This window comes from Malania oleifera, chromosome 13, assembly GCF_029873635.1.
Source record: "Malania oleifera isolate guangnan ecotype guangnan chromosome 13, ASM2987363v1, whole genome shotgun sequence".
Taxonomy (NCBI): domain Eukaryota; kingdom Viridiplantae; phylum Streptophyta; class Magnoliopsida; order Santalales; family Ximeniaceae; genus Malania; species Malania oleifera.
Genome location: NC_080429.1, coordinates 25117300 through 25189388, shown reverse-complemented (window position 1 = coordinate 25189388; position 72089 = coordinate 25117300). Strand labels below are relative to the sequence as shown.

Genomic DNA, 72089 nt, shown 5'->3' with positions numbered 1-72089 from the left:
TGTTTATTGAGAATTTATTGGCTTAAGAAATGTTAAAATAGTATTTTATTTAGGGTTGACTTAATGAAAGTAGGATTTGTGATTCAAGGTTTGGGTGAGCACCGCAGGCATAGTTTTGGAATCCCTATTGGTGTAGCTCAAGAAACCAGGTAAGGGGGAATATATATTAAACCATGTTTTTATGAATTAAACGGATAAATGAATTATGTTATGTATATATGTATATGTTTTCATATGGATTTAATCGTTTGGTGTATTTTATTTTGATTTTGGTTATGTTTATGTTTTTATCTTCTTTGTTAGTTATGTTTAGTTTTGTTGTCCTAATTTGGTTGGTTGCTAGAGTTAGTTTTTTTTTTTTTTTTGGAGGATTTTTTTGTACTCTCCCTTTTGTTTTATCTTGTAATCACAGTATTCCTCCACCAAAAGTGAGAGTATATTAATAAATAAATGGAGGTGTCACCCTCTTTTAGTATATATATATATATGGGTTAAAATGTCAACCATTTAAATTATGATTTCTGAGCCTAGGACTGTTTTATTAGATATGTATATGTGAAAGTGGATTGATGAAAGTGAAATATTCTTCAGGGTAATTGTGTAAGAAATGAAAGGTATATTTTCAGTGTATAAATGATAAATAAGGGTAGGCTTATTTTACAAAACATGTTTGAAATATATTGCTAAATTGTGTGGCATGAGTAAAATGAAAATTCTATGTTGAATTATGTTATATGTATAAGATACAAATTATTCAAGGAATGCAATAAGAATGAAAATGTTATATGAACTATGTTGCATGTGATTGTTAATGTAACCATGTAAATGATGAATAGCTAAAAGGGGGTGTAGACTAACTAATGACAGCTAAAATGAGATGTAGTAGCAGATTTAGCGCATATCTATGTGGACTAATTGATGTACAACTAAAAGGAACTGTAGTACGACTAACCGATGTATAGCTTAAAGGAGTTGTAGTACGAATGCATGAAATGAAATTAAATGAATGAAATGAAAGAATGAGATGAAATGGAAATGAAATGTGAAATGTGAACAATGTAAAATGGGAAAAAACCACGTAAAGTGAAATGCTATGAAATGTCAAAGTTAAAAACATGAACAGATGAGAGATGCAGAATAATGACAGACAGAATAATGTATTACAGTAGTATCAGTATGTATGCTAGTATAACATGGTACGTGTTATGGGTGAGGCAAACTCTTCGCCCAAGGGCTTGTTGATAAAGGCGAGTGCCTTAGTAGGTATCAGATGTAGTAGTAGGCTACATAACGTATTAGGGTAGAGGGAAATTATTTGTATGGGCGGGTAAATTTCCTTATTCTCGGGAGCCTTCACTGGTAAACCTTTGTATGAACTGTGTGAGTACGAGATTACTTTTTCACCTGAAGGCTTACTGAGTAAGGTAAGTTCCTTGATTTGCTTCAGTTGTGACCATTGGTTGCCTAAAGTATCAGAGCAGAGGGGTGCTACTTGTATGGGTGGGTAATCACCCAAATCCTTAGGAAATCTCGTTGGTAAAATACCTTGCATGTGTTTTATCAGACTTAGGAAAGGATTTTAGAAATTATGATTAAATGCAAATGATGATTTTATATGTTATTTAAAAATCTCATGTTGGCCACACACTGATTTAATATATTGTTTCTACCCTTACCGAGACATGTCTCACCCGAATACAAATTCATCTTTTTCAAGACCTCCACATGATCGAGCTTAGAAAGCTCAAGATTGTTATAATATTTTTGAGTTAGAAAGAGAGGGTATAAGCTTGATGATATTTCTGAGCTATATTAAGTTTTAATGTTTTATGTTCTAAGTTTTCTGAGTTATGGATGGACGTGAATACTAGAAGTTGGAGATATGTATATATGTGTAGATGTAGGTTTAAGGGTGGATTATTTGGGATGTTATAGTTAGAAATTCTGATATTTTATTGTTGGAAAATTATATTTATGTTTTCCACTGCGTGATTGAATTGAGTATCGGGTTCAAATGAATTAATGACGTGGTACCCGAGTCCCACAAGGCGGGTTCAGGGCACCATGAAGCATATTTATTGAAAATAATGCATAGGACCCTGTTTTCGGTTTGGGGCATTACATTTTGGCATCAGAGCATTAGGTTTTGGGTTCTGTAGATTCTAGAATGGATTAATACCAAAATATAGGATTGAGTTGTGATAAGGATAGGGATGGGTAGATTAAGATACCATTAGGAATTCTGATTTGTGTTTTGTAAGCTTGGAGACAGAAATCCCTTGACGGTCTTCTGTGTATTTCTGAAGAAGTAACTAGTTTCATAAAATCATAGTAAATCCATCGATGGTGATGTTTTCAAGTAGAGAAATTAGAACTTGGGATTTGAACTCAAAGGTTAAATTGGTTGATTTGTGTTGAAAAAAAAAAAATCTTTGAAGAAAAATAATTTAGGTGAAGTGATTTAATGGTTTATGGTCAAGTTGGGTGTTTGATAATTAAATTGGAGTATATGGAAATGTGTGGTATGAGGTTGGTTAGTTGATTTCATAGGTTATGATAGATATATAAGTATAGTTACATACATACATACATATATATATATATATATATATATATATATGATATTAGTATAATATTATTATATAGGTTAGTGGGTTATGGATGCTTGCTTTGTAAGCCAACCAAAGGAACCAAATTAGAATTGGTGAAATTGGAAATTAAATCCAATTTCAAATAGAACCTCTTGCCCTCTCTCTCTCCAACTCTCCTCCACGGCCACCTCTCTATCTTTCTTTGAAATTTCTCGATGAATATTCGGTTGATCGGAAAACAGAAGGTACCGTTAGATTACTAACTCCGCCACCGACATTTCTACCAGAGCAGATTTGTTGTGGAAGTGGCGTTGGCACCACTCTTGGGAAAAGGTAAACCCTCACTTTTTCCTTAATTTCTCCTTAGATCTTCAGTTAAATCGACGATCGGGCACCACCACGGGGTCCTAGTCTCGATTGTCGTTATTTTGGCCGGAGTAAATTTTTAATTTGGGTATCCTAGGCACTACTCCAAAGCAAGAGTGAGATTTGGAGAATTAAGTAAATTGATTATATTTGGAAGTTTAAATGTTTATTGGAAATTTATGGGCCTAGAAAATGTTAAAATAGTATTTTATTTAGGATTGATTTAATGGAACTACGATTTGTGATTCAAGGTTCAGGTGAGTGCCGCAAGCATCGTTTTGGGGTTCCTATTGGCGTAGTTCAAGAAACCAGGTGTGAGGGAATATATATTAAACCATGTTTTTATGAATTAAACAGATAAATGAATTATGTTATGTGTATATATATATGTTTTTATATGGGTTTAAAATGCCAACCGTTTAAATTATGATTCCTGAGCCTAGGACTATTTTATTAGATATGTATATATGAAAGTGGATTGATGAAAGTGGAAGATTCTTCAAGGTAATTGTGTAAGAAATGAAAGGTATATTTTTAGTATATAAATGATAAATGAGGGTTGGCTTATTCTATAGAACATGTTTGAAATATATTGCTAAATTATGTGACAAGAGTAAAATGGAAATTCTATGTTGAATTATGTTATATGTATGAGATAGAGTTTATACAAGGAATGCAATGAGAATAAAAATGTTATATGAACTATGTTGCATGTGATTGTTAATGTCACCATGTAAATGATGAACAACTGAAATGAGCTGTAGATTAACTGATGACAGCTAAAAGGAGTTGTAGTAGTAGATTTAGCGCATATCTATGTGGATAAACTGATGTACAGCTAAAAGGAGCTGTAGTACAACTAACTGATGTACAGCTAAAAGGAGTTTAGTACGACTAACTGATGTACAGCTAAAAGGAGTTGTAGTATGAATAAATGAAATGAAATGAAAAGAATGAAATGAAATGGAAATGAAATGTGATATGTGAACAACGTAAAATGGGAAAGAGCCACGTAAAGTGAAATGCTATGAAATGTCAAAGTTAAGAACATGAACATATGAGAGATATAGAATAATGATAGACAGAATAATGTATTATAGTTGTATTAGTATGTATGCTAGTATAACATGGAACGTGTTATGGGCAGGGCAAACTCTTCGCCTGAGGGCTTGCTAAGAAAGGCGAGTGTCCTACTAGGTATCAAATGTAGCAGTAGGCTGCATAACATATTAGGGTAGAGGAAAATTACTTGTATAGGTGGGTAAATTTCCTTATTCTCGAGAGCCTTCGCTGGTAAACCTTTGTATGAACTATGTGAGTACGAGATTACTTTTTCATTTGAGAGCTTACTGGGTAAGGTAAGTGCCCTAATATGCTTCAGCCGTGACCATTGGTTGCCTAAAGTATCAAAGCAGAGGGGTGCTACTTGTATGGGCGGATAATTACCCCAATCCTTAAGAAATCTCATTGGTAAAATACATTACATGTGTTTGATCAGGCTCAGAAAATGATTTTAGAAATTATGATTAAATGCAAATGATAATTTTATATGTTATTTACAAACCTCATGTTGGCCACACGCTGATTTAATGTATTGTTTCTTCCTTTACTAAGACGTATCTCACCTGAATACAAATTTATCTTTTTCAGGACTTCCACGTGATCGAGCTTAGAGAGCTTAGGACTGTTATAGTTTTTTTTGAGTTAGAAAGAGAGGGTATAAGCTTGATGATATTTTTGAGCTGTATTAAGTTTTTATGTCTTATGTTTTAAGTTTTCTGAGTTATGGATGGATGTGAGTACTGGATGTTGGAGATATATATATATATATATATATATATATATATATATATATATATATGTAGATGCAGGTTGAATGGTGCATTATTTGGGATGTTATAGTTAGAAACTCTGATATTTTATTGTTGGAAGATTATATTTATGTTTTCTGTTGCATGATTGAATTGAGTATCGAGTTTAGATGAATTAATGACGTGGTACCCGGGTCCCACAAGGTGGGTTCGGGGCACCACGGAGCATGTTTATTCAAAATAAAGCACCGGACCCTGTTTTCACTTCAAGGCGTTTCAGATTAGCCAAAAATCACCTGAAAATTTTATTGTGCTAAAATCTTTCATACTCCCACATTTTCATAAGCTCATTGTTAAAACTCTTTCTCATACTCCATTGATTACATATTTTAGAAAGAGTGCACTGTGTTCTTCATCTTCATTTGCAAAGTTATTGCAACTTGAGGATTGAGTGAACACTCATATATTGTGCGTATTTTTACATTTTGACTAAGCTAACTACTTTCACATACTTGCATTATTTGATTTTGATTTTTGAGAGTAAGCTAAAGTTTTTCCAATTATATTTTATTGATAAATATTATTCGGGAAGATCTCCTTCTTGCTTGTGAATTTTGGCATCCTTATTGTAAGGTTCAAAAGCTTGCTTTGTGTTCTTGATAAAAATATTTTTGCAAGCTTAAACCCTAATATCTATTGTGCTAGATGTTTAATAAAATATTTTGAGATATTTGCTTAGGGTTTAATAAACCACCTTTAATTATTCATTTATTGAATATACTATATTGAATCAAAGGTCTCACTCACTCACACACACACACACACACACACATTCTTGAGAGTTGACATATAACTTCACATTAGCATATCTTACATTGTCATATAATTTATTTGGTTGAGAGATATATTTGATATACTCACTTGAGCATTAACTCTCATCATATTTGAGTGCATTGATTGTATTGTGTTTATTGTGGTACATATCTGCTTAGTGTAAGAAGCACCTTGATTGTACACAAATTTTATATTATCTGATTGTATTTAGGCGTGGCCTGAGAGGGTGTTGATCTAACCTGTAATGATCGGTTATAAAGGTTTAGGTCAGCCCTGGTAATTTGACCTGGTATTGTATTCGGTGCCGTTGCACCTGTTAAGTGAGCATTAATGGAATCCTCAGGTTTGCGAGCTGAGGCGGGGACGTAGATAGTTGTAACGACCTGCCTATTTGACCATAAATTCATTTTTATAATAACATCTAATATAATAATCTTGTTCAACTAATAAATCATAATCAACTTGGACCTATGGGTTCCAGAGATATACCTGAAATACAACTCTGATACCTAAGTAACGGGAAATGTAAAATCATATACATATCAAATCATCCAACCAACACAATACAAGAGTTTTACTAAAACTGTTATATACATACCCACACCCCAAAATAACCACAAAGTGCCCTTGGGTCACAACCCAAAAATCCATCAGACCCTAGCAAAATGACTTACCCTTCTGACAGGGTAAAACAGTCAACCTCTAACGCTGCGGAGCTCTATCTGCTCTTCTATCTAGGGTTCCTGAAATGTTTATATAGCTAGGGTGAGACACCTATTAGTAAGTGAAATAAACTAATATCAGTGTGTGGCAATATAAGTATTTTCGTGTTATACATATAACAGTACATAAATCTTATTTGGCAAAACTATCTGTATCATGTCTGGATAAAATATAATTTATCATAACATGGTATAACATACTAAGTTTCTATACATGAAATCATCACATATTATTGTACATGAAATAACACCTTGAATGGATAGCTGGCTGGTGTCATGTTTTACCCCTACATGATTAGGTTGCGCGGCCCAAAGGCGGGACCTTGAAATGGATGGCCGACCATGCTAGATCAACATAAGTCTATAAGTACGATGGGTCTGCCCCTCCTAGTTCAAGTGCCAGAGGGACGCATGCACTACCATAAAACCACATCGACTTCCGATCTCCCACTACCCCTTACCACAAGTGGTAGCACTAACATATACATAATTTTGATCATATAGTTACGGTATCGTGTTTCGTGAAAACCTAAATCAAGTCATCCGGGTTCTAATAACATATAGTAAATCTCAAATAATGATACATAGTTGTTCCATAATAATATCAGTCAAGATAATATTTCAATGAATTTTTGCATATCATAACATATAAACCACGACCTTTACACCGACATTTTGTATCTTATAAATCACGGCCCTTATGCCGGCATGTCATATCATGTAAAATCACGGCCCTTACACCGGCATATATTTTAACATACATAGTTCAAAATATATGTACTGTTTCAATACCATATTTTAAACATAGTTCTTGTACCGTTTTTAATATCTTCCTGAAAACAGTAATAACGTACTAATTCTGAAAACATAATATTCTGATACTACAAAAAAATCATAGAATATTATACTCATGCCACACAAAAATAAATATTGTTCATTTTGTAAAATCTACACAAAATCTTATTCCTCGTTGAATTGTATTTAAATCATTTTCCTGTTAACAGCAGTATTTCCAAACTCAGTTCTATAACATACATAATTTCCTTAAAAATAAAAGTTGAATATTAATAAATAATTTTATAGAAATACTAACTTAGTGTATCCCCTTACTTGACTTATGGAAAAGCCCACAATTTATTCCAAAATTACACCCGTGTGTTCCCCAGCTCAACACCCTGAAATTGCATTTCTTCCAACAAAACTTCAGTATAAATCCATTTAATACCTTTCCTCAACCCAGAAAAACCAAATACCTTAATAAATTTTAAAATAATCAACTTACCCAAATTTGGGAATGGTTCCCAAGTTAGCATAACCAACAAATCACTCCAACAGGTAGAGAATCTTCTCAGGAGTAATGTGGCGGCTTCAGATCGTCGATCCAGTGAAAGACGGAACCAGAATCGAAAAGAGAAGGAGAGGGGGTCGTAGGAGAGAGAGAGGGGTCTTGTAAAATTTTTGCATAGAAAAATGAGTTCTTGAGCTTATATAGAAAGCTTGTCCACGTGGCCTCGTCGACGAGTCACATTTTCTCGTTGACGAGTCAATGAAAGGAGTTCGTCGACAAACACATTTTCCTCGTCAATGAGTTTCAGAGTCTAAAACAGTCCTCTCGGTAACTTCTCGTTGATCGTAAGTCCTTGTCGACAGGCCCAAAAATCCTGTTCGTCGACGAGTACTTCTTCACTCGTCAACAAGACCCTGTTGAAATCCTTTAAGAAAATTCATTTTTCTCTCCTTCTTTTAATATTTAATTACTATAATTCTTCAGATCTCTACAGCAATATTGACCGAACCCCGATAACATACCGTGTGTGCACTTTATATTTCCACAATTTATTTACTGCACATATATGTTATTTCCAATAGACTGTGAATGCTGTGCATGATTTAATTTCCGCACATCATATTTATCTGCGCATTTGGGATTGTATTTAGAAAAACCCTAGGTTATGAAATACTACTAATATATGGTTAATCTTAAGAAGAAGTTTAAAAATTCCAATTCACCCCCCCCCTCTTGGGAATATACAAATTCCAACAACATACAATGAAGAAGAAATATAGGTTCATTAGTATTCTGGAGTCCGGCAAAGTCATTAGAAAAGTAATTGGATTGAAAGAATTGAGGCGATTGAAGAAATAATTGAGGGGCAATCTGGTCAGGTTGGTGCATCAATCGAATTAATCCTCAAAAATTTCCAACCATTGTGTCCTCAGGTAATTCCCATTGTTTAGATGAGACTTTTAGTTGCTAGGTCTCACCTCAATTTCAGACAGGAATGGAAGTTCAAAATGAAAATTTATTTTAATATGAAAAAATTACGAAAAACTAAATAATAATAGTGTACAACAACAACAACAAAACCAAGTCTTAGTCCTACTAAGTGGGGTCGGTTATATGAATCATTTTCTGCCAATTTATGTGATCATAGACCATTTCTTTTGATAGATTGTAAAATCAAATTTTGTTTATAAATTTGATATATTTTTTTTCCTCACTTTCATTGATAATCAAACATGAAAATGTAAATTCTTTTATATTTTCCTTTCTTTTCCTCAGGGTTTTCCGAGTTTCAAGCAAAGCCTAAGGGTAAACAGAAAATATATATATATATATATATATATATATATATATATATATATATATATATATATAAAATTAACTGAACAAAGCCTTTGAATTACACTTTAACATCCTATAATTAAATTTCTTTAAAAAAAATCTGCACAAAAAGCCCAAAGGAATGCCAAATACCATATCCTATCCTGAAGTAATTGCAAAGTGGTGTATGACAGATACAAAAACAAAAAGAAATAGATTACTAATGGAACGAAACACAGAGGAGAAGAATTAGAAAGAAGAAGAGAACAACAAATATAGACGCAGAACAGAAAATAGATACAGAAAAGAGCAATAGCACTCGGATCAAAATTCAGCAGGTAATTCAATATGCAAAATAAGTTTAGTGAAATTCGCACGAAAAGTGGGAGCTGCACTTTGTAATAAAAGACGCCAAAACAAGAAATGAACTCAGTTTAGCTGAGTATATGAGATGGGCATCTTCATATGTCCTTCTTTCGCCATTCTATAACAATGAGTCAATGGCCATACTTTTGTCAAATGCAGGAAAATTATTTCTTTCCTACCACCTGAAATGCTTTCCAAGGCCTACAAAACACCTGAATTGTAAACTGCAATGACAAAGCTCACTTTGTATGGTCGAGAATCTTGCTGGAAGTAGTGAGGTATACCACAGATGCTGAAGAAATTTAGAGTCTAGAAATTCATAAAGGGAAGACAAAGAGAGAAAGGAGAATTGAGATATGTTTATTTCTCGGCGTGAAGGTTACACTATACAGAGGCTCCTATTTATACACATTCCTTACAGATAAATTACACCAATTTAGACTAATTAATTACCTACAATCAAGTAAAATCAATCAATAATATCAATCTCAACAGATCAGCCCTCATTTGCTTCTTTGACCAATCCCAATAGTGATTCTTTCTCATCAGTCTTTAATACCGAATCTCCCATATCCTTAACACTTCCGCTCAAGTTGGAGTGGATATTAATGACACTCAACTTGTTCAGTAGATGGTTAAATTGAGTAGGTCCAAGAGCTTTGGTATATAGATCTACAGGTAGTTGACTTGTAGACATGTGAATGGTTTGAATGAGTTGGTTTTGGAGCTTCTCTCGAATGAGATGATAATCAATCTCTATGTGCTTTGTTCATTCATGGAATACCGGATTTGAAGCAATGTGGATAGCTGCTTTGTTATCACAGTATAACTTGACTGGTTGTGGATGTGCTATCTGAAGATCTGTTAGAAGTTGATTTAACCAAGTAATCTCACAATATGTTGATGTCATAGATCGATACTCTACTTTAGCCGAGGATCATGAAATTGTTGTTTGCTTTTTGGTGTTCCAAGAAATTGGTGATTTTCCAAGTAGAATATAGTATCCGGTGACTAATTGCCAAGTATCTTTACATCAAGCCCAATATGCATCAAAAAATGCATGCAACTAAACATTACTGGAAGTTGATAGGAAAATTCTTTGTCTAGATGATTGTCTGAGATATCGTAAGACTCGATGTGTTGCATCCAAGTGAGATGTTCGAGGTTTGTCCATGAATTGACTCAAAATGTGTACGACATATGCTAAGTCTGGCATAGTGATGGTTAAATATATTAGCTTCCCAACCAATCGTCGGTATGAAGATGGATCTGAAAGTGGTTCTCCATCAGTCTTACTAAGAGCTAGATTTGGTTCCATGGGTAGATTTCCTGGTTTAGCACCAAGAAATCCAGTTTCCTCAAGTATCTCCAAGGCATATTTCCTTTGTGATAAAAGGATGCCAGTTTGTTAGCAGGCCACTTCGATACCCATAAATTATTTTAGAATGCCAAGATCTTTGAGTTTAAAACATTCTCCCAAGTATTTCTTGAGTGCATCAATTTGTTCCAAGTTGTTTCCTACCAAGATGATGTCGTCTAAATATAGCAATACAATTGTAAAACTGCTTTCGTAGGATCAGGCAAGCATGGAATAATCGATTTTAGACTGTTTATATCCGACACTAATGAGAGTGGAAGAAAGCTTAGAATACCATTGCCTAGAGGCTTGTTTGAGGTCGTATAGGGATTTGTTGAGCTTGCAGATTCAGTTCTCCCCCTTTCGTCCGAAACCAAGAGGAAGGTGCATATAGATGTCTTCATCGAGGTCTCCATACAAGAAGGCATTGTTGACATCAAGTTGATGGAGATGCCAAATTTGTGTAGCAGCAAGGGCGAGAACAATGTGAACAGTAATCATTTTTGCAACAAGAGCAAAGGTTTCAGAGTAATCAATTCTTTCCTTCTGATTATACCCTTTTGCAACAAGGCGAGCCTTATAACATTCCATAGAGCCATCTAGATTGTGTTTGATTTTGTATACCCATTTGTAACTAATAGGTTTCTTGTCGAGTGGAAAAGGAGTCAAAGTCCAAGTATGGTTGGCTTCCAAGGCACCAATCTCAGCACACATGGCATCACGCCTCTTAAGAGCATGCATAGCCTGCAAGAATGACTTGGATTCTTGTGAAGGGAGATGGCAGTGGTGAAGGCATGGTGTGTAGGAGAAAAAGAATCATAAGAAAGAAAATTAGAGAGATGATAAATAGTACCTGAGGAGTGGATTGACGCCGAGTCAAATGGTGGGATAGGTTGAGACGGGAGTGCTTGTTCAACATGAAAATACTGTAAGTAGGTAAGTGGCTGAATCTGATGTTTGGATCGCCGAACTTGGACAGGTGGGGTAGGAGAAAGAGGAACATCATTAGGTGGGGAAGTATGTGGTTAGGTAGAGGGTTCATAAAAAAGATCTGGAGAATCAATGGGATGAGGTAAAACAGTAGATGGCGATTCTAAGGTAGTTTGGCTAAAAGGAAATTGATCATCGTACAAGATTATATCATAGGATACAAAGGTTTGGTGAGTTGTAAGATCGTACAGCTCATAACCTTTTTTGGTCGTATAGATAGCCAAGGAAGACACAATGGGTCACACGGGGATCAAATTTGGAGGGATTATGGAAGTGAGTGGAGGCATAACAAAGACATCCAAAGACTCGAAGATGATTGTATTTAGGTGACACTGTATAGCTTCTCATAGTGAGATTTCCCATCCAAAAGAGGAGTGGGTCTTCTATTAATAAAATAAGCTGCAGTGAGAAGAGCATGACCCCAAAAATGTTGAAGCATATTGTCCTGGTAAAGAAGGGCTCAAGAAACATTTAAAAGATGATGATGTTTACGTTCCACAACTCCATTTTGTTGAGGAGTGGATATGCAACTCGTTTGGTGAATGTTGCCTTTTTTTATCTGAATAGAAGGAGGAAAGGTCAAATTCAGACCCATTATCACTACGGACAATTTTGATCATAGTGGAATGTTGGTTTTCAATGAGTCAAATAAAAGAAAGAAAAAGGTGTTGAGTATCTGACTTATGACGCATTAAGTATACCTAAGTACATCTGGTGTAATCATCGACAATGGTTAGAAAATATTGAGGCTCAGTGAGTGATGGGACATGGTAAACCCCCTCCCCCCCCCCCCCAAAAATGTGTACATGTATTAAATGAAAAGGTGTGAGAGAAGAAATTGAACTAGAAGGAAATTCAAGACAGGTTTGTTTAGCCAATGGGAAAATATAACATGGTTCGGAATTGAAACAAATTCCAAAAACATTATTGGAAAGTAAAGACAAAACGTTATTGGATAAATGGCCAAGTCGGCGATGCCAAATTTGGGAATTTGATGTAGCCACCGGACAATGAGTAGGATTCGTTCTGGTGAAGTAGTACAAGTCATCCCGCTCAGAGCCCAGTCCAATCATCCTCATCGAGCGTAGGTGCTGAATTAGGCACATATGAGCAGAAAAAATGATTAGACAATTGAAAGTGCGTCATAGCATACGAATGGAAATAAGGTTAAAATGAAAGGAAGGGACACAAAGGACATTATTCAAAATGAGGGAGGTAGAGAAAAAAATGATAGAATGAATATGAGTTATCACAGCATGAGAGCCATTAGGTAGTCATACAATATGACCATGAACTGGAATGGAGTAGGTTAAATCAGAGGGAGAACACACCATATGATCGGTGGCTCCACTATCAAGAATCCAAAGTGGTTCAGGAGAGAGAATGGGTGGTTTACCTGATAAGGATGATGCAATATTACCCATGTGATTGGCCATAGATGATAATTGAGTAGCAGTGTTGAGCATGGCTAGGAGTCGTTCGCATTGATCAAGGGTAAATGGGAAACTGCTAGTGGATGGGTTGTTGTCAACGGAGGAGACTTGGTGTGCACTTGGTTTCGAACCTAAGCAAGGCTTGCGAGAGCTAGGTGGGAACCTATGGATGAAGTAACAATGCTCAATGGTATAACCTTCCTTGTGGTAGTGCATGCATTTCGGCCATGGCTTGCGAAAATTCTTCCCATCTTTTGGAGTGAGGAGGATACCTTTGGCAGCTAAGGCAACGCTGTCAATGGGTGAAGGAGCTGAATGTTCCTTTGGCATTCCTCTTGAAGAACCAAGTCATAGATGCGACTGATTGTGGGGAGAGAGTCTATCAACAAAATTTGGGCACAGATGGCACCAAAAGACTCATTAAGGCCCATGAGGAACTTCATGGTGCGCTGTTACTGCTGGTATTAAGCGATGTCTTCTTGGAACAAATGGGATTGAAGTGATGCAAGATCATCCCATAATAGCTTCAGCTTGGTAAAATATGTAACCACCGATGTATTACCTTGAACAAGATTATAAATTTCTTGCTCAAGGTGATACATGTGAGGGCCATTGACTTGAGAGAAACGATCCTTCAAATCTACCCAAATATCTCGAGTAAGATCACAAAAAATAATGCTAGCAGAAATGTCTTGAGAAAGAGAATTGATTAACCAAACTTTTACCATGTTGTTGCATCGAGACCACTGACGGTATTCTACAGGGGAAGATTTGGAAGGCTTGGGAACATAGATTGACTCCATGTGGTGTAATCGGTTTCCATCAATGGTTAAGAAACCAAAACAACATCGGGATTGTCGGTGTTGCTATGAAACAAGTGGTGACTGAGATCATCAAATTTTTGGGAAGGTTGGGTGCTATCAACATTGGAAGCCATAATGTAGGAAGTGGTGCAGACAATAATCTCAAAAAGACAACCAGGTAACCTCCCAGGAAAGTGAGGGGAGTCAAAGAGAGAAGGAGAATTGAGAATTATATATTTCTTGGTGTGAAGATTACACTATACACAGGCTCCTATTTATACACATTCTCTACCGACAAATTATACCAATTTAGCCTAATCAATTACCTACAATCAAGTCAAATCAATCAATAATTTCAATCTCAACAAATCAGCCCTTATTTGCTTCTTTGACCAATCTCAAAAGTGATTCTCTCTCATCAATATTTAATATCAAATCTCTCATATCCTTAACAGATGCAATGATAGGGATATCAGAGGAGAAAGACGGGAAAACTAAGCAAATGGGGGATTGGTTTTCGAAATCGAGATTTTTAAGAAACTTTTGAAAATAAACTTGGTTGCCAGATCAAAGGAACACACAAAATATCTTTGCCATATCGATAAATAAGATGGGTTGTCTAAAAGAACATGTGGTTAGACAACAAATTCTAAGACAAAAAAAGAGCATAGGTGATTTTTATTACTACAAATCAGCATGTTGGAGTGAGTTTAAAGTGCAGAAAATTAGAACATTTAGGTAGCACAGCTGTGCAGGGAACCAGCCCATGTGGGTGAATTTATAATGCTGAGAAACAACACATTCAGGTGGATCTACATTCATCTAGAGAGGATGTCAAAACATCGAATATGCACAAGGGTTTGATGGTTTTTTAAAAATAACTTTTCAATTGTCAAAAAGTTGAAAAATAAGTTAGATTTTTTTTAATTATTTAAAAACTAAAAATAAAAAAAAAAATGAAATTTATTTGTTCACGAGTACACATGTCTTTAATTTTTAATAATGAATATCTCAATGTTATTCCTCCAAATATGAAGCACGGATTAAGATTTTCAAAGTGGTCCGATCAAGCTTTCAAACCCGTAATTTGTATAATTAGTTAGTATTTCTTCGTATTTCACTGAAATTCTTATCCTTTAGGAGATTTTTTCGTCTTTGGTCATGTTACATAAGTTTTTAGGTTGAGGGGGTTGTTTTATATGATTAAAATTGAGAAAAATTTTAAATTAATGGCATGTAAAATCAAAATTTTGTTGGTGAATTTACTATATTTTTCATTTTCTTTCTTACCTTCCGTAATAACAAAATATGAAAACGTGGATTCCTTAAAATATTCTTTTTTTTTTCTCTAATATTTTTCGACTTCCAAGCGAGACCTTGATTTTTTTTCAAAAAAATAAAAATATGGCAATAATGTTCCTTCACATTTTGAAAGATGGATTAAGAATTTCTCATTGTTGCCGGTAAGAAAACAGAAAAGTGAGAATAGGAAAAATGAATTAAGGCGCCCAAAAAAGAGAGAGAAAAAGATGTGATTAATGAGCAAATCTAAGGAACACCCAGACAAAATAATAATTATTGAGACCATTTATTGAAATATCATTGAACTGTAGTTGTTGGGACATAAAATGTTATTGAAATATCTATTTAAGCAACCTTCGGAGACTTGCCACAATCAAAGACCTTCGTCTCATCATCTAGCTTACAATTGGAGATCATCCTCTCATCATCCGGCTTCAAGCAAAAGTTCTTCCGAAAGAAATTTCCGAAGAGTAACGAACCATCCACCATTGATGACAAGAATTTCAAGGTTGTAGTAAGAATCATTTTTTCTGCTTTTCACTCCTCACAATAAATTTGTGTGTGACTATGATATTGATTTTTGGACCCTTTATATAGAGTTTTAAGAGTAGTACATATTTATTATTAATTAATAATATAATAAACTCTTTTCTATAAGTGGCATAATACATATATATACCATATATAATTAACCTATTTCTTATCAACATAGATGTGCCTCATCAAATATTTCTATTTAAGAACATGGTATCATTTTAAAAAATGTCAATTGCATTGTATGTATGTTCTCATATTTAGGTAGATTTTTATTGAAATAGTTACTTACCTTTTTTGGCTATCGTCATTTTATTTTTTTTTAAAACTTCCTTTACCAATACGCAAAAAGAATGTTAAAATGTTTCCTATTTTGTTAATGTTAAAATCAAAGGAGTATGGTATAAAATATAAAATGTTCAAAAATATATATATTTATTACAAACATTAATGAATTTACAAACATGTATGCATATAGTTGTATAATTATTAGAACCAATCTCCAAAATTTAATCTCTAAGGACAAATAAAGAAGGTAAATTTTGCTTTAAAAATTATTTTTATGCAGTATCTATTTTCATATGCTTCATGGGAATTATCGCAAATTCATTATAGTACATTTTTTTAATGATTTTATTAAAAAATATATGATTAGGCAAAGGACAACCTAAAGCAAATGAAATTTTAGAGGTTTTGTAGAAAGATTTAAGATTTAGTATTTACTACAAACACAAAAGAGTTTAAAAGATATATTTAAAACATCTTTCTCGAGAAACTTTAATAACATTTATATTATAACTTAGTACCAGATAATTTGTCCCCAAGGCTTTAGAGGGGCGATGCAGAAATTGATCCTGTTGGGCTTTTGTGGAGCCTAGTTGTGTCTTAATTTGGATGATGACCCGACCTCTGTTTAATTAGAGATTTCTATCCTAAGGCTTAGTCCATGGAGCGAAGGCTTGGGCCGTGATGCAGAAATTGATCCTGTTGGGCTTTTGTGGAGCCTAGTTGTGTCTTAATTTGGATGATGACCCGACCTCTGTTTAATTAGAGATTTCTATCGTAAGGCTTAGTCCATGGGGCGAAGGCTTGGGCCTCACGAGCGGTACAAGCTGTACTCGTGGGGGTTCGGGGGAAATGCCCCTGGGGAAAATTTCTGGAGCCCATTCGGAACGGAACCCTAGGCGCAACATATAAAAAGGATGCTTTCGGGTGATTAGGGTTTGTGTCGTTGTATCCGCGAGAGAGAGCGAGAGCGAGAGAATTGTATCGCCGTATTCTCTGTGCTTTCTTCCTGATAATATTGAAATCCCTGCAACTCCGTGGACGTAGGCAAAATTGTCGAACCACGTAAATATTGTCTTGTGCGTGTGATTGAATTTTTTCTTTGGCGTTATTCTTTCTCTATTTGTTTCTCACAGGTTTCGGGAATTTGTTCATATATTCCTAACAGATCCTAACTATCTCAAATTCAATATTTACAATCGACTTTGACAAGATAATATATACATGTTTCTTGCTGTCTTTCCTACTTAATAAACATCTAAATGAATCTAAAAACAAAGATGAAATTATCCCAATGGAGAACTAAACTATTTGGTAAGTTCATTTAATTTGGGACTAAAGATGAAATTAGCTAGTGAGGATGAAATATCCTTTTGTCTCATTTTCTCAAGCATTTTGCTTTAGTAATTCAAATTCAAATTCAAAAAAATTCTTAAAATGTGTAAACTAATTGAAGTTATAAAGGTAGTTCTTGCTAGAGTTGTGCAAAGGTTGGTTCAAAGTTCAAACCAACCTAATGGACTCGGTCGAAACACTTCATTAAGGGTTCATTTGAATCAAGAATTTTACTTGAGAAAAGGAAAAAAAGAAAAAAAAAAAAAAAGAGTAAACTCATTTTTCCTTATATTTTTCTTCTTTATTAAATATTAGTAAAAATAAAAGTTTGTCTTCATATTACTAAAAATTAAGAAAAACTAAATATTAATAATATGTAAAATCGAAATTTTGTTTTTGAATTTGGTAAATCTTTTTATTTTATTTTTTTTCACTTTTCTCAATAACTAAATATGAAAATGTGGCATTCTTAATATTTTCTTTTTCTTTTTTCAATATTTTTTTAGATCCAAATGAGCCTAAGAGTGGATGAAAATATCTTCTAGTTTGATTATTTTTTTTTCAAGCGTGTTGATCTCAATGGAGAATACTAGTTAGTGGGCCAAATGATTTTTTTTTTGGGAAGGCCATCGTTATAGAATCATTAGTTTTTTCCGATTGAATATTGAATTCATCAATTGTTCAAATAAAATTATTTAAAGGAGAAATTGTCTTAGTGAAGAACTAAACTAGCTATTTGATAAGTTTATTTAATATGGAAATAGAGATGAAATTGGCTAATTTAGATGAAATATCTTCGACTCTCACTTTTATTCCGAGAAAGGAAAGAAAAAGTAAATAAGGAAGAAACACATTTTTCCTTATATTTTTTTTATTAAATACTACAAAAATGAAAATTTATTTTAACATGTCTAAAATTTAAGGAAAATTAAATATTAATTATATGTAAAATCAAAATTATATTTATATATTTGACATATCTTTTATTTTCTTTCTCACTTTTCTTGATAACCAAACAAAAAAATGTGACTTCCTTAATATTTTTCTTTCTTTTCCTTAATATTTTTCGGGTTCCAAACGGGGTCTTAGTAATTCAAATTTAGAAATTATAAGAATATGTAAACTAGTTTTAGTCATAAAGCTAATTTACACTAGGGATTTGCAAAACATTTGTTCAAATCAACCTAATTGACTGAGTTGAGCCACTTCATCTAAATGATTTCACAAGCGGTTTCGCCTACGGCCTCTACGGCGGTCTGCCGGTCGGCACAAACTGCTCTGCCCGCTACCCACCGCAACAAGACGACCACCCATTGCAGCCCTGCCAGCTCTGTGACGCACACGGTTCTGGTGCTTCACAGCAACCCACTGCAGCCCCAATGAACGGTTGCCCCAGTGCACGACTCCATGGTTCCAGTGCTTCACCAGGCGATTAGACTGCCATAAAGAGCCTCCCACTCCGATATGCTCCATAGTTTCCAAATCTAGGGCGCAGAAAGCTGAGACCTTCTCCGTTTTAGCGCACTATTGCAACTGCCACTTACCCCCCAAACCAAATCAGTCCTCAATCCTTCTCGTCACTATTTCGTGCAAGCTTAATCCATCGACGGTGAAGTAACTCACCGAAGGATTTTGTTCTTCTATTAACTTATCGTGTTTCCACCCTCACCACTTACTGCAGATTTGTGCGTGGCCTTCGTCTCGCCCCTGCACAGCAGCAGCAACAAACCGTGCACAGAGCAATTTGCAACAAATCTGCGAGCTGTCGCCGTCGAGGACAGAGGAATCTACACGTCGTTGCTGCTCAGGGAATTGCTAAACAATGCAGGTCAATATATTCTCCATTTAGAAAAGTTTTAACTTCAATTTCAATATATTGCAATCTAGTGTCGTCCCCGCCGATGGCCGCACCATCGACGGGGAATCCTGTCTAAGCGAGTCCCGAGATGCAGTCATATGCGCAAGTTGTGAGTAAAAAAGTGGAGATGTCTGCGTTCAAAATTCCTCTAAGATTACCTATTAATATCAGTGGGGAATTGAGATTTATTTTCTTAGAAACAGAGATGGTTAAGGTTGAGGAATAATTTTGTTTTGCATTATTAATGAAATTTTTTAGGAATCGGTCATCTATTAATAAAATTCAGCTATCAATTGTGAAAATGTAAGGTTTGACGGAAATTCCAACAATCAGTGCTATGAATGATTATCACGTGTTAATTCACATGAAAAACGAACGTGACTTTCTGCATGGTTAGGCAAGGGAAGGAAGATTTATGGAAGGCAATTCTTTTCGGCTGTTCAAGTAATGAATGATTTTGATATCAAAAAAGAATCTCCATTGGCTCCTCAATGGATTTTCTTACCGGGGTTACCAATGCATCTTTACCGAATGAATTTTCTCCAAATAATAGCGACTCGTTTTGGTCGTTATCTTGGAACTAATAATGCAACAATCAACCGTACAAGAGCATTGGGGGCACGTATTTGCATGGAAGGTGACCTAACAATGGAGCCGATAAAGGGATTTCCTCTTATTTTATCTCCGAAACAATGTATTTGGCAAGAGACCAAATATGAAAAAATGGGTTTTTTCTACTCTAAATGTTGCAGACAAGGACATACCTCGATTGTTTGCAGGGTGGGAGAGAAGCGAATAGAGGATAAAAAATATAAATAAAAAAAAAATGGAAACCAAAGACTAATGACGGTGTAATAAAAACCAATACCGATGTGGATAAAGGGGAAAATAAGGTGGTGCAAGAAGCAGGACCTAGTAATGTGAATATGACGAAGCAGATTAATGATAGGGGACATGAAATAGCAGAAATTCCTATGGTTCAAGGAAAAGGGGATCTTGCAAGGCAAAACTCTGATATACCGCAGAGAGGATTAGGAAATAATGGAAATGAAGGTTCAACAGAGAGGAATGAAGGGGAGTATGGAAAAGTCGGGTGTGATGATGATCCTCGAGTTTCAAATGATAAACATATATCTCAAAAGGAAGTGGATCACGTGGGTAGTTTTAAACTGACTGAAGGTGGGGACCAAGGTTTGCATCACGAGGAATTGGCTTAGGGTTACTCGTCCTAGAGGGAGGAAGGTGAAATATCAGTTTTAAAGGGTAAGGAAATAATGTATGAGTCTGATACAGGGCAGGGATGGATTTCCGTAAAAAAATTCTGTGAGGAAATCTCAGAGGGTTCTCATCCGACCACATAAATTAAATTTATGACGCATACAATTCTTTTCTAGAATATTAGGGGGTTGGGCAGGTCTAGAGGCAGGTTAAAGAAGCTAATTAAAAAGTTTAATGTTGGGTTGGTTGCTATTTCACAACCGTTTGCCACTGAGGAGCGGATGGTATTGCTGGGTAATTTTCTGAACTATCACCATTTTATATCTAATGAAATCAGGGTGGTAAATTGTGGCTGTTTTGGAAGAATATAAATGCCTTTGAGGTGATTTCAATCACGACTCAGAAGATTTCCAGGTGGTTTTTTAAGGATGGACAAAGAATTTTAGTGAATTTTGTCTACGCCAAATGCTCTTATGTTGAAAGAAGAGAGTTATGGCGGCAACTAGAGGAGTTCCAATCAGATTTTCCTTGGTTGGTCCTGGGTGATTTTAATGTTATTTGATCGGATACCGAAAGAATTGGTGGAAATCCAAGACCACGGTTACCTATGATGGAGTTTAATGACTACTTACATCATTGTGGTCTCTTTAATTTATCAAACACAAGTTCACGAATGTCGTGGTGCAATGGCCATGAAGGAGTGGCTCGTAGTTGGGCTAAGCTTGATCGTGTTCTTATTAATAATGGTTTTTCCAACCTATATGGTTTGGCTCAATTCAAATATCTAAGTCGGAAATCCTCAGATCATAGCCCTATGGTGGCGTATACAAATGCACCTTTCTCTCGGTATGACCCTACACTATTTTGGTTCTTGAATATATGGAGTTCGCATGATATGTTTTTGTCATGTGTTAAAGATGCCTAGATTAGGAATGACTCAGCCTCGAGTCTTTTGAAACTTGCTAATCGCCTTAAGAGAACTTAAGTTGCATTACGTGCATGGAATAAAAATGTCTTTGGGAGAGTGGGAGAAAATTTAAAAGCTCTTGAGGAAAGGATGAAATATCTAAAAAATCAACTGCAAGTAGGTTTTTCCGAGGACGTCAAAGTTGATTACTTGACTACTAAGTTGGAGATTCAGGTGTGGGAGAAGAAGGAAGCTTCTCCCCTAGGACAAATTGCAAAAAAAAAAAATGGTTGATTAAGGGAGATCAAAACTCTAAATTCTTCCATTCAGTTATCTATTAGAAGCGGAATAAGAGTCGTATAGATCATATGGTTTTGAACGATGGAAGGATATTAGAGGGTGCGGAAGCAATTCATAATGAGCAGTTGGTTTTTTCCAAAATTTTCTTTCAGAGTCTTCAACGGTTGAACCATGCGATCTCTCCGAGTTAATTCAAAAGAAAATTTCAGATGTTGATAATAATTTCCTTTGTACCGAACCGACAGAAGAAGAAGTTAAAAGAACAGTGTTCTCTATTCCCAAATAAAGTAGTCCGGGACCGGATGGATTTGGTTTTGAATTTTATAAATCTTGCTAGGACATTGTAAAAGAAGATCTCTTGGATGCAGAAATAGATTTTTTTCAAGGCACTAAGCTTTCCAAGTTTTTTTCCTCTTCGTTTATTGTTTTAATTCCAAAGGTGGATAATCCTTCTAGCTTTGATAAATCCCGACCTATTAGTTTATGCTCGGTGGCTTATAAAATTCTTTCCAAGATTATTGTTTTTAGACTAACAGAGGTTGTTGACAAGTTGGTCTCGCATGAACAAGGCGCTTTTATTCCTAGGCATAGTATTTTTGAAAATATTACACTTACTCAAGAAATGGTTCAATCTTTGCACAAAAAAAAAAAGCTGGCGGCAATGTTATGGTGAAACTCGATATGGCTAAGGCTTATGACAGAGTGAATTGGAATTTTCTTTTGGAAGTTCTTAAGGCTTTTAGTTTCTCTGAGAGGTTTTTCAAGCTCATAAAAAATTGTGTGGAGTCCCCTTGGTTTTTTGTTTTGATGAACGGAACCTTTAAAGGGTTTTTTCAATCTGCGAGAGGCTTGCGGCAAGGGGATCCACTCTCTCCTTATTTATTCATCATAATGGAGGAGGTTTTGACAAGGTTGCTTAGGAAAAACTATGAGACTGGTCGGATTGGTCAATTTAATCATCCGATTAGAGCTCCATTGGTTTCGCATTTGTTATATGAGGATGATATTCTTATTTTTGAAAATGGTGGGAAGAGGTCTATTAGAAATTTAGTTTACGCTCTGGAAATGTATGACAAGTGATCGGGTCAAAAAATCAGTAAGACAAAGTCAGCGTTATTCCTTTCGAAATACATCACTTCTGCTCGAAAGCGTGGTTTATTGAGAATTATGGGTTTCATGGAAGGTAAATTCCCAGACATATTTGGGTGCGCCTCTGGTGTCTGGAAAATTGTCTTCCAGGATAGTTGAACCTCTTGTGGAGAAGATTAGAAAGAAAATTGTAGGATGGAAATCTAAGTTGCTCTCGCAAGGTGGAAAATTGATTTTATTAAGACATGTGTTGTCTAGCATGCCTATTCATTTGATGTCTGTTATTAAGGTTTCGCAGGTCACATATTCTTGCATTAACTCTCTTCTTTCTAATTTTTTTATAGGGAGAGGTGAAAGATAGAAGAAAGATTCATTGGCGCTATTGGGGGAAAATTTGTAAACCTGCCTCAGAAGGGGGTCTGGGCTTGAGAGATCTTAAGGAAGTTTAGAAATCGCTTCTTATGAAATTTGCCTTCAGGTTGCTTACTTCTAACAATCTATGGGCAGGTTTTTTCAGGGTTAAATATTGCAAAAATGATCATTTATTAATAATGAATGTGAGACCAAATGACTCTCGGTTCTAGAAATCAATTATGGCCACCATTCTAGAAGTTATAGATAATGTTAATACTTTGTTGAGAGGTGGGACCTCTTCTTTTTGGTTCAACAGGTGGCTGTCATTAGGCCCGTTATCTGTAAGCACTGAGGATATTTTGAACAAGAAACTGTGTATTAAAGATTACTGGGTAAATAATAATTGGAACTTTGAGTTAGTACTGGAATTAGTTCGTGCTGATAAAATAAGGGAAATTTTACACCAGGTGCCGGTGGGTAAAAGTGGGCAGGATATTTTGGTCTGGAAGCCTGCCCCTGATGGTAATTTTTCTACAAAAAGAGCCTGGGAGGCAGTGAGGAGCAAAAGTGACAATTTTGTGTGGAATGACTAGTTTTGGCATTCTTTATTGCCCAGAAGAATCTTAATGTGTTTATGGAGAACCTGGTTTAGATGTTTGGCTGTAGATGATAGAATTTAAGCCAAAGAAAATATCGATGGCTTCGTCTTATGATTGCTGCATTCAGAGAAGTCAGGAAAACATTGATCATATTCTTTCCTTAGGTGAGGTGGCTTCAGAGGTTTGGCGTCAGGCTAGTGTGGCGTTGGGGATTCTTTTCCAAAGATCCCTTCCCTAGAAAAACAAAATGGCAAATTGGTTACACTATGCTAAAAAATCGTCTATTAAAGGTATTCTAATCGAGCTAATTCTGTATTTGACTACGTAGTGTCTCTGGAATCGAAAATGTAAAACGAGAATGGAAGGATTTTATCAAAGTGCAGAACAGATGTAGAGAAGTGTTCGTTTCTGGGTTAGTTTTATTACTGAGAGCAACAATTCTTTTCAAAAAATTGAAAAAGTCGGACGTTAAGATTTTGAATGAGTTTCAAATTAAGGATTAGGGAGTTTGCGACAAGCTTGGAAAAATTATTTCATGGGTTAAACCTCTAGTAGGGTGGATAAAACTTGTAACGACCCGAATAAAAGGTGGAATTTAGATAATAAAGAGGAAGGAAAAATGAAAACAGGAACAGAAGGAAAGCTGCCAAGCTTCGTCGACAAACACAAGGTTTCGTCGACGAAGGCTTTAAGGATTTCGTCGACGAACACAGGGCTTCGTCGATGGGGAAATACTGAGAGGCCATTTGGGCTGCTCTGAATTTCTTCGACGAACACAGGGCTTCGTTGACGAATTTACTAAAGGATTCGTCGACGAATCTGGTAGTATAAATAGTGGAAAACTGGGATATTTTATCATTTTCAACTCCTTTCTCTCTCTCCTCTCTCTCTCTCTCTCTCTCTCTCTCTCTCTCTCTCTCTCTCTTATGACTCTCTCTTGCTCTCTCTTTGTTTCCAGGCCAATTTTACGTCGGATCGACAAACCGAAGTCACTATGACGTTCCTAGCGAAGTTCTCTGCAAGTCTGTCGAAGCGGATCGTTGGTGAAACGAAGTAGGAAATCATCCCTAAGTTGAGGTAAGGTTTTTTAAGCCAAATTTAGTCTTGTGATAGTTATAGGAAATGATGTACGTATGAAAATATTGAAGTTTAATACTGAGAGTTTTTAGTTTCAGGGTATTGATCAGGAAATCTTACGGGAGTCAGGCTAGGATATTTTAAGGCTTTCTTAGTAGCCAGATAAGGGAATAAACTAAAGCAGTTATTTTCCATGCAAATTATTATTAATTATGAGTAAATCTATTTTCAGAAAAGCATATGTTATATCTGTTTATTACGAATGAAATGTACGATTGGAAAAATACTGCTATGATGATTAAATTGTATATGTATGTATGAGATGTCAGAAAATCACGATTTTAGAATATAAAGTATGACTTTTAACAGCACATGTGTGGCATGAATATTATTTTTCGTGAAATGTATTATGATATGAAAGATTTTACTAGCAAAGCACGTTTTCAGGTATTATGAAAAGATGAGTTATGTTGTGATGATTTTGATGAATATATGATAAATGATTTATTTTCAGAATGTATATACCTGAAACGATTCTGGTGCGAGGCCATGTATTTATGTTATTGGAACGAGGCCGTATTTATGTTATCGGCACGAGGCCGTATTTATGATATCAGCGCGAGGCCGTATTTATGTATGATTTTGGCGTGAGGCCGTATTTATGATTTCGGCGCGAGACCGTATTTATGAAAATGATCGGTATGAGGCCACTATTATATCATGTATTATATGTTATCAGAACCCGAATGTTAGTTTAGTTCAGTTTCAGGAGCTCAGTACCGTAGTTATATGTAGATCAGATATCTACGTTCAGATTAGTGCTAACCATCCCACGAGGGGATGGGAGATGGATAGTCGATGTGGCTTTCAGTAGAGTGTGGACGTCCACTTGGCAGTCCGGACCAGGGTGTGGCAGGCTTATCATACTTACTGACATATTTGACTCGGCAGTGGTTGGCCAGCCATTGTCGGGTCCCTCCTTCGGGCTGCACAACCCGTCATAAGGGGTAATACATGACACCAACTAGTTATTCATCCTGGGTATATTTTCAGTATTACAGTTATAACAAATGTTCTATGTATGTTATGATTTATTATAAATATGAAAGTATATGAGAATTTAGTATGATATGATAAATGTTTACAGAGTTATGAAATGAATTGTATATGTATAAGTGTCTTAAATATTCATATTGTCACACAGCTGTATTTAGTTTATTTTCCCTTACTGAGAAGTGTCTCACCCTCGAATATTAAATGATTTTCAGGAAACCCAGAGGGACCGGGGGGTCAAGGCCGCCGCTGAGTGGGTTTAGCTTCCCTACTAGAAGGATAAGCGTTGAACTAGAATCAGGAAATTTTTGTTGCATGATCCTAGAGTTATTTTGATGTTTTGGAAATTGTGTAAAAATATAGTATTTTGATGATGTAGTAAACTCAGGTATTATGTATATTATGGTTTTGAGAATGTGATTTACATATTTACTACTGCTTAGATTTTCTCTATGATTGACAGGTATCCCCGTTACCCACGGGTTCAGGTTGACTTTTTCATTCATTATATTACATTTTATGTTAAAGGAAATTAGGGTCGCTACAAAACTTAATTGTGATGGGAGTTGTAGGGGCAATCCGGGTACTTCAGGAGGTGGAAGAATTATTCGAGATTGCCATGGCATGGTAAAAGTAGTTTTTTCAAGTTATTTTGGCAATGGTACGAATAATAGTGCGAAATTAAAAGCAATTAGGGAAGGAATTCATTTGTCCATATGTTTGCATTATTTTAATGTGATTATTGAAAGTGACCCCCGAATTGTAGTTGATTGGCTTCGGAAAGGTAGATGTACTTTGTGGTATCTTTGGGAATTTTGGGAGGATCTCATGGTGGAGTTAGAAAGAGTGAACGCCATATTGATGCATCAATATAGAAAAGGTAATAGTGCGACTGATTTTCTTGCTAAAGAAGGAGAAATGGGAAACAATGTAATCTACGAAGAATAGCATCTTCTACCACGTTATCTAAAAGGTATTCTTCAGATGGATAGGTGGGGTATCATTTCCGTTCATCATTAGTTCACCTCTAGAGTTTTGTTTGGTGCATTTTGTTTTGAGTTTGGTTGGTTTTATGTTTTTTATCTTCTTTGTTAATTATGTTTTAGTTTTGTTGTCCTAATTTGGTTGGTTGCTGGTGTTGTTTTATCTTGTAACCACGGTATTCCTCCACCAAAAGTGAGGGTATATTAATAAAAAAATGGAGGAGCCGCCCTCTTTTAGAAAAAAAAACAAAAAATCTAAATGATTTGGCACTAAACAAGAGAAAACTTGATTCAATCAAATTTTTCTAACTGAATTTGGCTAAGTTCGATTTCTATTATTTTGGTCAAAAATTGGAATGAACAAAAATTGATTTTTTTTTTTTTTTGCAAAAAAGTTGGTTAAAAAAACCATATTAGTAAGGATTACACATGGAGCAAATTTTTATGCTAATTCTAACCTATATAATTTTATTAATTTTCTTTATTAATATAAGATCCTAATAACCGTTGTACTAATAGGAAATATTTGGAGAAAAAAAGAAGAACATAAAAGTTCAGTTGATCTAGTTTTTGTCGCAACGTCGTGAAGAAGAGTCCTAGGAAGGCGAGGGATAATAATTTTGAAATTTTGATGCAGTTGCCACTAACCTATTATTTATCTAAATGCAAATAGAATACCAAATTACTACTCATTTGTAGGGGTGTACAAAAATTACTGAAAAACTGAAAATCGGACCAAAACCGTAAACGATTCGGTTTTTCGGTTTTCAATTTCGGTTGTGGTTTCCAAAAATAAAAATTTTCGATTTTGATTTTGATTTTGGTTTTATGTTGAAACAGAACTAAAAAAAATCAAAAAATCGATTTATATAAGATATATATAAAATATGGCTAGTAAAAATATAGCATGCAATATAGTCAGTTATGTGAGGAGAAGGTATTTGTAGCCCCTACACACCCATTCAACGAACGGTATCTAATTAATTATGAATTATCCCCAAATTAAATTTAATAACCTTTAATTAACTCCTTTTAAAACAAACAAACAAATAAATAAATAAACAAAATTAACTGGAGGTAAAAACCTTAGTGTAATTTAAGAGTGTCTAATAAGACCTCCAAATGAAGGGGTGTTGTTAGATAAACCCTCCCTCCTTATAGCTAATACATGTAGGTCTAAAATACCTCATTGCACCTTTTCAAATCATAGGCACACACAAGTAAAATTGGGGAAAACTGTCAAATTATAAGCACAAAAATCTTTATAAACATCCCCAGATTTTTCAAAATTTTTGTAGAAATTTATAGAAATTTTCAACATTTTTCTAAAATTTTTTGGGATTTTTAAAGACTTTTCCTCTCTTTTTTTTGGCTTGAAACGACTCAAAAACAAATTCTTTTTTCTATTTTTCTAACCTTCAAAATTTTTTCCTTATTTTTCTTGATTTTTTCTATTTTTTAAGATTTTTATTATTTTTTAATTAAAAAACTAATAAAAAATTAAATAAATAAAAACGGTTCAGGAAACAGACTGATTTAGCCGATCTGAACCGACTCAACCAGTTCAAGAAATGGGGGCCACGTATCAACACAGAGTTGGGTTATCTTCCCCAACTTGCAAATAAATTATTTTCTTCCAGTGATTCCTAAGAATTGTTTCATCTATTAAGTTTTCCACTCCTGATTGTTCTTTCCTCAATAGCCCTACCTTTCCTTATAGCCATATTGTTTCTTTGAGACCTGGCAACTAAAAAGTCCTCTAAGAGTGGGAATTTCTTAAGAGTACAATGATTGGAGATTCGCTTAACGCCCTAATTTGACCAAATTGCCTCTCAATTCCTTCCTCAATCACTTCAATTCTTTCAATTCAACTAGCTTTGTGATTATTCTATTAGACTCCAAAATATTGTTGCACCTCTATTTCTTCTTTATTGAATACCACTACTAGGTTGTCCATAAGGTGATTTGGGCTTTCCAGAATTTTGATCAAGTAGTATGCATGCCTAAAATGGGTGTAGAATGGAGGAAACAACACAAAGGAACTCAAAAGATTGGACTAAATTATGTGGAGAAGGATGAAACTCCTATCCCAACCCCAAGTGGATTTATTACTTAAGGTTTTCACGGAAGCTCTACCTTAAGGGATGGAAGAACTAGAGATGAGTATGTGTGGTTTAAGTTTTATTACTGATTGGCAAAAGGTTCCTAACGTGTCCACTATCCTCACCCAATGGGCTTGGACAAAGTACAAACTAAGCGAAGTAGTTCACGTGCTCCCAAAGGTTTTGTATTATGAGAGCTAATGGTAATATACCCCTATCTAATCCTAGAAGGCAAAGCCTAGGTAGAAGCCTCGTGAAAGTGTGTGATCACATATGTAGCTTATCACTCTAAATATCACATGTCATCAATCTTTACACATGCTCATTCAAACATATATACAGTCAAATATCCACAACTAACCTATTATTTACTTAGGTGTGGTTAGAAAACCTAATTACTACTCATTTGATTAATCTTTAGACTAATCCTATGCCAATGAATCAATAATCTCAGTCTGCTTTTACCATGATTGAGATTGGAAGTTCAGTTATGTAAGGAGAAGGTATTCACATTCTCAACACACTTGTTACACAAACAGTACCTAATTAACTATGAATTGTCCCCAAATTGAATTTAATGACTTTTAATTAACTCCTTTTAAAATAAATAAATAAATAAACAAACAAAGCTAACAAGAGGTAAAAACTTTAGTGTGATTTAGAAATGTCTAATAAGACTTCCAAACGATGGGACCTTATTAGATAATATTATAAAAAATAGAATTTTATTTTAATATGACTAAAATTTAAGAAAATTTAAATATTAATTATGTGTAAAATAAAAATTTCAATTATACATTTGGTATATTTTTTTATTTTTTTCTCACTTTTCTTGATAATTAAACATAAAAATGTGACTTCCTTAATACTTTCCTCTGTGACTTCCTTAATATTTTTCCTAATATGTTTTGAGTTTTGGGATCTTAGTAGTTCAAATTTAGAAATTCTAAGAATATGTAAATTAATTTTAGTCGTAAAGCAAGTTTACAATAGGGCTATGCAAAGATTAGTTCAAATCAGTCTAATCGACCGAGCTGAGCCACTTGATCTAAATGATTTGATTATAAACTTGAGAAAAAATAATTTAATCAAACTTTTCTAACTGAATTTGGCCAAGTTCAGTTCCTATTTTTTTGGCCAAAAAATTGAAATGACCAAAAATTTATTCATTTTTTGTGCAAAAAAAGTTGGCAAAAAACATGCTAGTAAGGATTACACATGGAGCAAATTTTTATACTAATTCTAACCTATATAATTTTATTAATTTTCTTTATTGATATAGGATCCTAATGCGTTGTAAACATAAAAATTCAGTTGATCTGGTTTTCATCTTTGTCAAATTTACTAGTTCTGTTGGTGCAATCATTTTCTAATGAAATTCAATTTAACTCAACTTTATATCTTACAATATTAAAAAAAAAAAAAATCACTTCTTTACTAAAGATAACCGCTCACCTTTGCCAAAAAAACATCTGCTAGCCAAGTAAGGCCCATAACCATTTACCATTATATCTAAAGTTTACATCCCTATATTTTAAAAGTGAATCATGCAAAGACCAATATAGAAGAGGTGATTATTAGGCTATCGACAATTCTTTATGGACTTTTAAGACTCAAGACCCTAGCTAGGCTTAGGGCACACCCTTTTTTACTAGAGATGACAATATAAAGGTGGAATATTAACTACTCACTACTTCTACAAGGTACATAAGTTTTCTTGGTAGACTTTTACGTGACAACTTTTATAATGATAATTATAGAGACTTGAAACATTTGCGTGAATACGAGACAAACTATCCACTTGAGGGCTTACCGAGTAAGGTAAGTGTCCTGATTTGCTTTAGTTGTAACCATAGGTTGTATAAGGTATTAGAGTAGAATGATGCTACTTATATGTGTGGACAATCATCCCAATCTTTGAGAACTCTCATTAGTAAAATATGCTGCATGTGTGTGAGTAGGGATAGAGAATGATTTTATAACTGTGGATTAATTTGTAAATGATGATTATATATTTTGTACACAAACCTCATGATAACTACACACTGGTGTTAATCTATTCCCTCTTATTGAGATATGTCTCACTCGATATGAAATTTTATCTTTTTCAAGACCTCCGCGTGATCGAACTCTGTGAGCTCGGGGCTTGGCATAGCATTTTTAAGAGATAGAGAGGTTATAGACTTTTGATATATATATATATATTAAGGTTTTGTTTAAGTTTTCTGAGATGTATATATTTGAATACTAGATGTTGGAGGATGCTATCTTTTGGGTTATGTATATAAAACTTTGGTACGTTATAAAGGATGTTAGTTTATTTTCCCGCTGCGTAATTGATGTTATAGTATCATATACAAGTAAATGAAAAAACGTGGCACCCGGGCCCCATTGGGCGGGTTCGAGGCATCACAATCATACTATTCTTTGAGTTTAAATTTCTATTTGATCCTTGAAATTTTATATAATGTCCAAAATACCTCATTAAAGCCTTGATGACTTTTATTCCTCTCGCACATTTTATTTTCTTATTTTTTTTTTTCAAATAATCTCTTTCTCTAACACGGTCTCTAGCATTTCATCTCTACATGACTTTCTCTCTTCCCACTCATTGTCATTTATTCTCCTCATGCCTCTTTGTCTCCTTAAATCTTCTCTATATATAAAAAACACTTTTTTTGTTTAGCAAGTTACAACACATAGAAGCAAAAGTTGAGAAAATATTAGGTACTATCTTGTTCCCTGCATTAGCATCAAAGTTGTACTCATTTACTAGTGCCTATATGGCAACTATTAGGTTGATATTTTTTTCCCCTAAAGTATTGATTGTTAAAACATAAAAATGTGTCTACATTAGGAGACTATTTTCTCCTAACCTGTCTTTGCAACTAGCCAAAATGAAGTCATGTTCTCCAATAGCTAGTCAAACTAGTAGCCAGCTAGCTGAACCAGCATGCAATAGTCCTTCTCTCTCTACATTTCTCAACGGAAGAGAGCTCTACCTTCTTTTAACTACATCTTTCAACCACTAGTTTTTCAACAATGGCGCTTGTTGGCGAATGATGATAATGGCATAATAATACAAATAAATCAAGTATGAATTTTTGCCTTTAAATAAAATAATATTATAAAAAAAATATGATTTGAATGATTCAATTGTAAAATAATACAAATTAAAATTTACAATAGTAAAAAATTGTTAGAATTATTTTACTTAATTGTTATATTTCAAAATTTACTTTACAATAACAATCTTATTGTATATGATAATTGAAAAATACTAAACATATTTTACAACTAACTTTTATTATTTTTAATTTTAATTATATTTAAATTCATATGATTATTTTATTTTAATTTTAATTAAAATGAATAGTTTAATCTAAAAAACCAATTTCTGGTGACATTAGTTTACTAAAACAATTGAAAATTATAATATTTATTTTTTAATTTATTCACAAATAATTGAAAACCAACAATAAAAATAGAAAATTGATAATATAAACAAATATGCTTTTATAACCTATTTCTTCACTATATAGAAATAGAAATAAAAAAAAATAATATCAGTAATTGTGTTTAAGTGGACTAATAGTTTTTTATCTAATTTTTAGATTGTAATTTATAAAAGACAAGCTAATCGTTTAAATTATTTTAAAAAGATCTTATTTGAAAAAATAACATGATGTAAACAAGAAAAAAAATAAAATAATAATTTGATCCTTTTATTACTTAATCATTACTAATCTAACAAAGTAAATAAACATATTTTAAATGTATTAACTTTATCTTCATCTAAACTTAAGGTAAATTTAAATCCAAAGCTCTCCAAATGTAGAATTAATATAGATTATTTAATATTTAATTTATTATTTTTTAAAATATAAAAGAAAACCAAGTATAACTTTAGATTATTTTAAAAATTTTAATGCAACCTTTTTTGCATTATCATTGCTGAAATTAAGCAAATAATTAATTTTTACATTTTTAAATAGTGCTAAATCAAAAAGTGGAGAAGGAGAACTGCAATTGTAATTCTTATATTTGCTGTGACTGGACAGTAATTATTCAATAATTTGCACACGTGTCGAACATCCGTCAACTTCCCTTTCCTTTGTCAGAAAAGCTTCACCACAAACAGTGCCGAAGCAGTGAGGCCGACGCAAGCTGAGCAACAATCCAAACCCCAAAAAACTCAGTCCATCCATCCATCCATCACCAGATTACAAAAAAGCGCCTCTGCCACTCTGTTTCCTGCTGCACCACCTCCAATCACCAATCTTCCACCTCCTATTTTCAGATTCCGGGACACCCATTTAGCCGCCGCCGGGAACCCGACAACCTTGGCCGGAAAACACAGACCCAGCTCGCCGGAAAACTGAAAGCATGGATTTGGACTTCTGGGCTTCGAGGGTTCACTCCGCCAAGCACTTCGCTGCAGTCCAAGCTGCCCGGCTCCACTCTGGTACTGATTTTGTTGGTTGCTTTTTGTTTTGGCTTTCGGGTTCAGTTTGATCTTTGTCTGTACCTTCAATGTTTGGAGTTGGTGATTTATTTGGGTGATTCGCTGCTTGTGTGTGAAGACTTTGTTTTTTTAAATCTATTCTCAGATATAATTAACGGAGATTGATGACGTTGCTTAGGAACTATGCTTTCCTTAAGTATCAATGAGTTTGTGATTTCCTCACATAGTTCATAACTATTCCACAAAATTTTGTGTTTCATCTTATTTTTGTTCCTTCAAGATGATTCTTGTCAGTAATTCTAGAGGTTGGGTGACAAAAAATCATAGGGACTTTTTCTGGCGGTATAGAAGATGTAATTGTTGGGCATTTTTCTTTTTAGCTTTGTAAGTCTCTTTTAATAACCAGCAACATGCATGAGTAGTGGTTAGATTTGTGAAATTCTTATCCAAATATCCATTTGTTTTCTTATGTGGAACAGATAATCATTTGATCTTGGACGATTCAGAAGGAGATGATGATGCGAGAGCATGCTTTCCATGCCCCTTCTGCTGTGTGGATATTGAACTAGCTGTACTTTGTTCCCATCTTCAGGAAGAGCATTGCTTTGATTTTAGAAATGCTGTATGTAGCCTTTTTATGTGCTCTATTTATGTTATGTTTGGAAAAAAAGAAAGTCTATTTTTGTTAGCGTTTTGGAGTACTACATGGGTACCAGAATCATATTGGACAATCCAATTCTCCCTGACTAATCCCAAATGTCCAGAAATTTCACATTTTTGTGTACTTGTTACTCGTGGGTTTAACTGAAGGCTGGAAGTTGTGGATTTCGACCCTTGATATTTTATATCTAGCTAGGGAGAGCCTAAAATCTAGAGAATGCAAGTAAATCAAACACTAGACAGAGAAATTAACCTTGATAAGCATTAAAAGGAGTGTGAAGTGTTGAAAGTACTGCTAATCGACAAGATCTTATGTTCTTCTGCTTGTTAGTCAATCATGGTTTCTTTCCTTCATGTTTCCTGCCAAATGGTTTCACCCTAGTGACTTATTTTGGAAAGAGAATCTGCATTGCAAATGAATGGAAATTAAATAGTTTAAATATGTGATCTAGAACATACATTAGTCGAAAACTACTGGCATGAGCATAATGGATGCGATGTCCAGCATGTCGGAAAATATGAATGTCTAGCAAAGCAAGTCAAAAGGAGAAGAGGAGCACACTCTAAATCTCCTGAAGATGTATTAGATAGTGCTGTGCACTCCTTATGTTATGTAGACAATTGGTTGAAGTGTTGTGTTTTATATAACTTCTTTTCATTTTGACACTTTTGTAGCCCATGTGTCTCATGTCCCATTGCAAGGAAAAGGTACAATGTGACACCTGAATATGCATATATATTGCTGTTTCTCCCAACAGAATATGCAGATTCACACAAAGAGTTTGACTATTGTTGTTTCTCCCAACAGAATACACTGCATCTAACATGCATATTTGGGCCTATATAATACATATATATATATATATATATATATATATATATATATATATATGTTTGAAATAATGGTGTCCGAGATCCTTTGGACACTCAACTAATCCACTGGGATAATGGGTCCGCTCCTTTACCCTTCTTCACTTAAATACCAAGGTATTATCTCAAATGGAATGCAATAGCCTCTAAGACTCAAACTGTGGCCATTTTACCATTAGAGCTTTGAGTTTACCACCTGAGATTTATTTTTTGGATCATATTTTTCATCCTAATATTATCAGTGAGACCAAAAAGCCACCAGGAAATCAATTGTAGTAGAAAAACATAATTAAAAGATTTATTGTGCTCCATACACATTTATTTGATATCTCCTATGATCTTTGTTTGATGAAGTTAATCACCTTTTCTTTTTTATATATCAGGTCTGTCCTATATGTGCAGCAAATCTAGGCAAAGATGTAATGGGACATTTTAGAGAGCAGCATGCACATTCATTGAAGGTATCAATATCGTTAACTGGCACTATTGACTAATATCATAGAAAGTGTTGGCTTTGTAAACATTGTTGCATTCTTTGCAGCGAAGGAGAAAAGCTCATAGGTCCAGTCTCTGGATGAATAATCCTGCAACGCTTGGCAAAGAACTGCGAGAACTGAGCTCTTTTCTTGGCTCAACTACAACAAATAGCAGGGGTATTCCTCATGACTCTGCACCTGATCCACTCCTCTCACCATTTTTGTGCAATATACCTCTTCTAGATCTTGAAGTTAACCAACAAGATAAATATTCCATGAAAGGATTCTCCACCACTTCTGATGTGAAAAGGTATTCTTTTTTTGCAACATGATGGAACTTTAATTTATTGATGGTTGTTGATAAAAATAAATGCAGTAATGGATGATGTGGGTAAGTTATAGGCACGTAAGTTACAAGGCATGGAAACACATGCTTACAAACACATTCCTTTTCGTAACTTTCCAATGTGGGACAATCTTTCCTTGCATGTTTCTCGAAGGTTGTTATATTTGTTATGTGGTTTTGAAAACCCTAATAAAAAGACTAGCTAGTGATTTGAAAATTTTTGAGCCAATGCATCATAATTTAGTATGATTTGACATGAAAAGTAGAAACTACTAAAATGATACAAGTATTTATATGTTATGTTTACATAAAATCATGCTAGCTAACTTATCTTGCATATTTTTGAAATTTAGAGATGTCATTTCATATAACTCTGCCTGTGATGCACTTAATGTAGTAATCTTTTCACACACAGTCGGTCCCAAGCCCAAGTAAAGGTGGATGGTTGTGTTAGGTATCATAAAACTTATCATATCATTATGATATGAATCATTTCCGATTATTTGCTATGACATCCCCTACGAGTGACATGTTGCACTTATACCACTCAGGTGTAGCGAAAAGTGGGTGAGGGCGGGCTAGGTTGTTGCAGTGAAGTGACATGTCGTGTCAACACTTCGGTACGGTGTCAGATATGCGAGGGTTCCAGTATTATTCTAGACGTGGGCGGGTAAAGAAGCTAACTCAAGAGACTAGGATTAAATTAGCAACTTGGAATATAGAGACACTTTCAGTTAAAAGTATGGAAATTGTGGACACAATGATTAGAAGAAAAACTAGTATAATATGCCATCAAGAAATTAGATGGGTAGAGAAGAAAGCTATAGAAATTGGAAGATCAAGATTTAAACTTTGGTATACTAGAAAAGAAAAACCAAAGAATGGTAATAAGAATTATTGTAGACAAAAACTTAAAAGATAGTGTTTTATGTCTGAGAGATTTCCTATTGAAGCCATATATCTTTTAAAACGATTCATTAAAAAGTTTGGGGAAAAGAAGAGAGACTTGCATATGATATTTATTAACTTAAAGTAGCGTATAATAGGGTACATAGGAAAGTTTTGTGGTTGATTTTAGAAAGAAAGGGTGTATGTAGTAGGTATAATATTGTCATTAAGGATATCTATGATAGATTAATGACTTGTATTAGGACTATAGGTGGAGATAAAGAAAAACATAAACACGAAGAACAATATTATTTTATTCCAATACTGAGCCGTGAACACTACATGCTTTAGAGAGGACACAAGCATGGGTATTTATAGGGGATGAATGATATAGTTGTTGTATTTTGAATTTCAAAAAATTCGGCTCCTTGAGGCTCCTTGAAGATTGGAATCAGATCTTCAATAAGTGTGCAGCAACGGTTTGAATGTTTAAATTCTTCTTTAATTGGTAAGGGATTTGCTGATGTGTCTTCATGGATGAAATTGAAGTGTCTTCATGTGGGTGGAATTGAAGTGTCTTCATGGGTGGAATTGATGTGTTCATGTATGGAATTAATTGAGGGGAGTGTGTTGCTACTAGAGAATTTTCAATCACAATAGGTGTACATCAAAGATCTTCTTTAATCCCTTACCTTTTTGATTTAGTGATGGATGAACTTACTAGGAGTATGCAAAATTAGGTTCTACGGTGTATGTTGTTTGCGGATGATATTGTCTTTATTGATGAAACTAGGGGTGGAATAGCATCTAAGTTAGAATTATGGAGAGAAGTTTTAGAATCTAGAGACTTTAGGATAAGTATAAATAAGACAAAATATATGAAATGTAATTTCAATAATAGTAGGAGGAATATTTGAAACAAAGTTAAACTTGAATAGAACTAATAATTTTGATACCTTGGGTCTATTATGTAAGCTGAAGGAGAAATTGAAGAACATGTAATACGTGAAATTAAAGCAAGTTGGGTAAAATGGAGAAATGCTTCAAGTTTTGCTTTGTGATCATAGAATACCCTTAAAATTAAAAGGGAAGTTTTATGGAACGATTGTAAGACCAGCTATGCTATATGGATTAGAGTGTTGGGTGACTAAGAAACGACATATCCAAAAAGTAAAAGTTGCCGAGATGAGAATGCTTAGATGGATGAGTGGTATAACATGAAAAGATAAATTAAGAAATAAACATATTTGTCGTAAATTAGATGTAATTCTTATAGAAGATAAGACAAGGAAAGGATGACTCAAATGGTTTGAGCACCTGCAACATAGGCCACATAGTGTACCAATGAGGAAGCGTGAATTAGTTACTGTGATGGGCAGTAGAAGAGGTAGGGATAGACCTAAAATAACTTGGAATGAGATAGTGAATAAAGAGGTTGAAACTGTAAAAACTTGCTGAAAAATTTTCATATATGGGAAAATATAGATTGTATGCATTCGAATATTTATTTTGAGGAAAATTTCTGAAAATGAAGAACAAAGGATGGAGAGAAGATGGTGTGGTGTGTCTGTTGAGGTCCAGGTCTTTCATTAAGTAAAATGAGAAGAAAGGGGACTCATAGCTACAGGAAATTCTAATGTTTACCTCTCTCCAGAGTTTTGACTTCCATGGATTCAATACCATAACCAACCTACCCTGGATAAGATTCTACACTAAGACTAGAAACTCAACAAAGTCTGAATCGGTAGAAAAAAAATGCAAAAGCTTTGATAAAACACTGCAGAAAATATGTAAGTTTGGGGGATCAATTTTCTGTGTAGTCTGTACCATCTTTATATATGTGGCAAGTCTTTAGAAACATCTGTCTGCCATATATTAAATAACATTTTATTTAAAATAATATATATTAATTCAGTGAGTAAGTCACCAAGTATTTTGGGAATTGTGTTTATGGATGTTGAATTAAAATGAAACGCTCTCTGGGGTGGTATGTTGGTCTTTGCCAAAAGTTATTTTATGTTTTTAGCATAATTTAGTTATGTAATTGTTTTGAAATGTTTTTAGAATATTTACCGTAGTTTTGAAATTTGAAGTTTAAATGTAATACTATGCTGACCAGGCTTTTCAACAGCATCTTGAGCATGCATAGGTCCTGAGGAACACTGAACACGTAGCTGTTGGCATGAAACCTGAAAATGTAGGGGCTGCACTTTATAGGGTAGTGTAGACTTGCTCAACATTTAGATTATTTTATTAGGCATGAAAAAGGCATATGACCTACACATGAAAGAGATACGACCTCATGCCATTGCTAATGAGTCGTGCACCTGACTTCATATGATTTACATAGGACTAAGGTCTTAAATTTCGATTTTGACTCAAATTTCAAAGCTCCAAAAGTACGGAAATTTCAACAGAAATTTTGATTTCGATGTCAATTTCGATTTTGATTTGAAAAAATAACGGAAATCTGTAGTAAAGTATGGAATTCTTTGTGAAACTTTAGAAATGGTTAACAAACATAATAATGTAAGTTTTAGGACTAATATATTACAAGTTAAATACATCTATGTTATGTATGTGGTGGAAAAGTTGTTATATAGTATGCGTATAAAACATATTTATAAGATAATGTACAGTAAACATATTCAGTTCATACAAATGAAATTCATAAATCATTTAAATATTATTTATTATACAAATAATGATAATTTAGACATAAATGGTTAAATAAAATGCTGCTGTAAGTTTATTTTTTTCATATAATTTCAAAAGCATTTTTAATAATATTTTGTTTTGATAAAAATAAATAAAATAAAATAAAAGAGAAATTTCACTTCACTCCTAAATCTCTTATTTGAATTCTGAGGAAATTTCATTGTATAGTTAAAATTTCGACAAGTTTCGCTGAAATTTTGAGATTTCGATTAATTTCGGGATGATTCGTTGAGATTTCGATGGAAATTATGCAAGATGGAAATTGACTGCCATTTCGATTTCAAGGGTGACAGAAACCGGAAATTTCAACATAAATTTTGACAATTTCATGGAAATTTAAGACCATGCATAGGACTCATTATACTTCTACTTGCAGTTTTAATCATGGTGAGGGATGAAGCTACACAGAGGCCTGGGTGGCCCCACAATAATATATGCATTGTTTATTTTTTCTTTAATTTCTATTTTTAGTTTAAAATTTAAATAAATTAATATCAAAATGTTGATACCTTGCAAAGTGATATACAAAAGACTCTGCATTTGAAAATAGAGATTGATTTAACATTCTATAAAAATTCATGTTAATCCATAAATATTACTTATAGCTGTTTTTTGCGAAAAATTATTATCTATCAAATCATTTATGTACATGTGAAGAATATGCTTTGAGGTTTACACCTTTTATTATGGTCATCTGAAGCCTTAATGCTCAATGCTTAAAACATTGATTTGGAAATATAGCCTCGTTAAGCAGTCCTACTCTTTCCCCCTGTTTTATTTGCGGATTCAAGATTGGAATAGAATCACAAATTTGGCTCCACATCCTATTCCTCATGTTTGGTTTGCATAAATTAGGATGTAATTACATTTCAGCCCAAATGTTGATTCCCCCAGTCTATGGTGATTCCTCTTACAGGTAGGGATTTTAATTCCCTCCATAGTCCCTCTTAGAAGGACAACTATAACCTTCTTTAGATAATATAATATATATTCAAAAAAAGCACAAGCAAACCATGTCTCATCCATGTCTAACACCAATAATAGTAATTAAAAAATAATAATATTAGTATTATTGTAAAAACAATAGAAAAATAATAAAAATGACAACAGTAATAGTAAAATAATTATTTACAAGAATACTAATAACAAATAAAATAGTTTTAAAATAAAAATAACAGCCACAGCAGTAATAATAAAACAATAATTATTAATATCATTAAACAATAAAAAATAATAACAGTATCAATAATAATAGTAGCAGCAGCAATATTACCTAGAAAGTGAAATGCTCTAGTATGTAGAACAGGAGCCAGATCGTGGTACGATACATGCTCTAAAATGTGGAATGTTGGGGATATACTTTAAAAGATATATTGGTGAAAAAAGTGTAATAGCACTTGTATATTTTGAGGTGTTTCTAAATGTAGAAGAGATGTTCCATTTTGAAATAGATTAATAATGGTAGAAATAGACTTAATATGTGATGATTCCCCACTTTTAAATGATAAAAGGTATGTTATGTGCAAAACATTGAATTAAGTCTGTGATAGATAGATTTGGCATTCCAGCGGGAAAATGAACCGTGTTTCAGAATTTCCATACCAATACATGGTATGCGAATGTGTTTGCATTTTCTAATAACTCTGAGTAGTAGTAATAACATATTATAAAGCTGCTACTACTTTGAAATACAATGGGAAAATCCATTCTAAAATATCATTTATTAATAATAATATTATTAAAATGTAAAAATATCATGACTTGAAAAAAATGCAACAATGTTTAATAAAAAATAATGTTGTATTGAATTCATGTATTTAAAAAATGATAAAATTAAATAGTTCTATAGTAGGTGCATCTTCGAAAAATAAATTATTTTTCATTTCATTATAGCTAGCATAGAAGAATACCAAACATTAGAAAGGAGTCAAAATTGCTATTCCACCGGTCATTCCATGCTACGAACACAAATATAATAGATGCATTTCAATAGCAATTCTTTGTCTGCATTGATTCATTTACTGCTTCAATTCCATTCCAACCAACATGAAATCTATGGATAATTATCCCAAATTTCATCATGAGAATGTCTCTTCTTAAACTATTCCATTTTGGTTGGACAAAATCAACTTTTGCTTAGTAATTACCTTAAATTTTTTTCCTCCCTTCAAGTAAACTATTATGCTCATATGCTATAAACATTCCGTAGGTTATTCCATTTTGTTAACCAAATATATTAGCATGACTTCAACATTCTTTGTGCATGCGTTATTTTCATATTTTCCTTGTTGAATTTAAAAAATCTGGGGTGATGTTTTTCTTGTAATTGATCCTGTGTTTACATTCAATTGAAATATTGAAATGTGTGATGGGAATATTACCCATTGCCCATTCCAAAATTTCCTCTGCGAGTCCACCTAGCACAGGACAAAAATGTAGAAGTGATTTAAGAATGAAGAGAGAGATTGGGCTAAATCTTTTTATTTGTGCAGCTCTGAACCATCAATAATGAATGAAGGCAATGAACAGGATTACAAAGAGAGAATTCAGAGAGCAGCGTTCTGTCAGGAGCTGGTATTCTCTATCATTTTCTAGGATGTTCCTCACCTCGAGGGGATGCTTTGGTCATAACTCATCAATTAAGCTGTATCAATGGAGGTCAGGTTTGGATATTAGTGCATGCATAATTTTCAGGGGAAAATTATTTTTTTTATGATTGGTTTTCTGGAAGAACTTGAAAATGGTTGACAAGTTCTCCATTTGTCAGTTGTGGCTACATTGAGGGCATTGTATATCCATTAATTGTATAGAAGTCTTTAATATTAGTATCTGTATGGAACCACGACCCATATGAAAGCTATGTTAATTTGTAATGAATAGGGACAGATGCCTTTAATTTCACATTTTCTGCTAGGTATTTATTCTTTAGTTTCTAGGCACAACCTCATATTTTATATACAGATAATTTATTTCCATTCCCATATGGCTGAAGCTAGTTTAGGATGGCAAATGCAAACAACTGTAGCTGTCCAAAGTGTGCATTAAGGTTAGGTTTTAAGATTGCTTAGTTCATCAAATTACAAAGTTCTGGAACAAATAGGTTTAATGCAAGGTCCTTTAATCCAGGTGGAACATAACCGAGAATGATTTGTTGCTGCACTGCAATCTCTACAGTCACAACTCCTGGATCAGATTAATGCTAGTTCATTGACTTTAAATCCAAAACTCGGGAAATCAATTTAGATTTTAGACCCATTGCCTGCTGTAATATATTTTACAAGTGCATATGGTACTCCTTATGAGCTTACTGTCAATGTACCGCAGAAGTGCAGTAGGAGAAAAAAAGTTTTGGCAGCCAGGGTAGAAGAATTTCCCTGCTGCACGGAGCACTTTGTTGATATTATCTTCTTCCTTTTTCTTTGATAAAAGGCATTTTGTAAGTCCTCATATTCTGTCATAAAGCACTCCCTTTCTTCAAATGTTTGGTCTTTGAATTGATTTAAGAGTTGCAGAGGTTGAGGGGGACAATAATTTCTGGAATTGGCCAATCTTCTAATCTCCTGCTTTCTTGGATTTTTGCTCAAAAACCTTTCTGAGCTGATCCCATATAAGGAAGAAGCTGATAAGAGTTTGTTGGAACCTGATCCTATAGGGTTTTCCCCCCTAACGTGTCGGGGGGGTTGTTTCAGAATTAGGAATTCTATTTTTTTCCTGGGGCTTGAAAAAACATATACCTAAGGATATGTACATTACTTGGTTTGTTTTCAATATAATTGTTACCATTAATAAACTTGTAACATGGGTCAAAGGAGACCCATCTCTTGTATTTTATGCCATGAAAAGTGTGAAACAACGTACCATCTATATTTTCCACATGTAAGTAGGGACATTATGGCAACAAAAAGCTCTTGAGCTGTGTTAGGAAGCACAGATTTTGAATATTGGATATGGGCAAATTTAAATGCAATTTTATATTACATTTTAGTCGAGTTCTATACAAATTCAAATTCAAATTCAAGCCTCTTTAAATATCCATAGGGTTAAAGGTAGCCTTTGGAAAATGGAGAATGGATTTGGAGGTTCCATCAATGATTTTTTTACGATTGCAAGTTCTTGCCATTCTGTTTTCTTGGCAGCCTGCAGGTTTACATGGTACTCGTGGATTTAGCACATTTGGAGAGCACAGAGCAGTGAAACATAATCTTCATTTTTTAGAACTCCAAATAACTTAAGTGTCATCTTGTTTTCTACTTTTCAAGATGTACATGAGAAATCTAGAAGGATATTTTTCAACCTTTTATACGAAAACAAAGTGGCACGTTTTTGATGATTTAGCACATTCGGAGAGCACAGCGCAGTGAAACGTAATCTTCATTTTTTAGGATTCCATACAATTAAAGTGTCGTCTTGTTTTCTACTTTTCAAGACGTGCACAAAAAATCTAGAAAATAATAGAAGGATATTTTTAAACCTTCCATACATTTTTAAAACTAGAAAAGAAATAATTAATATTATTTTTTATAATTGAGCAGGCATAACCTATGTGAAGACAAACCATAATATCATGTTTGATTTATGGTAGTTCGCAAAATAAAATGACGTAAGAAAGGAATAGAATAAAAATTTGAATGGAACATACGAAAAAATGGACAGTTGATTCATTTCATTCCTCTTTGGTAATTTGGTAGTTGGAACAGAGTTGAGTTTTAGAAAAAATAATTGTTGCATCTAAAAGAGCAATGAGTAGTATCACTGTAAAAAATTAGAGAAATAAAAATAAAAAGTTAGAAATAGAAATTAAAGACTAGAAACCATCAACTTGTTAAGTTAATATTTATAAAACTAATATAAATTAAAAAATATTTAATTTCATCTTTAAACAAATAATATTATAAAAATATGGTTAAAGTAATAAAATTACAAATAATACACGTCAAAAAATTATTATAATAAAAATAATATTTATTTAACTTAATTGTTCTATTTTCAAAATTTACTTTACAATAAAAATTTTGTTGGACATGACAATGAAAAGTGAAAAATAGTAAAAGTATTTTGTAATTGACTTTATTATTGTTTTTTTTACAATTTATGTATATTTTTCTTTTAATTATATTTAAATTCATATGATCATTTAATTTTGATTTTAATTTAAAAGTGTATAAAATAAATAATTTAAGAATAAAAAAACTATTTCTGAATATTAAAATTTCTGACAAGAAATTGTCAAAATAATTAAAAATCATTAAATTTAATTTTCAATTTTTTTTGACAAACAGCTAAAAACTTGCAATAGAAACAAAACTAACAACATAAACAAATGAGTTTTTATAATCTATTTCTTCACTGTGGAGATAGAAATAAAAAATAATAACTATACTAGACAGACCCTCAAATTTATTCTGTTTTGAGCTTTGTGCTTTCTGATGGGCGTTGTTTTTGGAAGACTAGGGAGTGGGATAGAAGAAACCGCCAGAGTGAAATACTTGACCACATTTATGTTTGTTTTTGTTTCTATTGAATTTTTTTTTTTTTTTTTTGTGTGCTCACTTTTTTAATGTAATGTATGATATAAATAGGATCGTTAGCTAAGCTGGGCTAGCTCAAAGTTCGATTTGTTCAACCTATAATTTTGATATGCTTAATATAAGTTTGAGCTTGTTCGACGTCAATAATAGTACTCAAGTCAAATTTTAAGCTTAATCAAACTTTTTAATTTTATTATTTTATATTATATATGTCATATAATATCATTTTATAAATATAATTAATATTATATGTACATTATATATATATATATATATATAAATTCTTTATATATTTTAATTTTAATTTATAATTGAGTCGAGTTTAATCAAGTCATGCAAGAGTTTTATGAACTTGTAGCCAAGTTGAGTTCAAGTTTAACAATTATGGAATCGATCGGGTTCAAGTTGAGTTCTAGTATTTTAATATTTCGAATTGACTTGACTCGACTTAAATACGCATTGTGTCATTGTTATTATAGTTTCAAGACATCTAGTGTTCTGGATTGATTTCATGTCATATAGGAATATTGTTGGAACAATAACAAATTGACGAGTAAGTTCGAGTACATAAAATAATTTTCTACATCATATGAATCTTACTCTGTCATAGGTCATAGACTCATAGTAGATTTGTGCAAAAATGGTTGTTGACATCAAGAACAATGGTTGAGCTTCAGTAGTTTAGAAGCCATGTTTGAGTTCTTTAATCACTATTTTACTATTGAACATTATGATTTTGGGCTAGCTTATATTGAGCTTAATCTCTTTTCTTCTTGGTTGGGCTTGAATCGTGCCTAGTGTCACACTACTACATTCTTGTAACCATGTCAAATGGCTTGTTGGGCAACTTTGGATGTTACGGCGTTTAGGTCCATGAATTTCACTTAACGTGGATTTATGAAGATGTCATAAAATTTATTCTGAATGTTACTATGCCATTGTGGTGGATCAAGGCAATTGCCTTGGTGGCCTCCTTGGGCAGCGATATGATCATTATATCGATGGTTGATTATGTGACGAGAATGCATATGAGATATCACTTTTGGAGGAACATCGGGTAAGCGACCTACCTCTGTTAGTGTCCTTCTGGGTATTAATGAGTACTCTAAGAAGAGCACATGTATGTGCTTTTGACATCCTCAAGGGGTGTTTTGGGCTTCATATGGGATCGGGAGTCCCATGAACGGATAATTGGAGAAGTTGCATGTTACCTTGAGGCTTTCATATGCATTGATCCCTTGATACTCTTGGGCAATGTCATCTTCTACCTATTTGAACTATTAAGGGTGTTGATAGTATCACTTTTCTTTTTAGCTTCAACTAGTGGGTGGTAAATAACATGTTACCTTAAGCAAAGATTGTTTTGTGGGGGGATAAAATGGCAAAAGATAATGACCTCCTCCCTTAAGGTTTCAAAATTTTAGGGGTCTCTTATAAGATTTCAAGAATTCCAGAAATCTCTTTGGAAGTTCGCCAAAAAGGCACAAACCTCACCTATATTTTACAAAAAGATAAATTTAGGAAAAATTTGTGTCTTTTTGTCAAATCATAGGAAAGGTTTATGACATTTCATGAGGTTTGTGATACTTTTAAAACCTCTGGAGAGATCTCTATCATTTTGTCAAACCTCAAGGAAAACAAATGCCCTTTGCCCTATATTATATTGTTACATTGATATTTTTTTTTAATGAAAAATCTATCAATAATATATTTAACTTAGTTCACACTAATGTAAATAGCATTTTCAAATATAACATATTATTGTCCGGCAAAACTCTCACCCCCATCCCCCTCCTCTCCCCCCCCCCCCCCCCCCCCCCCCCCCCCCCCCCCCCCCCCTTTTTTATTTTTTCTACTGTGTCTTCAAACAAGATAAACCACCAATCCAATTCAACCCAGACCACATCCTCAAAAATTCAATCTAGGATTTTATTCCCAACCTGTCGTGAACACCTAATCCTTGCCTTGCCCAAGCCATTGAGGAATAGGATTGCGCTTTAGAATATTACGGAACAAAGGAGTAGGATAGTGCTTCTAGCTATATTTGATCCATATTTTGTTCTTCATAGTTCTTTCAAATATGTTCTTTGATTACATCAAATTTTAATTGCAGGATGACTAATATTAATCATAACCAAGGGAAAGGTGTCGAGAGGCATTATATTAGCTAAGAATTACCGCCTTTTTCCATGCTACAATCAACTTTGATGGATTGGCTAAAATTAATAATAATTTAGCACAATTGATTTCATTCTATAGTGCAGGTCAAAAAATCTGCATATTAGCAAGTAAGGAATAGCTGCATGTTTGGTACGTAGAAATGGAATGGGGATACACAAAATGAGATCGAGTTTATCATTTATTTTCTTCATTCTTTCTATTCAAATTTTCATTTTATTCCACTCCAACATCATTTTACTTTGCAAACCAACAAACCAAACATGACGTAAGTGGAATCACATAAGTTTACGTGGCGTCGTTCTACTAGACAGGTAGAGATGCATTGTGACACCTAAGTCTTTTCTTGTCTCGAGATCCATGGCAGAGTGCAGCGCTTGGAGAGCGATTTTGCCTGAGAAAGCAAAGCCCTAAGCAGTTGCCTAGTTGGTGTTAGAGCTGCTGAACCAATTTCACTTGATCATGTATGAAGAAAAGTTCTGTTTATATAGGCAATTAGAGACTACAAATATTTACTAAAGCCTCTCACAAGAAACCCATTTGGCCTGATGGTCCTGCACATAATCACCCTGAAGCAGAAAAGGAAGTAGCACCCCTGCAGCGACTGATTTTATAAAACTGGAAGACCAGCAAGGATGATACAGTAATAAAACATTTCACTAACAAATGGATACTGTTTGTATGCGAAATCATTTCTCTGGTTCCTTTTAAAAGGCTTACCAATGAAAAGATGATTTATGCTCTGCTACCGAGCATCGTCTAAATTAACAAATATCCTCGACAAGAGGTGGTATAGGTACATATGCATGCACAATATGCATCTAAAAATACTAAAATAGCAAGAAATAGAAAGCAGAGAGCAATAATAGCCATACCAGATGCACGGGTACTCCACATCTTAAGCATGCTACCTTTAAACATTCAAACCTCAAAACAGCATTCAGTATGATGTACATCCAAAAATACTAAAATAGCAAGAAATAGAAAAAGCAAAGTGCAATAAATAGCCATACCAGACGCACGAAACTCCACATCTTATGAATGCTAGCTTTAAACATTCAAACCTCAAAACAGCATTCAGTATGAATAATGGAATATAGTTGCTGTGTGGATTGAATCCTATTGATGAACTACAAAAAGGTTCAGGAAAATTATACAGCACAAGAAAAACTATATTTAATATTACTAATAATGACGAGGGATAGCTTGGAGCCTTGTATTATCTCCATCACCAAGATTTTTATTCATGCTGCTAAAAAAAGATTTAAGTTACATTTGGTTTGCAGTATATTTATTCCTAGTAACAAAATGATCATCCTATAGATTTGATAGCTTACAAAAGAAAGAGCATCATCATAGAGCAGATGGCAACACAAAAATGTGTTATTTCATCAAACATGGAATAGCTGCTACCTTGGGGAAATTTGAATGTCAAGTCCATGTTATAGAATAACAAAAATGCTTTATGAATACAACAATTTTAATTTGTAACTATCAAATTCCTACAATACAATCATTCTATTCTTAAAAATAGACATTCCATGAGCCAAATGTAACATTGATGTTTGGTATTTGACCATCAAAATCATCTAAAAACATCCGGACTCATCTATGTTACCTATTTGTAATTTGTGAAAATGATACATTTGAACCTACTTCTCTCGTCAAGAAGCAATGACATAAATTCAGGTATTAGAAATAATACAAAAAAGAAGTCTAAGGTAATCCACTATTATTCGGATTCATTCTGAAATCATCATATTCTATCATATTCTATCTAAGAAACAAAACCACAAGCACCTGGGCAATTGAAAATCACCATTCATCTTCCCTGTATTGCCTCATGTTCCATAATGACATTTACATTCTGTAGAAGCAAAGGTATAGTTGCTCAAAATTTCTTCGCAAGACATTTTTAGGCTGTTCCTATAGCATTACACAGCATATCAATTGGATCCCTGACTTTCCAAAACAAGAATGACCTGCATTACCGTTTAATGGCGAACCTAGCAAGCAAATGAAGTGTTGAACCGTCAATCAAGATGCTTTTCATCTGTGCAGAAATTTTCTTAATTTTAAATCAAGATTTTCATTATAATTGCTTTGAGAGAGAGAGAGAGAGAGAGAGAGAGAGAGAGAGAGAGAGAGAATATTCATCACAAACAAGACATAGTTTAATTTGCAAACAAACCAGTCAATAAAATTTGCATATCCAACTTATGATGGCACTGCTTGGAAAAAGACAAGCCCAAATCTGCCAACTCAAGCTTAGCAATTTACACCACAGTTTTAGTGGGCAGATATAGTTAAAAAGGGGCAACTATTATTGCAAGTCAGATTAATGAGCCTAGCATAGAAAAACTAAAGAATCACATCAATCTGCTTAGAGGAATATTAAGTATGGCTGGAAACCATAATAAGGCATTTTTATCTTGGAAACAGGTAACTTAAAAGAACAGCTAAATCATACCAGGAGAAAATCAAAATCTTAGCAGAACATTACTCAAGTACACTACCATACTAGCACAAAACAAAAGAAGAAACAAAACAGCAGATTATATAACATTGGGTTCATGAAGTTAAAAAAAAGGGGGTGGGTGGAACTAATTGCATAAAATCGAGGAAACAAAGTTTGACACTGTCCAAATAAAAAGGCGTCTATTGTCATGCCAAAGTTTCTTCTTATTACCAGAAGCAGATATCACTCAACAATGGACGAAATAACGCCGGCTCCAACAGTCTTCCCTCCTTCTCTTATAGCAAATCTCATCCCTTGCTCACAAGCCACAGGCATTATGAGCTCGACAACCATCTTCACCCGGTCACCAGGCATCACCATCTTCGATTCCTCATCCTTATCATTCATGATGGATGCCACCCTCCCGGTAACATCAGTTGTCCTCATGTAGAACTGAGGCCTATAACCCGCAAAAAACGGCGAGTGCCTTCCACCCTCTTCCTTCTTCAGTACATATACAATGGCAACAAACTTAGCATGCGGGGTAATGCTGCCAGGCTTAGCCAAAACCATCCCTCTCTGTATATCAGCCTTTTGGATACCTCTCAGCAAGATTCCCACATTATCCCCAGCCAGTGCCTCATCAAGAATTTTCTGAAACATTTCAACCCCAGTCACAGTTGTGTTTCGAGTCTCTCTTAAACCCACAATATCCACTGTATCTCCAAGCTTAATTGAGCCTCTCTCGACACGGCCAGTGGCCACAGTCCCACGACCAGTGATTGAGAACACATCTTCAATTGCAAGAAGAAATGGGAGATCAGTTTGGCGTTGGGGAATTGGGATATAGTTATCCACGGAATCCATAAGTTCATAAATCTTATCGACCCACTGATTCTCCCCTCGTTTAATGCTAGGATTCGCCATTAAAGCCTCCAAAGCTAAAAGGGCTGAACCAGAAACGATAGGCACATCGTCACCTGGGAATTCATAAGATGAGAGAAGCTCACGAACCTCCAATTCCACAAGCTGCAAGAGCTCCTCATCATCGACCTGGTCTTGCTTGTTGAGAAAGACGACCATATTGGGCACGCCCACTTGCTTAGCCAACAGAATGTGCTCCTTCGTCTGGGGCATGGGGCCGTCGGCGCCGGAAACCACCAGGATTGCTCCGTCCATCTGGGCGGCGCCGGTGATCATGTTCTTCACATAGTCCGCGTGGCCGGGGCAGTCCACGTGGGCATAGTGGCGGCTCTCGGTCTCGTACTCCACGGTGGCGGTATTAATGGTGATGCCGCGCGCGCGCTCCTCAGGCGCAGCGTCAATTTCGTCGTACTTCTTCGGTGCACCGCCGCCCACGGAGGCGAGGGCCATGGTGAGGGCAGCGGTCAGAGTGGTCTTGCCGTGGTCGACGTGGCCGATTGTGCCGATATTGATGTGGGGCTTTTTGCGCTCGAACTTGCCTCTGGCAGCCCGAACCGTGAGGAAGCGGCGGGTTGAGGTGGAGGGGGCGCGGGCGGTTGGGGCGCGGCGGAAGACGGTGGAGGGGTTGGTGAGTAAGGAGGAGGAGAGTTTTGGGGGTGATTTTGAAGTGGGTCTCAGCTTAGTGTTTTGGGTACGGAAAGTGGCGGTAGAGAGTGAGAGAGAGGAGGTGGTAGTGGTGCTAGTGGCGGAGGAAGAAGGTGAGGGTGATGAAGATGGGACGTATGGGTAGAGGAGCTTCGAAGAAGCTGATGCTGTTGCTGCTGAAATCGCCATGAGAAGTCACTGAACAGAGAGAGAGAGAGAGAGAGAGAGAGAGAGAGAGGAAGAAGAAGATGGAGGAGGGGATTTGTTATCTGAGGGAAGACGAAAGAGGGCCTCAAATGGGCTCTATCCGCTTCTGCTTCAAGGAGTGGCAGAGGACTCAAATGGTCGAATGTTAGTTTCACGGAAGTTCTGTGCAACACTCTTCGTATTGCAACACGTGTAAATCGGAAGAAACCTATAAAGGATTTGGCCACCATTTAAATTGCTAGGTGAAGAATTAAATTAATGAGTTCCTAAGTTTATAGAAAAATTCAAATTATAAAAATTAAACCCAAACTAAACCTATTTATGAACAACTTCTCAAGATATGCAAGTCAAATTCAATAAATTATATATTATTATTATTTTTTAAAAATAGATAATTTATAGTATTACTATGTGATTTGAGATTTAAAATGTATTAAACTGTCACAATATTATAGGTTTATTAGAAGTCATGGGTACACTAAATAATGAAATGTCCCCTCCAAAATCAAGACTTTACTTTTGACACATAGCTATTTGACATCCTCTAATTGTGGGAGGTGGGATCAAAATCCTACATTTAGATAAATATTATCCTTCATATATGATATGCATCGTAAAATTTCTTCTATACCCCACTGAAAATCACAAATACCATCAAGAATGTAATTGTGTTTTTGCAATTTTAAAAACAATACTTTACCCAAAATGGAGAGGATAAGAAGCACAAGTGATGTCGGACATAAGTAGAGAGAGAGAGAGAGAGAGAGAGGAGTACAAGAGAGGCCAAGGAAGAAGAGCAACATAGAAGAGAGAATAAAGAAAGTTGTTGGGCAACAGAAAACATAATACAATGGAGAAAGATCATAAGGAGAAGAAAGAAGAAGAAAATAAAAGAAGAGGAAGGAAAAGAAGGAAGGAGGGAGAGTGCATGAGAGGGAAACTGAGTGATAATTGATTATTACATGCATTAGAAACAAAGCATTTATGCATCTAACATTACAATTAAAACAAATATTTACAAAACAAACCTAATTAAAATAAGAAAGTACAAAATAATCCCAAAGTACTTAAAATACACAAAAGAATCCTAAACTAAGTTTCTAAAATAATAGAAATTTTCCTAAATTAAGGTGAAAATCCCAGCTACGCTATAAACGCCTAAAATTCTCCATGGTGGTTCTCCATCAAACTCTATTGTTTGAGAAAACTTGACATTGAGTTTTCGAAATGGCAGCTATAACTTCAGGAATAGGAACAAAGTTGAACATGTAGACAAATTAAGAAATTGCATGAATTACATTGTATTGTCTATCAAAAGAGTATCTAAAATATCCTTTTAAGTTCAAGGAGCAAAGAAGATTGCAATATCCTGTAATAAGATAATAAGTCCTCCAAACAAGAAATCAATTTAATATATGAATATATTGGCAACTATCATATCCAAGAATGATGGACAATGTTTCATTAGACTTGGTTAAAGAAGATGTCAAGGGAGAAGATGTGGCTCAAATCTATTGGATGGACGTGAAATATTCTAAAGGGATTTTCAACAATAGGAACCATGATAAAAGAATTTTTCAACAAACTTTGGAGCAACCAATTGCTCCTCATTCTTAGGGTTTGAGATGGGAAATTGAGATTGAAAAGCAATGTCTTAAATAATCATATTTATCTCATAGTTGGCAACTCATCTTGAAGTTCATTGCAGACCTCAACAACCAAGGTTGGAGACAAGCCAAGGTCCATCTCTGATCTAGAGCCTCCAGCAGTATTTAGGGTCACTAAAAAAGATCTAAGGCCTCATTTTGAGAAGATTCACAATTCACGTCCACAGAAGAATTTAAAAAATTGTGCACTATCATTGATGTAGTCATGATACTCAATTATGCAAAAATTTGCATGGGTAGTTATGATATTTGATTCTTTATTCTCAACTATTTGAATTTTCTCAAGCATAAATAAGAACTAAAATATTGAAGGGTTTGCAACCACTCCCCCTAGGGTTTCCGCAGGGTAGAGCTCTTTCCCATGGCAAAACCTAGGTTTTCCCCTTCTTTTCTTTGAGTATATCTCAGTCACTTAACTACAATAGCAGACCACTCTCCCCCTTCTTCCCCAGATTGTGCAAGCAGATCTCTGTCAAGTGCTTGAAGGTCCTCTTGCTCACAGATTCTGGTGTGTTTCCTGGCACAATGCAACTAGAGTTAGAAATAGAAGAAAATTCACGAGTAGCTGAGGAACTAAAACAACTTGTTTTGGAGAGTTTTTATCAGAGAAGATTCTCAACACGCAATATCTTATTGAAGGCATGGAGCAAATCTGGTAAAGTTGATATTAAGGAAATAGGTAGGAATGTTTTCATTTTCAAGTTTGATTCAGAAGAAACTAAACCAAAAATTATCTAAGGTGCACGATTTGTAATATGGAAATTAATGGTGCTAACAAAATAGAATTAATGGAGATCATTCGATGAATTGGGATTTTCCTATTGCCCCTTCTGGATACAGACAGTGGGTCCTTACATAAGCAAGGAAAATGTAAAAAAGATAGGTGAATCAGCTCGAAGGTTTTTACAAGCAGATTTACTTGAAAATATGCTTCAACCCTGGGAAAAATACAAAAGAGCGAGTCTTGATAGAAGCAGATAAGCCTCTTGTTACAGGTTTGTAATTAAAAAGGAAAAAAGAGCGAGATCTCTGGATAATCTTCAGATATAAGCGACTCAATGATTTTTGTTACGGTTGTGGAAGGATAGGCCATAAACAAAAGATGTGCAAGAAAGAAATAACAGTTGATAATAAAAATGACATGACCTATGGACCAGAACTTAAGAGCAGCACATTGGGTTAACAAAGCTTGGCACTCATAAGCGTCCTCAAAACCAGACGAAAAAGCCGATAAATTGTCCTTTGTCAACAATTGAGGACCAATCTAACAAACAAGAAGTTGATTCAAATGAAATATTTGAAAAACAAGCAATGCAGAATCTAAGAAGGAAGAGCTCTAAATCATGATGGGCTAATTGACAACATTGATACAGTTTCCCCCGAATAAAAGCACCAAGCTACTTAACCTGGAAGCTGTTGGTTAACACTACAGTAAACACTCCATCTCCTAGTAGGGGGAGTTTGCTTATCAAACTCAGTGAGTAACCTCCCAAGGAAACAAAATTTGAATTCAAATAGTCATGGAGAACTCAAATTCAAATCATTACAAACAGAAGCAGATTCTATATCACAAATACAAAGTCATTGAGAATGCAAGGAACCCAGAGATGCTAGTTGAATTTATGCAGGAGTCATGACTATTGCTAGCTTTCACAAACTGTCTACCAAAAGGAAAATTCCTTGGCCTACCTTGTTACCAAATAAAAGAAGAAAACTTCTTTCTGATTTTGCAGAGACAAGCCAAAAAGAGGTTTCAGAAGGGAATGAGGAGATCACGAAGAATTGCATAGGAATCCAAACAATAGAGGGAAGGAATGCTAGATCTATAGTTGAAGATATTGTGAACCCTACTAGACATCTAAGCTGGTGATTGTCTTAAGATAATCCAACATATCAGATCTCAAATGACTACCCACTCTAGCCACTTTGTACATGTCAGCAAGAAGGCCAACGACCTCGCTCACTAAGTCACTAAGTACCCGCTTAGGTAGCTTTGTTGAGATTATCAGACGAGATCAGCCTCAACCCTCTCGATCTTCCTCAATCCATCCTCCAAGCTAGGTCTGTAGATCTTCAGCTCCTTCCCCTTCACCACGATCTATTAGTTCTTCATCTGAATCCATCTTTGACACCCCTAGGGTCTCATCTTTACTCTAGTATTTCTCTTTCTATCTCTCACATTGTTGGGGTTTTGTTTGGTTCCTTCATCTTTGGTTCTGTTGCGGTCTGTTTGGCTTGTCTCAGGTGTCTTGTGTCTTATTTTTAGCATCCATTTCGCCTAGAAACAAAAAATTATTGGAATTTTCTCTTGAACATCTTGGGAGGGTCTAGGACTACCTTGTGATCATGTAAAAATTGATCTAGACTGAAGAAACTGTTTAGATTGGAAGTAGTGTTGTAGGCTGATAGCTGGAGAAATCTTTCTTCTTCCAAAGCCATGTTGTAAGCCTTATAGAGGTGAGACATTTTCGAATATGGTTTTAATATGCTTCTGATTTCATCCTTCAACCCTTTTTTAAATGTAATCACCAATTTAGGTTCCTCATTAGAGCACATCAATGAGATATCTCTAAACTTAAGTTAATAATCAATGGCACTAGTAGAAAGTTACTTGAGACTACATAGGTGGTCCACTAAGGCTCCCTATAGGGAATACGAGGAATACTTCTCAACAAAATATATCTCATTTCAGACTAAGTAGTAAAAGATATTCTCCATGATTGTACTTGTCTCTTTCAACTTTTTGCCAACATTGACACGCTAAACCAAGAAGTTTTGATTTAGCTAAACAAGATATTCTAGTGGTCATACAAATCCATACAAATTGAAATGATCCTCCATGTCATCCAACCAATCTAAGAAAAATTGAGGACTTGAACAATCATCAAAATGAAGAGGACACCTAAGTTGTATTAATTGTTGAGAATTGCCATCTAAGTGGGAACTAGATATGAACGGACCTATCATTTAAAAAAAAACAAAAAACAAAAATCTAGAGAGCATACATGGACCAATGCAAATTCAAACAAGTACAAAATAGATAAACAATATTGAATCAATTTCCATGGAGTTAAAGTAATGTAAGTTCATACAATGTTACCAAAAGGCCCTTGTCCTAACTTTGTAGTTTTGAGAGATTCTTCACATATTTTACTTCAATTCCTTGCACATGCTCCAAGAAAACTCCACTAGTAAAACTGAAAAAGAAAGGATGTTGACACACTCCAAAAATATGTATTAAAGAATCAAAGATGGATTTCTTCAAACCAACATCAAAATTTCACGAAGAAAATGTAATCTGTTGCAGGAAAATCTCTAAGTTATTGCTATCAAGTCTCAATAAAGTGTTGCTAGACTTAATTCATACTCAAAAGCAATGAAAATTGAATTGACAACCCAATTTCTCAAACTAACTTCCCAATTTCTCAAGTCTCCACCAAATAAAAACCTACAAAATTCAGCAAATAAAGTTGAATCTAGTGTTGGTGCTGAAATTATTTTCCAAACATGTAACATGCACTAGATCTTGAATGTTTCTCAATTCAGCTTCAAAATGTTGGGAAAAACCAAAATAGCAAGGCTAGAAGCAATTCCTCACAAATTTGGAAGCAACAAATGATTCAAAATATGCATCATGCAAGTGTCATCAGTGCGAGGGAAAAATGAAGCAGATTTGAGTTGGTACAGTGCATGTGCCACTAGCAAGGATCCTAAGTTGATGATTGATCGAAGGGTCTGAATCGAATGATAGTGATGGTGTGCTTCAAAAAGATTGGATTTTGAAGGGGTCAGCAGCTAGAAAATTTCAAGTGGCACATGGAGTCGCACCCCTCATCAAATGATCCAAAAAGATTGGATTTTGAGAGTAGTCATATTAAGACTTCACTGAACTTATACATTCATATCATACTGAAGTGCAATTTGTAATTGTATTGAGCATACTGTTGTACATCATCTGCTTAATTTAGAAACACCTCTGTTTGTACACGAATTTGTTATTACTAGTTGTATTCCCGACGGGTTGTCAGAAGAGGGAGACTAGCCCTGTGAATAGTCCTAAACTGGTTCAAATCCGGTTAAGAGAATTAGATGCACCAGCTTGTAAGGTGTTGTAAACAGTGCCGCTCCACCCGTTAAGTGAGCAATAGTGGTAATCCTTGGTCTTGTGAGCTGAGGCGGGGACGTAGACAGTATTGGCCGAACCCCGATAATATTTCTTGTGCTTGCTTTTAATTTTCACATTTTAAATTTCAGCACTTGAATTTTTGCATTTAATTGTTTAAATATTTGATTGGGTTTATGATTATATAGAAAGACCCTAGGTATGTGCAATACTGTTTTAGGAATCTGAATTGACCTAGGAGAAAGTTTAAATTTCCAATTCACCTCCCCTCTTGGGAATACACCAATTCCAACAATTGGTATCAGAGTCTCGTTGCACTAGACTTAAACGTTTTTGCAAAAAGATCGCAATGACTCAATTTGGTGTATCCCTATTCAACGAGGGACAGTTACCTACTAGCCCTCCATTGTTTTGTGGTGTAAACTATACCCACTGGAAAATTAGAATGAGCGTTTTTATAAAATCAATGGATTGGAGGGCTTGGTAGGTGATTGTTGGAGGAACTTGTATGCAAATGAATGAAAATGATACTACTTTAGTGAATGCAAATTCATATGCCATGGAGATTTTATATTGTGCTTTAGAATCTAACATTTTTCATGGGATCATAGCTTGCACGAGTGCAAAGGAAATCTAGGATGAATTCGAAACAAAATATGAAAAATCCCGGGAGAATGAGACCACCACTCAGGAAGTGGTAAATGATAGGGAAATTGCATTAATAGAAAAAAACTATATGATTTTAACTCAAGCTTAATTGATTATTCTTACATTAAATGCTATGATATGTCAAATGCTGAATCATCTGTTAAATATCATGATAATTTTGTTAATGATGCATGTGATGATTCTTATGCTGAATGATGTGTTGTGTCATATGATGAATCATCTAATATTCCCTGTGATAATACTGTTGACATTGCATGCAATGATTCATATAATAACTATGATATATCTTATGATGAATCATGTGCTAAATTGAATAATGAAAGTCTGCATTCATTTGAGAAGCTAGAGAATGGTTTATTGAAAATGAATAAGTTTCTAGCTAGGATGTCTGAGCAGAAAGGGTTTTTGAAAAATCAAAACAAAAGGGTAGCTAAACAATTAGAGGAACTAAAAGCTTATCATGTTATCATTGAGAAGAAAAAGATAAAGAAAGTTTTGAAAATTATCTGCTTAGAGAAAGAAGTAGATGATTATTCTAGAGTTACACTCAAAGCAAAAATTGAAAAGAATAATCACAACAAACCCTTAAGAATTAAAAGAAAGAAATTCTTCAAAAAGGGTCCATCTTTCAAATCCCACAGTCATAAAAATTTTCATGTATCATCTGGAGAAAATAGAACAAATAAGCAAACTCCCTCACATGCTCATAAAGCTTGCTTATTTAATGAAATGAAAAGGTACATTTGGTTTGCTTGTTTTTGTAGAAGTGCCAAAGATTTAGAAAAGGAAATGATGTGGGTAATTATGGTGAGTAATCCCATGGGACAAGAGGAAGGAAGGGTTCCAATTGAAATCAAATAATTATTCTTCCTTAGAGCATAGGATTAGCCATAAGGGATAGTAAAAATAAGGAATTGGTAAAAATCAAGTCAAAATTGCATTGTTGACTATGTTCGGTTGACTATATTTGCACGCCTTAATGAATTCAGCCGACCGAACGCTTCCTCGGTTGACTGACCAAACTTAGCTCATAAGGCATTTATTGTGGTTCAATTGACCGAACCTTGTGGCTATATATAACTTCACTGCACAGAAACATCAGTTTCACTCTCAAAATTGAGAAACTTCCTCTGTTTTTCTCTATTTCCTAGTTCTCCCATATACTACCTACCAAAAGCCATTTGCCCAAATCCATCTTCACCATGGCAAGGCCCGATGAACGTATGGACAGACGCCCAGGAAGTCGGTTACGTGGATAATAACTGATTTCTCTCAGCAGCTACCACAACGAGATACGTAAGGGACTTTCGTCCCAATGAGGTCATCTTAGGTAAAATTCTTGACCTAACCTTTATGGAGCAGCACTTTGGGAATATAATTGATATGTTTAACTGTTTAGGCATCAGAGTTGGGACTCATTCATGTCCTACCAGCCTAGGGGGTATTACCCTACATTCGTTAGATTATTTTATGCTAAGTCATGACGATAGTGGATGCTACTCCAGGGTTCTGAACACTAATCTGAGGTTTGACGCCGACTACCTGGCTGAAACCCTTAACATCCAGAGGAGCGAATTTGAGTGTCCGACTGTTCCAGATGCTAACCCTAATCATCCTCCAGATTATAGGTCCTTCAACCTAGAGGCTAAGATTATGCATCATTTGATTACTTATAATATCTTGCCTAGAGCTGGTTCCAGGGTCCATGTGTCCCATCTGGACTATTTTTTCATGTGGTGTCTTTTCACTAGAAAGAAATTAGACCTGCCAAGCTTGATGATTAAGTGAATGTTCTCTAGGACTGTTGGCCGCAGGATTATCATGCCATATGGAGGGATACTGAACGGGGTGTTCGAGAATATGGAAGTGACCAGATCAAATGCTACTGTGCTTAAGAGAAGGAGGAACACAAACATGTTCTCCTCAGTCACTTTGAGGTTTATGGGATATGAGTTAGTTGGAAATATGTGGTTGCCCACTGCTGGTAGGGGACAGGCTGACCAGCAAGAAATTCCACAAGATCAGCCACCGCAGCCTCCGCAGCCATCGTATACTGATTTGATGGCTGCCATCACAGGTGTTGCTTCTTCCTTCACCAAGTTCAGAGAGTCTCAATTCCAGATCACGCAGTCTCTTCAGACAGACATCAAGGAGTTGGCCTCGTCATCTCATGCTCAGTATACAACTCTGTAAAATAAGTTCAGAGAGTTTGCTATCTCCTTGAAGCAGAGACACAGAGAGCTAGAAAGCATCATGGTTGTTCACTTCAACGAGCTGAACGATCGCATTCATGAGTTGAACAATGAAGGCGATGATGAGATGGACATAGCCAGAGATGAGGCAGGATCTTCTAACGATGGAGACAGTGCATAGGCCTTAGGAGAACATTTTCTTATCTCTTTAGTTGCTTACTTTTTATCTTGGTCTGTATATCTAAACATCATACATTTTTCTTTTCATCGATTGCACTGCACATTCACTCACTATCCATTTTGCACATCTGATGGTTGGGTCATTAGTGATGGCTATTGTTGGTGGTTGAACTGATAATATTGATGACTATATTACTTGATCATGCATCGACCGTCATTGTTGTTTATGCTTTACTGATTATATCTAGAACGCCACCTGCATGGCTGATGCAGTGATGTATAATACTAGTGCATATTCTGTATGATTTTTATGACTTACAGGTTTGGGAAATGTTTGTTTTACAGCCAGCATGCTGCCGAAATTTCTATGTATAAAGATGATTATGATAAAATCAATGTTAAAATCTTTTTGAAAGGATGAGTGAAAACAAAATAAATATCGAACTTCATCCATACATAATCATCATATACTTAGGGGGAGCTGAACTCTGTTGTAGAGAGAGCATAAAAGACTCATTTGCATCACGTTTAGCTGTTTAAGTATTGAGGCTCTTCTGAGAACCTTGAACATCATATCCAGTTTCTTAAAGTCTATAAATTGATATAGATTATTCTAGGTTATGAGTATTATTTCATGCCTTGATATCCTTCTTGCTGATGCATCTGTAGTCTCTTGAGAACGTATACTGGTTGACCGTTTTGGAAGCAACAAATGATTCTAAATATGCATCATGCAAGTGTCATCAGTGTGAGGGAAAAATGAAGCAGATTTGAGTTGGTACAGCACATGTGCCACTAGCAAGGATCCTAAGTTAATGATTGATCGAAGGGTGGTGAGTTGAATGATAGTGATGGTGCTCCAACAAGATTGGATTCTGAAGGGGTCAGCGGCTAGAAAATTTCAAGTGGCACATGGAGTCACACCCCTCATCAAATGAAGATGGAATTTTATGGATTAGTGTTTTGGGGGTTTAATTTTAATGGTGAAGGAAGGTGTTACGAAATATTTGTTGGAAAGCGGTGTTCAAAATTTCAAGGGCACAACTGTAATTTTAGAAAAATCTACAGATGATGAACAAAATTGATGTAGAATCAAAATCCAAAAATAGAGAGAGAGAGAGGCGTAGTGTTGACTTTTTGAGTCTGATCCCTAGTTTTGATAATAACAAACCGCAAGTTACTAATGTGTGTGTCTAAGTACTTGAATAGGTTAATCATTCAAAACACACACATGAAAGTGATGTGGTTGTTAGAAAGATCTTAAAGAGCACATACTCCTGGCATAATCCATGAGAATCTGAAGAGTAAAAGAAAGAAGAAGAAGATTTTCATTGTATTGCTTTTAGTTTTTTAATTTGTTCTCTAATATATTTGCATGACATGCATGATAGATTGCATAAGCTCAAAAAGACCATAGAATAACTATAGGAATCCCTCAAGTAATTAGGTTAATAACTCACATTAATATGGATTTAACTTGGGTTTTTATTTTGGCCAAATATGGTTTGTGGACAAATTCAGTCGACCGAACCTTGGCAATGTAAAATGCCTTAGTCGATTGAACTGGGTGGAAGTCAACATTTTGACTTCTCTCGGTCAACTGTGGAAGACAGTCGACCAAACTGGCACGTGTCTGACCCCAACAACTTAGTCAATCGAACCATCAATTCAAAATTGCCTTGGTGTACTGAACCTCAAAGGGTTCGTAAATCGCCCTAAGTCAGTCGACCGAACCTTCAGTTCAAAATAGCCACAGTCGACCGAACTCCTAGAAGTAGTCGACCGAATTTAAAATATAGTCAACTGAAAACTCTCGGGTTGAACATTTTTAACTGCAGTAAAACAAGGTTAATTTTAATTAACCTTCATTAATCCTTTCTAAAAAGACTCCTATGTCCCTCAACGGTTATAATTTTGTGAATGTCTATATATACTAGTTCATTTGGAACGATTAAGGAGATTAGCAAACATCATTAGCCAAAATCCTCTGAATTTCCAAATACTCATATAAGCTAAAAATCCCTCTCTTACTCATCCTACTTGTTAAAATCCTTTGGTAAGAGTATCATTGAGATTGTTCATATCAGCTTGCACCCTCATTGTATTTGTTTGATATTGATTTTATTGAGAGTAAGCTTAAGAGTCTCCTTGTGATTTAATTCATAAGTCTTCATTGAGAATACTCTCTAGAGCTCGTGAGTCTTACATTATTGTTGCAAGTATTCAAAGGCTTGTTTTTTGTGCTATTGTGAAACACTTTTAAAACAAGTTTGATATTCAAATATCTCTCATACTTATTTGATAAATTATCTTTGAGATATTTGCTTGTGCTCTTGAGATCTTTGAGGATATTACTTGTAATTGATATACGTACATATCTTGACTCAAAGATTCATTCATAACACACTCTCACATATTGCTTGATAATATTGACGTTATCTTGAGAGTAGTCATATTTAGACTTCACTGAGCTTATACATTCATATCATACTGAAGTGCAATTTGTGATTGTATTGAGCATATTGTTGTGCATCATCTGCTTAGTTTAAAAACACCTCTATTTGTACACGAATTTGATATTACTGGTTGTATTCCCGACGGGTTGTCAGAAGAGAGAGACTAGCCCTGTGAATAGTCCCGGACTAGTTCAGACCCAGTTAAGAGAATTAGGTGCACCGGCCTGTAAGGTGTTGTAAACGGTGCCGCTCTACCCATTAAGTGAGCAATAGTGGTAATCCTTGGGCTTACGAGCTGAGGCGGGGACATAGGCAGTATTGGCCCAACCCCGATAACATTTCTTGTGCCTGCTTTTAATTTCCGCATTTTAAATTTCAACACTTGAATGTTTGCGTTTAATTGTTTAAATATTTGATTGGATTTATGATTATATAAAAAAACATTAAGTATGTTCAATACTGTTTGAGGAATCTGATTTGACCTAGGAGAAAGTTTAAATTTCCAATTCACCCCCCCCCCCCTCTCTCTCTCTTGGGAATACACCAATTCCAACACGTAGCGAAGAAGAACCTAGGTTATTAGATGAAGCACTAATAGCTATTAGATTCTAATCAATTACAAAATAACCCTAAATATTGCTATTAGATTCAAATCAATTAAAAAAATAACCCCTAAAATACCTAAAAAACACAAAGATAACCCTAAACTAATTAAATTTCTAAAATAACAAAAAAAAAATTCCAAACTAAAACAAAAATCCTAGCTACAATATAAACATCTAAAGTTCTCCATGTGGTTCTTCTCCATCAAAGAGGAAGGGCTAAAGAAATGTCCAAACAGCCAAACAGTATACCATCCGAGCAAATGAATAGAATCACAAACTACTCAAGAGGCCAACAGCATAACAATACTTTCACAGCAAACAACAAAAAGTTTCCATCAAATCCTAAAAAGAAAAAAGAAAAAAATCCACAAATTTAACGTAGAAAAATATGAGGACAAAAGGCGCCAACTTCCCTTGAGGTTTAGCTCCCAAGAACATCCCTAAAATTTGGAAAAATGACATAGATCTCCCTAATGTTTTGTAAATTTCACATACTTCCCCTAACATTAAATTTTTGGTACATTCATACCACCTCCTTATGCATGTCTTTTTGCAAATAGAATGGGAGATCCGCATTTTTTGCTAAATCTTAGGGAGGTCCGTGGAAGTTTTAAAACCATGGGAGAGATCCGTGTCTTTTTTCCATATCTCAAAGGACGTTTGTGGAATTTTTGAAAATCTCAAGGGAGGTCGCCAAACCCTAGGGGAGGTTAGTGTCCTTTGCCCAAACTAAAAATGTATCAAAATAAAACATTCAATCCGGTACCCTTTTCATGTCGTTAATATAGAAAATGAAGCAATATGTACAACTATACACTTCATAAAAGGTTTGATTGACCCACTTCAGTTCAGTTCTAAGTAGCCATTACAAGGAAAATCAAACCCAATTTGCGGATGGTTTGTGTTCTTTTTAAGCATGGACAAGCTTATACTACAAAAATTACAAGGCAAATCTGGCTGTATCTCACCCTCAGGAGCATTGCACATCTATTAGCAAATGAAACTCTGGCTGGGTCTTTCATGGTTGGTCCCTTGGTCTTTAAGAGTCACCCTCCACACTAAATCTCCTAAACTAATAAAAAAATTTTCTCCGGCAGGCGGCAGGCAAAACAATTATGCTGCATTTTCTCCCAAAATTAGTGCAATATCCAGGTCTCCGCAGCTAACTTAAACCTCTTTAGGAAACAGATGCAGCTACAGAATTGTGTGTGCTTGTTATGAAGGGTGCATCTTACCAGCAATCCCCAGGTTGCATCTCTGAAGAAGTTCCTGATGGAGCTTCGAAGGTAATTCCTTCAAAAGATCAGATATGGCCAGTTCATGCCTCCTCTTCAGTTCATCTACCTCCTTTTCTTGCTTGAACAACAGATGTTTAAGTTTCTCCTCAATGGTTCTGACATCTTCAGATTCAGGCTTCCTTAAATTTTTACTCTGCCCTCCCACTGAATGAGACACATTGGCTGCAGGTAGAGCAGCAGCTGCACTGCTTCTATCAACTAATTGTGAATCTGCAAGCACACTAGTTTCATTTTTCCTCTCGACATCAAATTTGAGAATGTAGGCATCCTCCGCTTGTTCCAATGAAGCAATTTTATTGGGAGTATCTGCATCCCAGATGTTCTCACAAAAAGATTCACCATCTTTAGCCAATATATCTCCAAATTTTACCAGCTCTGACTGAGAATATAAGTTTGCAGGACCAGGCTTTACCAGAGAGTTTCCTCCAACCCCCTTGGGTGAGTCAGACCAGTACTTCCTACCTGAGGACATTCGATCCAGAACAAGACTACCAGGTGACAAAGAAGTCGATGTAGCAGCACCATCCTTTGTTTCAGAGGCATAAGTATCAGGGCTTGCAACTTCTTGATCAAAATTATCTCCTGAAGTTTCTCCAATTGTCCAGTCAGGAATATGAGACCGAATTTCAGAGTCAATCATTGCAGCAATGGCTGAAACATCTTGATCTGTAAGATCCAATTCCTCAACCATTTCACTGGCAACAGCAATTGCTGTATCAGCCTCAATATCAAATGGAAAGTGTATGTTGCGAAAATGACCTGGGACCACGGGGAAGGTTCTCAATTACATAATCTATAATTGCTACGTCTCCTGGGAAGAAAACTGAAAAATTGTAAAAGAAAGGAGTACAACTAAGGACCTGTGGCATCTGCTATTCGTAATTTTAGGAATATTGTAATTAGGTCTTTCCTCTGACCTTCCACCGTGAAGTCTCGACTTGCATCACGTTGGGAAGCCTTTGCACTTTTTTTTACAATATTGAACCGTTGTTCTTCATCATCTGCATTTGTTCCTTGAAAGTTAGGAAGAAAAAACAATATATATATATATATATATATATATATATGTAAAAAGTCCAAAAGTGTTAATCTGATTTTTTCCTGAATGATGTGGTATTGATCGCAATGTTTGACCCACACTTTCGCTTTCATCATCTGATCGGAGAAAAGGATCCATTAAAAGTTCCTTAGCAGGCAATCTTTTGGAGACGTGTGCAATACATTTCTCTATAAATACTCTGACTCCAGAATCAGTTACTTTTGCCAGTGATGCTGGCTTGACTCCCTGCATAAAAAATAAAAAGCAGGAAGAAAAAGAAAAATATATATATTAAAAAAATATATAACATAAACCATGATATTGCTTTCTATTACTGTACTTACTGAAGATGGAGGCAATCTTGAAGTTCAAAGACAACATACGCACAAGTACAGTCTCCATCGGATCTTCTGCGATTAGAAATATTCTATTTTATGGTTGTATTTTGATATTTTTCAGATTAAATTGCTTGGTGCTTGAATTATTGGGTTATTATGTTGTCAAGTATTCGAGTCAGGTTATGGTTTTATTACATTTGGGTTTTCCTCAAATTTTCAAGAAGTCATTTCCTTCTAAATTTGAGTTTCAAAAGCATTTTTCAAGAAGTCATTTCATTTTCTAAGTTTGAGTCGCAAAAGCTTTTCATCGCTTTAAGAAGAGTTGAAGAAAACAAACATTCATGCATTTCTCTCCAACTATAAGTGCCAAACCACGCCATAAATCACAGCACTGCAGCATTTTGGCCTGAGCATTCCTCCCAATAGTAAGCAAGAAGCAGAGAACTTGTAGAGACCCAAACTCGTAAAAATAAGAAAAATATAAAAAAAGGAGATTTTTGTAGGCTTTATCGATGAAGCCAATGTTCTTGTTGACGAATGCCCTTCAGTGCTTCATCACCGAGATTCAGAGTCTCAACGATGAAGAGATCCCGACCAATAGGAAAAATATCAGGTTTTGGTTCGTCAACGAGGGAGGAGATTCGGCGACGAACAGCCTTCTATGTCTCGTCAACGAGGGACCAATTCGTCGACAAGTCTGACCAGGTCAAAAGGCTTATAAATATCAATATCATTTTTCATTACTTAAGGGTTAAGAAACCCAAAATTCTCTCTCTCTCTCTCTCTCTCTCTCTCTCTCTCTCTAGAACCGGCGAGTTCACTCTCTCTCTCTCTACAGTTCTTCGTCATTCGTCGCCTATTTCAACGATCGAAAGTTACTGCGAGGATCAGGGAGCTAGGATCTATAGTTCTAGCGGATTAGATTTTCAGTTTGGTGATAATGGTCGGGATTTGGTTTCTGAGTGTTTCGGTTTCTATTTTGAAATCAGGTAAGGGGATTATGTTTAATGCAGTGTTGTATCGTTTTTGAACCAATAGAAATGTTTGTGGGGTGAGTATGTTATGTTTTTAGTTGAGATTTCTAACTGTTCAAAAGGCTCGTTTTCAAGCCTAGGATACTATATGATATTTTGAGTAGAAATGAACGGTGGAAAGATCGGTTTGTTTCTACAAACCATTTATATAGTGTTTTCATGGTTGCCTACGAGCTATGTTTTTAATATGGAAAATTGTGTGGCAGGTGAATATTGTTTTGAGAATTATGAAAATATCAGAATGGGTATGTTTGTGTAATACTAAACTGTTTGCGAAATATACTGAACTGTTTTGAGAAATGCAGATATTTTATGAGAGGGTCGAGGCCCGAATTGGTAAGAAAAAGGGGCCGAGGCCCGAGTGTGTATTAAACGGCCAAGGCCGAGATTTATAAAATAACAAAATTTTATTCAGAGGTTGAGAGCCAAGTTGTAACAGAGGGGCTGAGGCCCGAGTTTGTACTTTATGAGAGGGCCAAGGCCCGAGATTGTATTAAATGGCCTATTTTGTGAAACGAGTTTTAAAGTACAGTTTTATTTACTTAAATTGCACGATATGCTTTAGGAAACCTGTGAACCTTGTGTTGCGAGCGCGGTACCATTGCTATAAAGAGTTTCACCATTTGACCGTGTGCGCCCACATTTACGAGCATGTGGTGTTGGTGGGTGGTCCTAGCCGATTGACCTAGACGCAATCGGACCCGCAAGTGAGCTTGCAGTAGTCTGCTGACGTATATAGTGGGGAGTTGACTTGGCTTGGGTTGATCCCCCGGGTTTTTGTCTAGCCTTCGGGCAGCACGACCCTGGCCACAAAGGTTTATGCATGGCGAGAAATTCTAAGGTGTATCTTTTATGCATATCTGTATATTTATGTAATGATATAAATATTTTCCAGTATTGATATATGTTATGAGAAATGAATAGGCATACTATGTTTAGTAAAAGAGAGAAGTAAGATTCTAGTATACGCTGAAAAGCATGCTGCCATACACTGTCATTAACTTAATCTTCCTTACTGAGAGGTGTCTCACCCCGTTATACAACATATCTTTTCAGGGAATCCCAGAGATCGAGTTTAGTGGGATCCAGGGGGTGGAGACTAGTTTAGTTACTTTTTGTAAGTGTCTTCAAGAACTCATATATGAGTAGATTTGGTAGTATGCCTTCGGGCTTGTATCGCTGGTCATGTGGACCGAGCATGTGAATTAGTTTATGGGATGTAATATGTGTATGGACAGAACCTTGATATATATATTGATTTAGACTCTGGTAATAGTATGCTGAGATTGTTTCATTTATTCCACTGCATATCGTGTATGATATGATAGTATCAGGTACTCAAATGTAACTAAAGTAGCATCCTGGGCCCACGTGTTGGGTCGGGGTGCTACAGAAATGCTCTAAAGTATCGGGGTAATCCAGCAGGCAGCAGATCCATGCTCCAAACAAACCAAACAGTTTATTCTAAATGCACCATACAATAGAGCAACGTGGAGGCAAAGAATGAACTGGATTTACCACTATAACAGTTCATGACTTGTAAACCAAGGGAAAGTGCCTTATTAGGCTTCCTAATCTACAACAGGTCATTGGTGTTGACTATGTTAAATATTACCCGAACAAAAAGAACCCTAATCTTACATACGGAAAAATCTCAACAAACGGCTCAATACCATTCACATCACCATTCACAATGCCATTGACAGTATTCTAATTCCACCGGCTCTCCAACTCAAGCCTCAACTTGTGTTCCATTCTAACCCTCTTTCAGTCTATAAAGTCTTGAAAACTTTCTACCTTCCATTAGCCCTAAAAGGTAAATCCAAATCCACCAGGCAGTCTCGTACTATTAGAGAGACAAAAATTCCATTCCATCAGCACAACCCCCGGCTAGACAGTGCAATTCAACAAGAAGCAAGTTCATATAGCTAAAAAACAAATGGAAAGCAGCACTACAGTAATTGTTTGTAGTTGATTGCTGGAGGATGTCTAGTTCTCCACAGGTTGTATTTTTTTGTCTTCTCTAACGAATGAAATTCTTTCTTATTGAGAAATAGAGAAAGAATTAAATATGTAAACCAGGAAAAGCTCACTCATTCAAAGACTATAACCACTCCAAAAGGATACACTCTATAGAAACCCCAGAAATATGGCTTATCTCTATAAGGGGACACATATCTTGTGAGTGAAATATAGATAATTGAAGACATCACATGCATTAATTATATAGATGATCAAGAGAGTGAGAATAAACCAATTCAATATTACCATGTTCAATTCAGTGCGAATAAAACCCAACTCTAATCGACTGGAGTAAGTCAATTCTCAATTACTTGAGGACAGCAGGCATGAATAAACTCTTAAATAAAACACAACCTCAAATTCACGCTGTTATGGACAATGCCGATGTCCAAAAAGAACCATTCAAACTTACTCTCCAATGAAAAAAAATTAAGAGGATTATTTATATAAATTACTTAATACATGAAAACAGGTTTTAAAGGCAATATTGAGTTTTTTTATTGATTTAAAAGCATAATAACAATAATAGGGAAAAAAAATCTTACGAAGGGCAGAAAAAAAAAAAATTTAGGCTGCAATCATTGTTTTTCACACTTCCCTGAAAAAATGACAAGTTAAACTAAGAAATTTTCACATTAACATGAGTATGCCACTGTAACTTGTATGTTTATAATTCTCAAACTAACAGAACTATAGGAAAAACAGAAGTTGCTTACTGATGTTACTTTCTTGTATATTTGAGCAGCATTGGTGCATTCAACATATGGGTACTCAAACGTCACCAACTCCAGTAAGCACATGCCAAATGCATAAATGTCAACAAGCTCATTGTATTCCTCCTCATAAAGCTCTGGTGCCATGAACTCTGGAGTACCTGAATTGACAATGACAAGTACATTGACACACTTCCAACACCAGCATGGCAGCCCCCATCCAAAAGAATTTTGTGCGTGTGTGAATACATGCATGTGTGCACGCGTATGTGAGTGCACGCAACAGCCAGAGAGAGAGAGAGAGTACTCACCAATAACACTGTGAGCTGAACGAGCTTTGCAAAGAATGGCCGCAAATCCCAAGTCACCGATTTTCACCTCTCCTTGGTTACCATTCACAAAAATGTTATCACACTTCAGATCTCGATGAATAACTGGCGGGTCATGACTATGAAGATAGGATAGACCCTCCAGGATCTGCCTAGACCATTTCTTTAATGCTCTCAAATCAACATGTTTATGTTTCTTACGATACCTGGACAACAGTTGAAGATAAAAATTTCCCAGATTCAAGGAAATCTAATTCCAAAAAATAGAATATAATTTTTTAAAAAATAAAAAATAAAAAACATACTGCCGCAATGTCCCCGAAGTGAAAATCTCAGTGATAAAATTGATATGCTCATGTTTGGTGTCAACCCAGGAGTTGTAAAATTTGATAATGTTCTTGTGCTTAAGAGTCTTGAGCAAATGAACTTCTGAATAGAGACGTTCCAAATCTTCAGAATTTCGCAAGAGATCAGCCACCCTGACCTGATTCCAAGCCACCTCAATTCCTTCCAATTCATCAAATGCTTTATATCTAAAAACCCATAGATTTTCATCAAGGACACGCAAGAAACTATAAAGTAATAGTGTAGTGTCTCAAAAGGATACAAATGCAGCCAAAACTTGTCGTTCGATACACATAATCAAAATTACAAGGGCAATTGATTAAGGATACACTTTTTTGAAAGCCCCTTTTCCAAGAACCTCTTTATACTGCAAAAGCATTACAAAAGAAACAGAAAGACCCAGTAAGACACAGATGCAGCGCGCGCGCGCACACATACATATGTATTAAATGAATAATTGTTCAAAGCCTAATCCAACAAATAGAGCCATTGCGAGATCAAAATCCAGAGCATTAATTAACTTTCAGAGATGAAAAGGCCGCTAATTCGTAGTATTTGTACAATAAACGAAGTCAGAATAGAGACGAACAAGAAACAAAAACCCCGGAATCAATCAGAAGACAACAAAACTAACCCGACCGTATCGACCAGTGGGATCAAGCTGTACGAACTCAGCATCAGAATCTTCCGGCTCTTGTTCAGACGAAGAATCCTGGGGCATTCTTGACCCGCGCGAAATTCACGAAATGAAAACCCCAATTCACCGCAGACCCAGTCACCCAGACCAAATTCCAACACAAGCCAACCCACCAAATTCTCTCCCTCCCAGCGCTCTGGGTTCACTTCAAATCACAATTAATACAACAAACCACAAAACAAGCCAATTTCCAGAGTCAAGTATTATCGTACATGGAGTTTCAAAACTCGAATAAATGAGGAAATAAATGAAGCAGAGAGAGAGAGAGGAATTTGGGAAGGAATGAGAATAGAGAGAGGCTGACGTCGGCCCTGCAAATCAGCAAATAGACCGGCAGCAGTGTAGACTATATATGACTGACGGCCGTTTTACCTCACAGCGTTTCTTCATATATGCATAGTTCGACGTCTGTCTTTTATTAATTGAGTTTTATTCTTTCATATGATGTTCCTTTTCTCAGAAGACGAGAAATAATTTCTTTGAATTATTTGGAGAGAGCTGGGCAGCGCGTTTTAGAGCAGGCAGAATAAGGCGTGCGCATTTAATTCCGTGAAAAAATGTTTCTATCATTACTTTGGATTTTCAACTCTCCCTATGGATAACAAAAGGTCCTTGTTCGTCTCTTTCTGGTGTGGAAATTGAAAATTATTTTAAATATAAAATTGGGAAAGATGATGAGTAAATAAGGTTGAACATTGTTTGGGTTCACATTTTTTTGGAATGATGGTACAAAAGTCACAATTTATTGTGCTATTGTTTATATTTTATGAAGTATAATAATTCAAGTTTTCATCTTTATATATATATATATATATATATATATATATATATAATTATACTTTGACTATTAATTTTTAAAAATTAAACTCAAAATTGTAAATCTTATACTATGGATAAAATTAATTGTCTTATCATTTTTATCAAATATTTATGCAATTATAGGTTGGTCTACGACTAGATTTTTACGACGTGACAAACTATTTTTATTTGTCTTTCTAATTTTCATCCAATTCATCTCGCTAAATTATTTTTAAAAATAAAAAAAATTTATTTATTACTAAAATGTTTTTAAAAATAAAAATAAAATAGACATCACATCTAGCTAATTATGACAAAAAAATAAATTACCTGTCAAGTCACACAAT

The 72089-nt window shown here is 35.1% G+C and overlaps 3 protein-coding genes across 7 annotated transcripts; 1 reads left to right on the top strand and 2 right to left on the bottom strand.

The window, feature by feature from the left end:
• The first annotated feature begins 32996 nt into the window (after nt 1-32996).
• On the top strand, nt 32997-42198 carry LOC131145555 (protein DEHYDRATION-INDUCED 19 homolog 6-like). The gene is made up of 5 exons (XM_058094702.1): nt 32997-33339; nt 33819-33961; nt 35253-35330; nt 35411-35655; nt 41790-42198. Exons 1-5 carry the CDS (start codon nt 33261-33263, stop codon nt 41890-41892), a joined length of 648 nt encoding a protein of 215 aa, XP_057950685.1. The 5' UTR covers nt 32997-33260; the 3' UTR covers nt 41893-42198.
• Nucleotides 42199-48641: 6443 nt separating this feature from the next.
• LOC131145552 (probable serine/threonine-protein kinase WNK3) lies at nt 48642-71430 on the bottom strand. 5 transcript variants are annotated; one of them, XM_058094698.1, is made up of 9 exons: nt 70882-71430; nt 70577-70614; nt 70208-70435; nt 69885-70108; nt 69577-69734; nt 65532-65712; nt 65288-65431; nt 64365-65186; nt 53077-53421 (listed from the first exon to the last, which is right to left on the bottom strand). In XM_058094698.1, the coding sequence occupies exons 1-9, from the start codon at nt 70966-70968 to the stop codon at nt 53321-53323; spliced, it is 1983 nt and encodes a 660-aa protein (XP_057950681.1). In that variant the 5' UTR covers nt 70969-71430; the 3' UTR covers nt 53077-53320. The 5 variants fall into 5 exon arrangements, 4 of the variants coding, with proteins under 4 accessions (XP_057950678.1, XP_057950681.1, XP_057950677.1 ...); XM_058094695.1 differs by lacking the exon at nt 53077-53421 and adding an exon at nt 48642-49009 and having other exon boundaries at nt 69577-70108; nt 70882-71347; XM_058094694.1 differs by having other exon boundaries at nt 69577-70108; nt 70882-71347.
• LOC131145553 (elongation factor Tu, chloroplastic-like) lies at nt 49471-51366 on the bottom strand. Its single transcript, XM_058094699.1, has one exon. The coding sequence runs from the start codon at nt 51217-51219 to the stop codon at nt 49705-49707; it is 1515 nt and encodes a 504-aa protein (XP_057950682.1). The 5' UTR covers nt 51220-51366; the 3' UTR covers nt 49471-49704.
• Nucleotides 71431-72089: the final 659 nt, after the last annotated feature.

What these genes read in the sequence shown, in the direction of transcription:
- LOC131145555 (XM_058094702.1), top strand. Translation starts at nt 33,261, where the DNA reads ATGGATTTGGACTTCTGGGCTTCGAGGGTTCACTCCGCCAAGCACTTC. An exon ending in GCTTTGATTTTAGAAATGCT is followed by an intron (nt 33,962 to 35,252) that starts GTATGTAGCCTT and finishes TTTATATATCAG; the next exon opens with GTCTGTCCTATATGTGCAGC. An exon ending in AGCATGCACATTCATTGAAG is followed by an intron (nt 35,331 to 35,410) that starts GTATCAATATCG and finishes CATTCTTTGCAG; the next exon opens with CGAAGGAGAAAAGCTCATAG.
- LOC131145553 (XM_058094699.1), bottom strand. Translation starts at nt 51,219, where the DNA reads ATGGCGATTTCAGCAGCAACAGCATCAGCTTCTTCGAAGCTCCTCTAC.
- LOC131145552 (XM_058094694.1), bottom strand. Translation starts at nt 70,968, where the DNA reads ATGCCCCAGGATTCTTCGTCTGAACAAGAGCCGGAAGATTCTGATGCT. An exon ending in AAAGGGGCTTTCAAAAAAGT is followed by an intron (nt 70,436 to 70,576) that starts GTATCCTTAATC and finishes ATGGGTTTTTAG; the next exon opens with ATATAAAGCATTTGATGAAT. An exon ending in TATACAAGAAAGTAACATCA is followed by an intron (nt 65,713 to 69,576) that starts GTAAGCAACTTC and finishes TTTTTTATGCAG; the next exon opens with GGAGTCAAGCCAGCATCACT.